Consider the following 72,089-nt stretch of genomic DNA (forward strand, 5'->3'; position numbering starts at 1 on the left):
AACATCCCCTGAAAACAGATGGCTTTTTTTTTTTCAATATTATTTGACAAGCTTCTTTAAAAGTGTAAAGGAAATATGTGATAGAAGTGTGTTTTTGTTATCGCCGGAGAGCTAGAGAGACTCACGCTCTTTCAAGTAATTTAAGACGAGCGACAAAGGTGTAAAATAAGCTGTAACGTATTTGCATGAAGATAAGTGTAAACTAAGAAATCTCGAAGTTTCACTCTCATTGTTAACCGATTATCAACGTGTGACAAAAAATACTATTACCTGCTCTGTAAATGTGAAATAAGTTGTGGTTCCTTTGTCAAACTCAACTCCTCTAGTAACATAAAAGGTCAAGCTGTAAGTTCATGTAACAGACAGAAACATTAAAAGATGTAGTATAGTGAGACAGATTGCTGTATTTATCAGAAACATGTTTTGCATATTTGCTCGTTTCTTAACGATTACCTGGCACTTTGAATGCTCGATTAATTTCAGTTAAATCTTGATGTCTCGGTAATGCATTTAAGCATATCAATTCGATTGTGCACCACTTTCAGAGAATACTTAAACACGTTTTATGCATGACGAGTCTTCAAAGGATAAAATGATAATCTATGGTGTGCTGACAAAGTCATGTGAAGATACAATAACAGGGCTGAAATTAGATTGACACGGTTGCAGAAAGCAACAGGGCTGGATGGACACATCGCTTCTGACTGTGGTTCATGTGGTTTTATGTGTTATATTGTCTTCATGGGAAAAAAACATGCTTAATTTACCATACATGTTTAATGTGCAATGTTCAAAGAAGTCCAAGAATTTCCTTACTGACAAATGATGCTTCACTGTTACCCGTATATGAGCAGAAAACCGGAAACTTGAAGCATTTCATTTTAGTTTAGATAAAACGCTTGTGGTGGAAGTGATGAATTAGTGCAGGACGACGTCGGCTTTGATTAAGCAAACATGTTTACACTATTATTGACAGAGGTATGCACTTTCACGTCTTCAAAATGAGCACATTGGACATTTTACCTGGCCGAGTGAAATCATCCTTTGGGAGGGTTTTCCAAACACGACGCAGTGTGCATGATGAAAGAGAAGCAGATGCTGAAGATGCTACACTTGCCGTGACATGAAGGGGAATGATGAGGAAGAAAAACAACTTGGACTACAGAAACATGATTCTTTTATTATTTCACTATCTTTATAGTAAAATGTTCTTTTTCAGCGATCAGTTGCCCTTGGCAACTGCAAACTGTTCCCAGCTTTGTCAGTGTCTCTACTTTTCTCACCCGGGGCAAGTTTGCCAAACTGCCCCTGATTCAGCCTGTTAACAATGTACGAGGGTCCCTACCGAGGCTAAAACCAAAAGTACAGCCTTGATCAGATCCGATGTTCACGTACCCCAACCCTGCAGATAAACACACGTCATTTTCACTTACACAAAAAAAACATATATGTTGTTATTTTCAATCACGAAGGGAAGCAGCTGGAAATAACTAAGCGAAACTTCCCGGAGAGAAGAACATTTAAAAAAAACAAGGAAGAAGATGGAAATAACAAGAATAATGAGACAAAGATGACGATCAGCCGCATACTTTTTGTTCCAGACTTGATTCACAAAGGATAAATTCAGGGTTTGTGCAACAGAACAAAGAGCCACTGCAAACGGGAGAAGTCGTCTAGTGACCAGGAGCTTTATTACGCTCGTTTGTGCACGTAACAAAATGAGCCTTGTAGACAGTCCCTGAACACGTCCCAGGCTATTTTTGTGGTCAGACTAAAAAGAAAGTGTGGAACTGTGCCCTGTGATCAGACTTGAGTCCGTCTCGTCTTGCATTATCAGATTTCCTTGGATGTATTTTAATGCCAGGTCTGAATGGAGTCATTGTTGCCTAAAATTACAGCAACCACGCTTTATTTTCTTTGTCCCCCTCAGAACCACATGCTAGTTATGAACTCCAAATAATAAACAGAGTAAGGTAAATAAATCACCTCTGCAATGCTAAAGAGGTTTTAACAAAACGGTTACACACACTTAAGTTACTTTAACTGTCCTCATGAGTCATTTCCCCTTTTTTTTCTGGCCTGAAACCTCCCCGATGCTTTAATCCTGCGTTTCTTCGTCCTGATCACCTCCTTGGTGGATTCAGGAGCAGTCTAGACCAGGGGTCGGCAACCCAAAATGTTGAAAGAGCCATATTGGACCAAAAACGCAAAAAACAAATATGTCTGGAGCCGCAAGAAATGAAAAGTCTTTTATAAGCCTTACAATGAAGGCAACACATGCTGCATGTATCTAGTTATAACTGGGGGAAGATTTTTTTTTTCATTATGCACTTCGAGAAAAAAGTCGAAATGTCAAGAAAAAAGTCGAAATGTTGAGAAAAAATTCGAAATGTCGAGAAAAATGTCGAAATGTCAAGATTAATGTTGAAGTACAATTTCGAGAAAAAAGTCGAAATGTTTAGAAAAAAGTTGAAATGTCGAGAAAAAGTTGAAATGTTTAGAAAAAAGTCAAAATTTCGAGAAAAAAGTCAAAATGTTGAGAAAAAAGTTTAAATGTCGAGGAAATAGTCAAAGTTTCGTGAAAAAAGTCGAAATGTTTAGATTAAAAAGGAAGAAAAAAAGGAAATAAAGAAGAAAAGGGGAAAAAGAAGAAAAAAAGGGAAAAAAAGGTCAAACGTTTTTGAAAAAGCTCTAGGGAGCCACTAGGGCGGCGCTAAAGAGCCGCATGCGGCTCTAGAGCCGCGGGTTGCCGACGCCTGGTCTAGACAAAATTTCTCCGTTCAAAGGTTCAATTCTGATCTCTAGCTAGCCTCAAGCACATTTCGATATAAAAGCAATATCACGCGTTGGGCAACGGCGACCCACGTGGTCCCAGACGTGGTGAAACCAAACAAAACTGGTTTTCATTTGCACCAAAGAGGTAAATATTTTTTGTACAGCCAGACACCGCTCTAATCTCCTGCTAGGACATCAAGGACTCTTCCGGCTCTTCAGGCTAAAATTGGTCAAAGATACTTGATGCTTTGACGTTAAAGGCAGCGGGATTCAGGGGTAGAGCCTGCAGAAGATTTCCTTTGTGATGGAATGATTCATTTAACGTAATGTGGAGTGTGGATTAAATCCCATGCCAGACTAAGACACAGGCCTGTGGAGGGCTCTTCATATCTAACATCAGCTCATCAGAGATCAGAGAAGACCTGCTCTTCGATGTGAGATAAGACAGAAGCCATCTGTCACTCCCAAAATAAGGTTCTGACTATGTGGACTATCGTGTGTAAATATTGTTCTTTCCTGCTCAAGATTGTAAGGGGGCTCGCCTTTTCCAGCTTTTATATAACTCAGGACAGGTCACCACTCCATCACAGGACAACCGCACTCCTGCACACTCCCACAAGCTTCAATTTAAAATCACAAAGCAGAGTCAGCAGAAAAGACACCACCCCAACCCGCAGAGAACAGGGGAGCTCCAAATTGGACGATTTAAATCTAGACCCTTCCTGCCAAAAGAAATAAAGTAAGAAAGAAAGGGGGACATTGTGTTTTACTGCTCGGTGATAAAGCACAATGTCTGGTTAGGTCTCGGTGAATGTAAAGATGAGTGTGTGAATTTGTCATGAGTGTGTCTGCAGCGATGCTCCGTCCCATGCTGCATGTCCAACAGCTCCATAGAAAGCTCCCTTTCAGCAGAGATGCCCCAGTGGAGCATTTATTACATGCAAAACGATAACTGGGTTCATCCAGCGCTCAGTCATACAGCCAGTAAAGACACGGTTCAATACTTTATGCCCTATAAAGCTTATGATCCTCGGTATAAAACGCATGTAAGTACTCTTCTTGTACTCCACTTTACTGCTTGTGGTTTGTTGGTGAGTTCATGCATGATAATAACCTGATTCATATTGTAAAAACGTAACTTGGTGGTTCACAAAAAGCCTTTAAAAAGCTTCATTTAAGAGAGTTTAATCGTTTCGGTTTTGGTTAAGTTTTGAGGAGAATAGCATAAAGGACACAAAAACTGTAAATCTGTTTGTTGGACACTCGGTTAGACATAAACACAAATAGTAGGTGCTTTACTGGTGTGAGATGTGACTTTCTCTGCCCTGATACCAAAAGGCATTTAGTAATCGTTATCAGAAATATAATAAACAAGTGATGTAGTTGAACAAATGAAGCATGAAGCATAAAACTGTCATGGACAGATGAGTCAGCGCATAGTGAAGCTATGTGAAGGCCTGTGAAGCACAGCGGGGGACTGAAACCGGTTTAGGTGGTGGTCTGCTCAGGGAAAGATGATGGTTTTGATGTCTGCTGGACCTTCAGGAAATAAATGGATCATCCAGCAGGACAGTGAAGCCTGGATTATGGTTCTGCGTTAAATCGACGCGCACCCTACGGCGTAGGCTACGCCATAGCCTGACGTGAACATCCCAAAAAATGTAACTACATGTCGCGGCGACGCGCAGACCGAGAGGGCTGTGATTGGTTTGCTTGGTAGCAACGCATTTCCGGTTCCGGTTCGTGAAGCAGTAGTGAACTTTCACTGCTCTTTTCTTAGTGTGTGTGTGATTTTTTGGGGGGGGGGTTGTTTCATTTTTTTGCACAATAGTTGTCCTTATCTCTTTGATTCACTGTGACCGGAAAAGCCGGAAGCTAAACAAAGTATCAACTAGCGCTCTGGGGGGGTATTGCACCGCGGCGAAATGGAGTGACGGAAGTCCGAAGGGTTCACGACGGCGTCACGGCAACGGCGTATGCTCTGTGTTGGTCTATTGCAGAACCTTACAGTAATTCACCTTGCCCTCCTGGAGGCTGCGCTGACCTGAGCTCAGCCTGGTAACTTCACTGGATGAGGCCTTGAATCCACGTCGTTAAACTGCGAGGACCAGAGGCTGCAACAGAACCAGCTGCCATGAAGGTCTGAGTTTTCAGAGCCAAAAGGTTGCACTTCTTGACGAAACGAAGATCTAATGTTTCAAAAGGTTTAATTTGAATTGTTTCATTCAGAATAGTTGTTTATGACAGTCCTGCTCGTTACTCTTCCTGACTACTAAACACCAATAAGTATGGTACTCCTGAGACTGGGGTGTGAGCAGACCCAGAGCAGTTCTGTTGCTGCTTGGCCCACGATTTCTTGCTAGACTGCTTCAGACTCGTCACCTTGGTGACGCCCTCGAGCAGCCAGGGATGTCGGATCAAAGCAAATGCAACAAAGCTGAGACATCGTGACATCTTTTGAAATCTGCATCTGGAGCTCACAGCTGCTAATTTGGAGCTGTGAAACATGCAGGTCCAAAACCCAATTTGGAGATAAGGAACAGAAAAAATTGTATATTTTTATCCCCCGCTTGCTACAAAAAAAAAAAAAGAAGTTAAATGTGTCTCAGTTAATCACCAGCAGGAAGGAGCATGCCACTTCCATTTCACTTCAGCTCTTCAGAGAATCATATTCCAATCTCTCGGGGTATGTGTCAGTAACGCCCTCGCGGCCTCTTGTCTCCGCCTCCGCAGCTCTGAAAGGAAGCCTTTAACGCAGCGCATGAGAGAACCGTCATGTGATGCCTGTTTCTCCATGTTAGCTGACGTATATCTGACGTCACCTGCCACTGAATGGGGGCCTTTGACAGTTCGGCGGGGACAGCATGATCTGCTGCATGCATCAATAGAATCAACTGCTGTCTGTCCGGGGGGGTACTGACTGACTGACTGACTGACTGACTGACTGACTATCAGCCCCATGTAAAGGCTGACACAATCCACAGAGACCCTTCCCTTCCGTCTCGTTGTTATTATTGGTCCCTGATGACTGATGCATGTTTTGATCAGTGGGCGAAAAGCGTTCCACTTCATACGCCAAAGTGGCGGCGCTCCCATGTGAAACATAGGGAAGAATTTCCACGGCTGCTAAAACGGCGTAACCGTATTTGTCTTTTGATTCATCTGAGTCGGCCTGTGTTTCGTTGTTTAACAAAATGTTAGAAGTGTAACGGTGGTAGATAAAACGCAGCCCGGCAAGGGTCGCATTTGCATCTCACACCCTTTAATTAATCACACTTAACCCAAATTCTAGTTTCATTTGTCTCTGTTAAAGGCAGTGTTAAGAAAATAATTATTCTCTAATTTATCTGGACCTTTCCTCTGTCTGATTTGGTAAACTCGGTTGACCTCAGAGTGGCACACCTTCAGAAGCAGAGGCTCTGCTCCTCTGGGTCTGAGACAGAAGCCAATAGATGTTCCTGTGAGAGTGCAGCGACCCCACCGTGCCCTTCAACACGCCGTAATTGCAAACTGTGTGCATCCAACTAGGCGACTTAGTCAAAGTTTAAGACAACTTAAACACAAACTAATAGACTGCACCACACTGCAGGGCTTAAAGCAAAGTCGCGCATTAGGCTCAAGTGCAACAAAGCGTCTCGGTGCCCAGTCCTAAACTTTGAGTTCTGAGTTGTTAGCAAAGTATAATGTGCCCTCTACAAGCATGATGTTACACTTGTAATTAACCTTTTCTGCATTCATTTACTCTTAAATGTAACCTGATATGAAGGACATTAACATGCACCCACCCTGACATCACCATGCAGGACATTAACATGCACTTAATCGTTCCTTTCCTCCCTAATGATAGCAAGTAGTCCAGACTCTGAGGCTGCAGAGGAAAACCACAATCATGATGCTCCCTCCACCGTACTTACATGTACCAGTAGAATGTGTCCTTTTTATGACACGGCATGAAGAATTCTCCCCATATGATTCAGTTTTTGTTTCCCCCGCCCATGGATAATGGACCTGGACCCCCGCAGCTCTGATATGGTCTCCATGGATTATGGACTGATGAAACAATAGCATCATGAATGCATGTTGCCAAGAAGCTCCAAGAAAGTTCAGGCACATTGCAATGTTGTTGTTTTTTTCCTTTTTCTTTCCTTCTCCCATGGACACCCTTATTGTTGAATGACTTCCACATGTTAAACCTATGAGCAGAGTTGTTTGCCAGCGCCCCCCGATGACTTCAAGCCTCCTGCAGTTACTCACGGGTTACAATTCTGAAATGTGCCTTTGGTGTCCAAACTATGGGCTGCTGTTAGCTTTAATTGCTGTGATTAGTCTTTGGTTTCAATTACTGTTTCAAACAGCACTTTAATGCTAAACTGATGCGTTCAATGAAGACGTGAGAAATTGTAATTGTCTGTGTGTTACCAGTTTAAGCACAATGTGTTTGTTATTGTGACTATAATGAGGCTTAGGTCGCATTTTATGGCAAATTAAGTCAGAAAAACTGTTAATTCCAAGCGGTCTGCACTTCTAGCCGTGGCAATTAATATCAGAGCGGTTCTAAATGTTCGTTATAGGTCAACTGTTTTTAAATGTTAAAGGACACACAGTGAAAGTCTTTGCTTTCATGCACTTTTTTTTTTTCATGAGAGACAGTTTTGTTTTGCCTTTTTCTTTTCGTGCACGCCCAAACTCAGCCGATTCACTTCTTTTCAAATGAGATGCAGTATTTCATTTCCTCCCCTTGTTTTTGCCTGTTGACACAATTTCCCGAGGACCAAGTGAAATGTCTATCACATGCTCTGATCAAAATACCACGGCGCTTCAACACAGCGGCTGCTTCTTCAGCCCCGCCTTTACACCTCGGGTCAAAGCAGCGAGTCTCAGAGGGTAGAAATCAGCCACATTTACACGAGCGCCTTGTGTAACTATGAAAATGTAAATTTGGACACAAATTACACTTAATAACCCCCTGAAGGGCATCGTAACTGAGAGCACACAGTCCCCAGTCAGAAAGCTCGCAAAGGCCACACACAGCAAGCGAGCTTACTCCGACAGACACCAAACTGACAGAAAAATAAATGATCAGAAACTACATCATCAACTATAATAAAACTATATTTCCCTTTCAGCTTGGCCATTGGCAGTCGTCCCAGTAGATCTCAGCTAACTAGCCAATCAAAAACACATCAAATGGGAGCTTAGATTTGCACATTTCTGGCTTAAAAAAATATTATCACAATAACTGAAACAACTTAAAGAGATCAGATTTCCTAGTCGTGTTCTCAAACATTTGCTGAAGCACTTGCTCACTTCTTCCCTGAGTAAGTGGATCTGCAAGCAGTGGCGTCAATTCAGTGGAAGCTAAGGTATGGCAAGGTTACGAGTCACAGAACTTAAATACAGTATCAATCAACACGTCCAGCAAATACTCATCACAGAAGTCTGCTATGTAGCTTATCTGTGTGGTCAAGAAAATTGAAACTTTTCCAAATGCAGTCTCACTCACTGCAAAAACTCAAAATCTTACCAGGAATATTTGTCTTATTTCTAGTTAGAATGTCTTATTTTTGGTCAAAAAATCTCATTACACTTAAAACAAGAGTCATTACCAGAAAAATAACTTGTTATTTGACAGTAAATTCTCACTTGAAATAAGTAGAAAAATCTGCCAGTGGAACAAGATTTATCTTCTCATCACAAGCAAAAAAATCTTGTTCCACTGGCAGATTTTTCTACTTATTTTAAGTGAAAATCTACTTGACACAGGTGAAAATGGTTGTTTTTGAGTCTTGTCTTATATGTAATGAGATTTTTTTTTTTACAAAAAATTTGACATTTTAACTAGAAGGCGACAGAGTTTAAACTTCGCGGATCAGTTACAGAAATCGCAGCACGTGTTGACCCTGAGGCTGGTTGGAGATAGTAGTTGGAGATAAAGGTGGGGAGCTGGATTAACGCAAACTGATCTGGGTCAGAGAAGAGCTGAACAAAGTGACCAGAGTGGAAAACTTAAGCGATGTTTTCAATGTAAAACTCAACGGATAAACATGACGTTTACATCAAGTTGTATCAGGGTTTATCCTCTTGTGAGAAGCCCTTCCAAGCATAATGGTGACGATGTCCGGAACCTCTTTACAGTTTGGCAGGCTCATTTCTATTCCTGCAACCACTCCAGCCATCATTACCTTTTACTCAGAAAAGACACAGATGCCCACAGCGAATCGTTGCAGGTCAAACCCCTTAAACATGGAGCTGGACACGTCTGAAGGACATCTGGGAGGTTATCGTCCACAACTTAGCCAGCGGATTCAAAACTTTGGGAGGAATTTCTGATGAAATATGAAAGGCAGTAACTTGTGCTATATAATGTCCAAAGAAGCCAGTTTCCTAATACGCCATGTGATGCAAAAAAGCAGCATTTCAGCTTCAGTTTTGAGGTATATTCATTTTTCAGATTATCAAAAAGAACAAAACACCCTTACTCCATTTTTTTAATCAAATTGAAGGTTCCATTGAGCGTCTTGTCTATTTGCAAGTCCAGTTTGTGATGGACTGGTGAGCTGTCCAGGATGTAGCCCTGACCTTCCCCTGAAGACAGCTGGGATCCGCTCTAGCAGAACCCGTGACTGTGAACAGGAAGAAGTGGGTACAGTTGATGGAGGGAGGGATGTTTTCTTTGTTTATTTAGCCAGCTGTTCGGATCAATACAGCTTGTTCAGCTTGTCCTCGGTTAGATGCTTGACAGTAGTCCCTTTTTATAACATCAGTGTCGACATCTTGTAGACCGGCTCTGCTGCATCCTGGGACCCTTTTTTCTCTTCATTTGCAAACAGAAAATCAATGAAAACATCGCCGGTCTCCCTCCAAAATACAGTACAATCTAGTTTTTCTCTATTCTGTTATCTTCACACGCAGCTCTGAATTTCAGTGAAAGTTTAAAAGGGATGTCTTATAAGTCCAGGCACTGAAAAATAGAGACAGAAGAATGAAAGGTTTCAAAACTCCAAATCTTTTTTTTTTCTTTTGCCCAAAATGGTTTTATATCTTTATTTTCAAAAGCTTTACTGTGGGGAAGTTAAATGTCCCACAGCTGATGCAAGATGTATCTGAAGCACCTCCATGACCTGCGTGATGATCAGATAAAAGCTGCTCATCCCCAAGAGTGCCACCTAAAGGCAAAGACAGTTAGGGACTTTTCTTTCCTTTTGAAACACGCTCTGCAGGCGAAATGGGGCTGCCGCCATTTTTGTTCTTCTGCAAGTAAACCAACTGACAGATGAAAAATGACAGCTAAACATCATTCAATCTTTTACAAAAAAAAGTTTTTTCAAAGTATGCAAAATACTATGAACTCCAGCTATCTCATTATTGAATATTTCGTTTTTTTTTCTATATTTGACTTTTCATATTGTCCTCTCTGCTGCTGTGACGCTGGCATTCACCAGCTGCAGCACTTAAAGAGATCATCGATCCATCCATCCTCATCTATACCTGCAGTCCCCCGTTCAGGGTCACGGGGGTCTGCTGGAGCTCATCCCAGCTCTCCCTGGACAAAAGGCAGCCAACTTCTGAAGGATCCTCTCAGCTGTCATCTCAACTTTTTAATAAAAATTTTCCAGGATAAATAATGAAGTATGACGCAGAAAGACATGAGTCATGCTCTCGTTTGCTTGCAGAGAGGAGCCTCGTGTTGCAGCTGCAGGTGAAAGGCCCGGAGCTGCAGCTCTGACACCCACTGATAACGGCTCTGGCTGATTTGGGGAGATTCAGGCCACATTGGCTGCTGCACGTGTCCTGCTTTTGTTTCCATCTTGAAAAGTAAAAACATTTCTTTGCTGCCGACAAGCCCGCATTTGGCTCAGGAACAATTTTAGATTTTTTAGCGACCCAACTACAGTACACTTTACAACTCTTCCTCCCAACCGACGGGGCCTCGATCGTTGCCCGAGGAGAGGAGACAGACACGGAGTCACATGACTTTGGCTCTGTTTGCCAGGCAAACATGACTTATTCTGTATCTTATTCTTCCTGCCACTTTCAATTCATTTATATGCAGATTCTATCCTGGGACCGACATCTCACATGTACATCTCTCCAAAATCAGACGAAAGAAATATCTTTGTAGTTTCTGATTGGAAATAATCAACCTCAAAGGGCGTGTTTTAGATTTATTCAATTTGTGAATGGTTTTTGAGCAGTTTCCTTGAAGTCGGTGCGTTGAGGCAGATATGAGGCCATGATTTATGGGTTTATTTCCCCCCTCAGACATAAATGCTATTTCTCGGTTTCCTGCTCTAAATACTGCGTTTTATAATGTCTTCAGGCGAAAGTTAAAGAGTAAAAAAAGGACACTGCATGTCTAATTAAAATCCACGTGTAGCATCCAGTATAAAAGGTCACTAGTCACTAAGCAAGATGCTTAAAGCAACATGCTGCCTGTGCTTAGTTGTGATACATTAACAGCAAGACTTAACTGATTATGGAGAGCTTGAATGAGACATCACATCCCCGAGGCCAGGGGACTATTGTCATGTTGCACACACGTCTCAGGGTCCGTGAAGGTTTCAGCGGGACTTGTGGGCGCGTGAGCCCTCAGACAGAGAGGGTGATTACCGACACGTGGAGCAGCAACTGCACGGGGGTCAGGAGGTCACATGCATATGCACTGTATAGGTCGCTGCTCTCAAATGAAACTCATTGTAGTGCAGAACCTGCCGCCTGATGTGGCCTCATAGATGCGTGGTGGTACTATCTGGTAATAAAATCTTTACACTTCACTCATAAAGGAAATGCAATACCTGTGGAGCAGTGATGTGTCTGAACTGTGTCAACTAAATGGTATTAAATGGTCTCCGGGGGGAAGCGGACTGAGCCCTGCTGCATGACGACGACTACGACAATTCCTGTTCCAGATAAACACAATAAAAAACTAAAAACCACAGCCAGTCATATTTACCGGACAGATATTGCTTGTGGCAGCTGCTTCACTGGGAATCAGACGGGAGGAATGTGATTCGGCCGTCCCGTTTTATTGTATGCGGATAATTTCAGTGGTAGAAAAATCAATCATGAATTAATTTTTGACAACAGCTCTGTGCACCAAGCAGCCGCCGCTCTCCCCCTGTGGGCAGAAACGGTAACTTATGGCAACAAAGCTCATCTAGGAAATGATCTCGGGTAGAAGAACATATCCATAGATTCAATTTGTGGATTGTTTTAACCTTGATATTAATGTTGCGCTGCAGAAGAGCAGCAGCAGGTCGCTGAATCCATCCGTGTCGACGGTGGCTGCTCCACAAGAGCCGCTGATGGCCAGAGTGTGATACAGACGTGCGCACACAGCTTTTGCATGGCATTTTCTCTGCCTAACAGGATTAAAGGATGAGGTCACAGCAGCAGTGTCAGTATCTGAGCTCTCTTTCACTATTTGTCTCCCTCTATTGGCAAACTCGGTGCATTATTACAAAGTGAAGTGTTTTGTATCCACAGAAAAACTTCTTGTACCATCCTTGTACAACCATCCGTCGTACAACCATCCTTGTACGACGCTATACTTCCTTCATGACTCTTCTGTAACGGTGACCGGCGGTGAGGAAAACGTGTCACCTATAAATCCTTAGGTACTCCCTGAAACCCGTGCCATTATCAGATTAATGAGTCGTGTACAGCAACGTCACCCTGCACTGTCCAGGGGCAGAAGTGTGTATGTACAAGCGTACAGTGAACAGGGTTTTAATTGAATGCTATTGTTTCATACATGTGAAAGAAAAAGAGGAAACTGGTGTCATGAATCCTTTAATATATGAAAGAGGCATGTTTGAACAGCATGTACAGTGTAACAGACCACAGTTTTCATTTACATTTCTTTACAAAACTAATCCTCAGAGCAGGCTGGTAAAAGCAGAAAGAACAAGCAGATGACATGATTCTGATTGTTTGTTTGTTTTATTGTTGGACACAAAACAAATTAAAAAAAATAATTAAAAAGGACAATGAAAGATCATTTTTGCTGCTCTGCTGTAAAAAGAAATAATGATAGTGGTTTCCACGAAGGTAAATTCTGTAAAGATTCAGTAAGCGTGGCAATTAAAAGGCTTTGTCTATTACGGTCTGTACAGGCTCGTGTGTCTGTCAAATGTCATGTCCTTGCATTGAAATGTCAGAACTAACACCTGCGGTATTGCTGTTGATGATCGGATACGCTGTTTCTCTGTGCTCTGGAGTGGGCGGCGCATGCACGCGATGAGGTAAGTCAATGACCGGTGTGCGGCTCACTTTTGTGGTTAAAATAATAAAATAAAGCTAAGTAAGGCCCACTGCATATATCACAACAAGCTGGTTTGTCTTAAATGCACACATCAAACTTTATAAGGTTCTGTCAAATCATTAGGAAAAAATGAATCACTGATTAACCGGGAAAACAGACAAGACATCACTGAACGGAGCTCCTTTTTCAGAGTGCTAAGACTAGTTTGTGCTCTGCATAGCATTGCATAAGAACACAGAGCAGGTGGTCCGTGTGGAAACAGACACAGTACATCCAGTACATTCATGGGATGCGTTAGGTTCCTCGTGGGGAATGATTGAGTATGTACCGATGGGGACAGCAGAGAAATTAAGGTGTTTCATGATGCAAGGCTATTTCCACAAAGAACAAAGCTTAATAAGCACAGTTCATGCTTTCCACTCTGTTAAAGGAAATAATAAATAAGAAAATAAGCAGAATAACCCAACGGTGTGAAAACAAACCTGCAACTCTGTTGCAGTCCTGCCGGGTCACCACTGCAAGGCGATTATGCCATTGTTATCACTGTTACCAAGGTGACTAGTTATTTGCACAACCATCCAGCTATTTGGAGGGGGGTTGCAGAGGAAAGGGCAGGACTGTGTTCAAGAGATGCAGCTCTGTGATGCAAAAGAACTGACATTTGTGATCCCCATCTGCCCAGCACAGCTAAAAGGCAGCCACAAAGAGCTCAGACACCGTTGCATTTCTTCCAGACGGATGTGGTACAAACTGGTTTGCAAACAAGCCTCACACAGACAGACGCACAGACGCACGCACGCACGCACGCACGCACGCACGCACGCACGCACGCACGCACGCACGCACGCACGCACGCACGCACGCACGCACGCACAATGTAGGGGGTGTAAATGAGAAACAATTAATCATGTCTGATGAATGGTGCAACTTTGGTCGAGGACGTGCAAGACTGCGAGTGGTGTTTCATCCTGTGAGTAAATAATCCTATATCTGCTTTCTCAGATTACCAGTGATACTTATTCACTGATTAAAGTGCTGAAAGAAATGAGCTTCTCCCATGGATACGCATCCATTCGCAGAGGCAGAAGTCATTAAGGCTCCATGCATTCCGCTCCACCGGCGATATCGTACTGCAACATTTGTGACACCTAAATTCAAACGACTGCTGTTTTGTCTTGTGTTTTTTTTCCTCGTCTTTCCACTGTTTAAAAATACATCAATATGGAAGACAAGGGGAAACAGACGTACTGTGATCAGGTAGCACTTTTGAGGAGGGGAGCGTGTGGGCGAAAACGACATGCGACATGTGCACACAGCAGATGATCATAAGGTATTTGCGAATGAACCTTCTACATATGCATCCTACAGGCAGACGCAGACGAGCTGGAAAAGTTTTGGCGAACTGTTCGCAGAATATGAATGCTTCTCATCTTACAGCATGTGTGCCATGCATTCAAAACCGCATGTCTAAGTGTGTGTGTGTGTGTGCGTGTGTGTGTGTATATGCAGACCTGTGTTTGGTCAAGCAAATCCCTCTCAAATCCTGCTTATGTCGTGCATCCAAATGACCCGGTTAGAGCCAGAAATTATGCTCGAATGCCGTAAATAATGTACAAAATTAGCCAATGAGAGCCAATAACTCGTATGACAAAAGATATAGGGCAATAAAGGCTGTGTAAACTTCAGAAATTTGTAAAAAATTAAATAATTTTTTTTTCTTCCAATTGTGAGAGTTCTTGTTAGCTCGGTTACTGCACTACACAGCTAGTAAACATTAAAGCAGCATTCATGTTATATTGAAACTGTTGCTAGTATAAGAAAAAAAAAAAAAGGTAACAGCATTTATCTGCTATTCTATCTGAAATTCAGTCCAAACAAAAAGACACAACATTGAATTAAAAGATAAAAATGATCCTGTATTTTTAATTTCTCAGTTTAACTGGCACTTCGGACACAAAAGAGACAATAAATTCACATTTATACTATCTAGAAACGCATTCCTAATAAAAAATATCAATAATTCTTTTCAGACAGTTAAGTTAGTGGCCAGCTGAAATCATTTGGTCTCCATTAAGACTAAAAAACCTCAACAATCAGAAGCCAGCTAGTTGACTTTGGGGTTAGAGGTAAAACAAGTGCCTTGTAAAATCAAATCCATGAACCAAGAATATATGAATCTATAAGAGGAAACAAAATGAAGTTGGAATAAAAGACATCTTTACACAACAAACAAATATTCATATGCAAAAAGGACGAATTGTAAGACAGATGTGGTAACATAAGTCAAGTAAAAAAGGCCCCAAACCAGCATTCCCATGTGCCTGAGGGATGCTTAGAGTAATCTCTGCTGCCAAACGTCCTTCCTTGAATGGCACTGACCCACCTATCTGAACCGCACCAGCCCATTTGATGTAAAACAACAAAACATCTGTCAGTAAATCAACGGATAATACAATCAGTAAACGGCGAAACAGGTTGACATCTGAGGAACTGGAACTGTTTTTCTGCATCACATCGGTATGTCTTAGGTCAACAGACATGGATGGAAAAACAAAACAAAGCAGATGTGCTGTTAACTGGGGGCTGAAAGTATATTGATGGCCAGGCCCTGAGGTATTGGGGTGGGGGTGGGGTGCAGAAATTCCATTTGAAGAGGAAGGACACAAAATCATCACTGCAAATTAATGGCACTTTAAAATTGTAAATAAGGATGGAAATTTCCTGAAGTGAGTTAAAGTTCCAGACACTGACCAGCCAGAATTCAGAGTTTTTACGCGGCTATAACAAGTCATGCTTGGAGGGAGAAAGGAAAAAATGATGCATTAGGTAATCCGGCTGGCTAGTCATCCAACATCCTCTGGAGCAGGATGTGGGGATAAACTTTGGAACGAAAACAGGATCTGTGATGATTGACCTATTAAGGAAAACTCGCTGTCATGTTTCCTTTGTTTTACTTCGTCTTTACTTTCATCCATGGCTTCCAGTTTCCCATCTGACGGGGGGTCCTTGTGCAACTGCGTGCCATAAATACAAATACATCTGTCCACAGAACAGGATGAGGGCATCAAAAATAAAGAATTGACTCTGAAGTAGACGGGACTGTCCTCTCGTTGGGTTTAGGTTCAAATCCCGGCTGTTTGGTTCGCATGGCATATATTGTCTCCCCTCTAAGTGTCACTGATAAAAAGGGAAAATAAACGCTGTTCTTGCACATGTGCAAGTAAGACTACGTGCATATGCCGCTGAGCTCAGTGGCGAAGCGAACTGAGCTGTTGGCTCTCCGTCTTCAGCTGGACGGATTTGTTTGTGTGCTGTGTTGTTGACCTGACTGGGGCGAGTGCTGCGGCTGCCCTACTTCACACCTCCTGTCACCAGTTGGCTTTCACAGCTTTGACATCACTAACCAGGTTTTGAGCAAGGCAGATACCAAAAATCTGGAGAAAAAAAAAAAAAAAAAAAAAGATGAAGTAGTTTGGTCAGTAGGTTAAGGCTAATTACAAATGTAAAGTCAATGCTGTAATGCAGGCGTCATTCGCTTGATGTTGCATTCCCTCACCACCAGATGACAGTGATAAAACAAAATCAAAGTACACATTTACTTTTAGCTTTAATCAAGAAAGTAGGCTTCCTAAATTGGATGTTCCAAAGGAAAAGAGTCCCCTAACAGGGACACATTACCTGTAAAAGTGCAACTCCAACAAAGATTCCAGCGACAATAATCAGGTTGTCTTGAAGCCACTTCTCAAACTGCCCCACACAGCCCTTGGTGTAGATATATTTTTGCCGATCCAGCTCCTTTTCACAAATAAAAGAAAAGATTGAAAAGATGTTAAAACTTTAAGTGAAGAAACTTAGATTTCCAAACAAGATTAAATCCTCAACTCCCTTAGGGATATATGGCCTTCAAACCAACCTAAACTGTGGCCTATGACTAATGCTGGACAAACCAAACATGGCAGATAACCCTGTAAGTCTTTGCCGATACAGAAGCCAGGAAGCTGAGAGATAGCCGAGCCGCTCTCAAAGACTTCAACAAGTCGACGTCTGGACATTTTGGAGAAATTAAGGCAGTTTATTCATATCCATGATGGCCCTATCCACACCAAACAAACAACCAGACGGTGTATCTTGTCACTGGAGAATTGAGTACGTTTTCACTTCCAGCTAATTCAGAGGACCTAAAAAGGTCCAATTTACTGCTGTCACAACAGCAAACAGGAATAGCAATGGGTGCCGCTACACAATGCTATCTTTGTTACTCTTCAAGTCAACCAGGAAAACCCTTTGTTCTCCTGCAAAACCTGCAAACTAGTTTCCAACCGGTCAGCAGCAAAGAGAGCCTCCCAGCAGCCAATAAAAAAGCAGGAAACACCGTGCTGTCCCGGCTGTGAACTTCCTCTGAAGCTATTTCAGCTTGCTGCCTTTGTTGCTCGACTGTCAACCTCGCGTCCTCTGCTCTTCCCTGTTCCACGGCTGCACGACCCCAAACGAGCGGCACAGGAACTTACTGCACATCACTGATAGTTTCAATGTTTTCGGATCAGGAGAAGAGCACGGAGGAAATGAATTCATACCGTCTCAGTGGCAGGTGGTTCACAGTACTGCAGCTCGCCTAGCAACAGCAGTTGCTCTGACTGCAGTGCAGTGAGTTGTAACCACCACACCCACGCACAGAGGAAAAGGGAACGGACTGGCATAACCCACCGAGTAGCCAATTACAGAGTGTAGTAAGGCTGCTCTCCAGGCTATAACGGGAGCCTAATTATCCCTGTTAGAAGAACAATCTGTTATTAAGGGTAGAAGCATGCAGGATAGTCTTGGTGCCACTTAACCCTGTACGTTCTCTGAGACTGTTTTGATGAATGCGTGTTATTCTTTGCATGTTCAGGAATGCAAGTGATGACAGCGTAAAAAATCTCTGATTTTATTCAGTTTGAATAGTATTTCAATTATTAATCAACTTTGATGAAACATAATCCATATATCTTGTCGCCGCCCCTCACTAAACAACCAATAACTGTTTACAATCTTATACAATACAGCGTTCAGGATAATTATGTACTAGAGTGACACAGACAAGGTCTAAGGATACCAACCCCTTCACGCCGAACATCATAACCACACTGCGTGTTGATGACATCCTCCTGAAACACAGAACATACCAAAAATATTTATTAATATAAGTATATAAACTGAAAAGTCTTGTTATGTCTCAATGACAACAAAAATTAAAGCTGCAAGCAGCGAAGAACGGGCCCTCACGCGTGCAATTTTCACCAATAAAGCTCAAGGACTCAAAACTAAGTCCGATGACACCACCCACGACTCTCTATGTCAAACCATTCAAAAGTCATGGCAGAAAATAGGAACTATCAAATATGGAACAATTAGATGAAGGGGGGGCGCGGTTTTTGGCGTCTATCGTCGCCACGGTAAGACTTTTGACTGAGAAAAGTAATGCCCATCGTCGCAGGATGGAGACGCACATTTTGATGTATAACACACCTGGGTGCACGTTACGGTTCGGGCCGTATTAACTGCCGAAGGAATGGCATAAATTGCGCCAAAATTACACGATTAATTGAAAATGGCCGACTTCCTGTTCGGTTTCGGCCATGGCGCCAACTTTTCTTTAAGTTGTGACATGATACAGGTGTGAGCGATTTTCGTGCATGTACGTCAAACCGTATTGTGGGGCTTGAGGCACAAAGTTTTCTAGGGGGCGCTGCTGAGCCATTAGGCCACGCCCATTAATGCAAACCATTAAATATCAAATTTTTCGCCAGGCCTGGCTTGCGTGCAAAATTTGGTGACTTTTGGGGCACGTTTAGGGGGGGAAAAAGGCCCTCATTTCGTCGGAAAAATAAAAACGAGGAAAGTAAAAACATCTCTTACAGATACAATAGGGCCTTCGCACTGTCAGTGCTCGGGCCCTAATTAATGTAAAAAATGAATAACTGCACAGAAAATTACCGCACAATATTGAAAAAGTAAAATGGCTAAAATCAATAAGATTGCTCGACACAGAGAGCATTTTTTAGTTCTGGTAAAAGGATGCAAGTAGCTAAAAATAAGTTGTACCACCAAGCTTGAAGTAGTTAAATGCTGCAGCTGCAACACAGCAGGACAATTGATTCAGAATAAGATGTATTCACACAGTTGATGAGAGACTCACCGCGGGGTCCTTTAAGCAACAGGAGAAGGGGACTCCACAGCGCTCCCTACTGGGATTCTTATCAGTGCAGTTGAAGTAGATGTTCAGGTTCCAGTCGTCGGGCCCGTGAGCTCCACAGCATGACCACTGGCACGGCAGCAACAAGACAGAATTACTCCTCCTGATCTGGCCACCTGACGTCTTTAGAGCGTGGCTCAGGTCAGCTTGGCCGCATAGCCAGCTTACTGTGGAGGGCGAGGACTGCAGATGAGACTCAGCTGGCGAGTCCACAGCAGATCTAATCTCCTCTAGAATACGGCATGATAGAGCCCAGCGTTTACACACATAAGCCAATTATCTAAACTGTGTCATTTACAAAACTGGATAATCATTTGAAGAAAATAACAATCACAATTGCACTAAGTGCCAGGAGCTCGTAATGTTAAATGTTTAAGGGAGTAAGAACTACGATGAAAAGGTGTGACAACTCACATATTCTTGGGCAAAGTCGATGAGATTTTGCAAGTCGATATCATCACGGTAGGCCTTGACGTTATTGTTGATAAAAAAATTAAGCTGGTCTTTGATCCAGTCCTTGAAAACAAAGGCAAGGATCCCTGCAGTCAGCTCCAAGAAGAAGATCAAACCCAGGAACACGGAGAACTGGAGAGCACATGGCACGCACAAGTATGAACATGCAGGCAAACAAAGAGAACAAGAAAATAATACAAAGAAACCATTTTTTTTTTGTTTTTTCTGAAGAGCTTTTGAAAAATAACAGGAAGTCTTTCAAGTTCAAGTCTTTTCGTTGGGTTTTTGAAAAGTGGGAGTGTAGAAACAAAAACCACAGGTCCCACAGGTCCCACAGGTACGCTTACGTCATCCATTTACAGTAAATGCAGGGGACGAGACTGATGATAAATACACAAAAGCCACATTAGCTCCTCACTCTGATGCCTGACTTATTGCTGCTAATGGAGATCTGCTAGAGTTAATAGCTACTCAGAATCACAGCCAGCAACGCTGAAAATCTGTCTACATCAGTGTCACGTTGTTTCCAATATAGCCGAACCCAAATAAAGCACTTCGATTGTGATAATCTGGTTTGGACTTTAGAAACAGTCGCTGGAGAATATTTTTGACTGGAAAACGAGGCATTCATTCGAGAACTATTTCCTGGTGAAATACGGTTCGCTTTGCCTCTGACACATTCGTATAATGTAACCACTCAGAGCATTTGGCTATGGTGAGTCAACGTGACATCTGCACTAACTGAACTGCACATTTAAGGGGGCGTTCACTGCAAAAAATGGTGTCTGTGCTTCAAAGACTGGCTTACAAATTTAAGGAGTAAGGTGTTCTCTCTGAGCGCTCCGATACAGCCAGCGAAGCCCAAGACGAACATGACCCCTCCCACCACGATGAAGAGCCACACTGGGTCGAATCCCCCGAGATCTGTGATTGATGACAGGTTGGACAGCACACCCTGAAAGGGAAGGAAGGAAGATAGAAAAGTGGTCAAAAACCCAGATATAATACTTCAAAAAAATGTATCCTTTCCATCATCTGTACAAAGCCTGTGCAAAAAGCTAAGTAAAAAACACAGTTGACCTTGAAAAGACGTTATGTCAAAGAAATAAAAATGAACGGTGGATCCAAAGGACCAGCTGCAGTCATCTTCTTTAAAGATGTAGACATCCAGAAAAATCTGACTGCAACAGTGTCTCATTAAATCTTTATCTATCACTCCGCTTCATCTCAGAGGGGTTTATTTTTTTATTTATTTATTTAAATCAGTTCATGTTCAACAGTCGCACTCACCGGCATCTTAATTAAGTTGTAAAACAAGTAGGTTTCATCAGTAGATGCAAAGCTCTGAATCTTCTGAACACATTCACAAACAGGCGTCTTCCCTTCCGCTCAGCGTATCCTGCGTCCCAGATCTAATTCTGGAGAGTTTAATGTGTTTCCTTTCCGTCTCTTATGCATTGTGCTTTACAATGAGAAAAGTTATTTCCCATTTCATAAATTAATATTATACCATAATATCTTATACCATCTTATATGGTGCAGTTTATTAAAAGGAGCATAAGCAGGATTGAGGCAGAATTTATGAAAAAAAATACGTTTTAAGTTTTCTAGTAATAATGTTAGATGAAGCGTTCCAAACCAAAAAGAATGAGCCCTCTAGCGTATCTCTCCGTTGCCTTGAACAGGCTGTGTGCTTCAAAATGCGCTGCAATGCTGGGGCCGAATTTCCCGCGCTGTCCTGTCCATGTGACGTCACATGACGCTGCATGTGCGTTCTCCCCGTTCTCCCGTGCCGGCTTCACTGTTGGCTGCAGTACCCCCAACAGCCGTCGTGGCGAAGGGTGGCGCTAATGAGTCTCATTTCTTAAAAGGAGCCTCATGCTCCTCTAAAGCCGTAAGATATTTTTTCTTCTAAAATTCTCACCAGCTTTGAGGAGAGAGGAACAAAACATAAATGAACCCTGTGACTGAGGCCACTGGCTCTTAATTTTGCCCATCACATACTGTGTTGACTATCCGTTAAACACTGGCAGCTCCAGCCGAGAGAGCTGAAAATGTCACGTTTCAGCTCACGTTCATCTACGCAAGGCAAGGAAAAAGCTCTTGGAAAAAGAAAATACTGCATTCCTGGGTTTTTATCAGAATACATTGGATTCATTGGAGATTTAATATGAGGGCCTGAAACAATGATGCAGTCTGGCTGCAAGCAGTTGGCTTGAAACTAATCATCTTAGTCACTGAGACCCAAACTCACCATTACGCCTTTCCAGCAGCCGCTATTCATCATTCAGCCTAATCCCTATAAATTATTCACCCTGTTCCACAAAGGTACTGCAGCACAGGCTTATTTGCAGAGTTCATGACCAGGCTTCACTGATCTGTACATGTTTCCAGCAGGTGAAGCATTTCCTGAAGTGACTGGTACAATGTCTTACTAATTTATGAACACATTGGCTCATAATTGAATTGGATGCAGTTTTGAATATATTGTGCGGTCAGTAATCCATAACCTGATGCAGATGTGAGATCAAATCAGCCTGTGATAGGTTTCCATACAATTCTCAATACAAATATTAGAAAAACTCATTTAACTCAAAGCAATTTGTAATTATTATGAGTCAAACCAGGGTTAATTAAGATACTAGGCCTCCTTTTTTTTATTTAATTTCTAGATTCAACTCATCTTTGAGAAAAACAAGTTGGACATTAACCAGACACTGGCTCCAAAAACCAAGTTAAACACAACACTGAAGTTGCAGTGGCATGAATCATTTCCCTGGAAAAACACGGAGGTGTGTGCCAGGAAATATGATAAGCATATCGGGTAATAAACCTTTCTACAAGTATTAGAGGAACGGAGCCTGTGTTTCAGACTGCTACCCTCAAAAGTTATATGTACCTCTAATCTTCCCAGTGAATCATTTTTCTGCTTATAATGTCAAAAATATCTGGAGGACTTTTAGTTCTGCTTTAAAGAATATCATGTTTTGCTTTCACAGTGTGATTTCGTGAGCATGTGTTTATACATACCTTCTCCGCCCATGCCCACAGGCCGATACTCAAGAATGCTGCTCCAAGTAACTGTAAAACAAAACACAGAGACGGAGCTATGAGAGATGGGATGATATCAGTTACACGCACTGAAACTCCCTGTAGAATAGTACAACTGAGAGTAAAAGTCTATTTTAATTATTTATATTATTCCACTGCTCATTATTAACCAGTGTTGGCTATAATGACAGAAATCAGTAGGACATGTAACGCCTCTTTTATTGTTAAGGATGAAAATATAGAGATATTCGGATAAATAAAAGGTTACAGGTGTTAAAAACAGACAGATTTCAAAGCTATGGCAGCTAGATCAATATTAAAGACAGAGGAAATGCCTGCAGTGATATGTTGGGAGTTTCACAAAACCCCCTTTATCAGGACTGTTCTGGGTGTGCCAGGCTTCACAATGTCTCCCCCGGCAGCAGCATCGAAAAACAAAACCGCCTTCAGATTCTCATTTTTAACTATTAAACTCATATTGATCAAAGCTTTGCAGACTTTACAGCGATAGAGAAAAATAAATACATATCAAAATCTTTAAAAAGAACCATCATCCTTCTTGAGCTGGCAGGTAGTTATTTGCTCGTGAAAAATCTACCAAACTCTCAACTTTCGGAGGACAGAGGGAATCATTACATCTGCAGGTTATTGACGCCTAGATCCACTGCACGGGGTCAGTTCAGAGAGTTATGGAAATCCTTCCGGTATTATCCTGTCGTCCAAGTGAAGGATGAATCAAGGACTCAGAGTTTCAACAAGGCAAAGAAGTAAAAGGTTCAGGAGATAGAACCGCCTGACAAATCAAAGCCAAGACACAAAATTCTTCATAAATAACGTCAATGCTTCAGAATTATACACTGCATGAAAATAATTTATCCTTGATAGTGAGGTTTGGATGTTTTTGTCTTATCCAACTGCTCAGTTTCCATAAACTGTTTTGCATAGGATATATAAATTGGTAATGAACTGAGGCATGTTCATCATGGGCCTGAAATATAAAAGCTCCGGTTTAGATGTGTAATGTTTGGAAACTTATTAGATTGGGTGACGCTAATAAACATTAAACAACTCATTAGCCCTAAAAAAAAAAAAAACAGGCAAATAATGTGAGAGAATCCCAGAAAGTAGCTGCAGCACTTGGATAAGCTGTTGGAGAGAAGGGTGTGGTGGTATGTTTAGTGGGAAAATGATAGAGGAAGACTGAGGGAGGGACACCAGTTGGATGAGATTACACCAAGAGAACTGTGGGAGCTTCACATGGTTCATAACCAACAGTCCACAGATCATCACAAGAACAGGTTTGTTAACAGCTTCAGCCAAAAAAAAGGGGGGGAGGGGTTTGAATCTAGTGTATAACACCCACCGCCAACTTGTCTGGTTAAGCAGAATGATGCAGCAGCTTTTCAGCAGGAAGAGTCGGTTGGTAGTTCGCAGAGGTGTCAAAAGTATTCACATTCATTACTCAGGTAGAAGTATAGATACTAGAGTTTAAAAATACTCCTGTAGAAGTTGAAGTATCAACTCAAGTTTTTTACTCAAGTAAAAGTATAAAAGTACTGGTTTCAAAACTACTTAAAGTATAAAAGTAATGTAAGGGGGAAAAAGCCATTAAGAACAAAAGCCATTGAAAATGAATGCATCTTAGTATAATGCAAATATATTAAAGAACCATATATGTGTACTATTGAGCATTAACATGTGTTTCAGAGAGCAGGAGATATGATGACTAGTTGCCTATAAGTATGGTAATGTTGCAAAAAGTCAAACTTCAGAGGCATGTTATCATTTATCCTAACCTTTATTGGAATGTACATCCAAGTTTAGTTGCAGGAATCTGAGCGCAACGGATGTAAGAACAAAACTGGACAAGAACATCTGAAACAACCACAACCAAATTCACTCTATCCGGATGGAGCAATTTAACTGGATAGTTTTTTTTTTAAAGGCCGAAATGAAATAGAGTAACGAGGCTGTTTTTAAAATGTAAGGAGTAAAAAGTACAGATAATTGCGTGAAAATGTAAGGAGTAAAAGTAAAAAGTCATCTGAAAAATAATTACTCCAGTGAAGTATAGATAACCAAAATTTCTACTTAAGTAAGTTAATGAAGTATTTGTACTTTGTTACTTGACACGTCTGGTAGTTCGTTCCTCCACGTGTTCAAGTGTGTCAGGGTAAGACAGTGAGTGCATACTGCCTGACCCCACATTGCAGCACTGCATACTGTTTTCAGGTCATATAAATACTAAGAAGCGCTGACTAAGTGAGTGCATGAATGAGAGAGACATTTTAAAGCACTTTGCAGAATATAGACGAGGCTAAAAACATTTGAACACATGCCATTTAAAATAACCATGATGACTGGGTCACTTCAGTCTGTACAGCTATTTCTTTATGGGATCTGTGAGGATGGTCAGTGGAAAGATATCTGACATGATCCAAACAAGGCAGAATTTTGAACAAGACCATTGGACCATCCTTATCCCAGCATATATTCACTGGAACATGCTATTCAGGTGTTATCAACTCCCACTGTTCATTTAAAAAAAAAAAAAAAAGAAGTGTTTTTAGATTAGACCCCACTCCTTTCCCCGGATGACGAACTTGCATTTAACATGAGCTGGGCAGTGTAAATGCAACCGGTGTTACTGTCTCCCCAGTGCCTGATGACGAGCTGAGGGAAGAGGAGTCGGAGTGGTACTACATAACGTGACGGCCCTACTGTGTGGTTGGCCTCGCTGGCTTCAGCGACATTGGAAGGACCTGGCAGATACATTTTTTTTTTTAAAGGGGACCTATTATGGCATCTAATACCCATTTTAAACAGGCCTTGAATGTCATAAAAACACGCTTTTGATTGTTTTTGCTAAATAAATTAGAAATTCAGCCACTGAGCCATGTCTAAAGCATCCCATTCTCTAAACACATTCTCTATGAGGGATTCTGAGTGGGCGGGGAGGCTATGATAATGAGGCTCTGTGCTGATTGGCTGCCTGAATGACGCGATACACCGCTACGAAAAAATGGCGGAAGCTCCGGCCGGCGGAGTTACATCGTGTCCGTGTCCTCACCGTGTCTTAACTGCATGCGATGCGAGCGAGCGTCAGCAACAAAATCAATTCCATTGCTTTATTTTCTATTGGACTGACCTAACTGGCCGCAGCGCGACGCGCCGTTTTGAGCTGAACATTCGTCGGACGCACTCCTTCTATTTTCTTCCTGTCACTCGCGTTGAAAGTCGGTTGAAAGCGCTGTAGGAAACGGTCTTGGATGAGGAACGGCTGATCCAGTTAGTTGAAATGAGAAGTTATCTCTATGATACCTCCTCATTTCACTACAAAAACCTCAATAAAGTGGCAGCTGGCTGGAGAGAGATGGACAGAGAGCGTCTGATGTCACGCAGTGCGACGCGATAGTCGGACGCTCGCATGCAGTTAGGACACAGTGTTTAGTTGTGGGCGTGGTTTGCATTTTGGTTACGCAACGAAAGAGAACACAATCTGAACGGCTCGTAGAAGCCACATCAGACTGGACGGCTCATCCGGGCGGCTGTACAGACACTGCAGAATTTGGTTTCTTTCCTCCTTCTCTGAGTTGGCAGGGTGAGAGGAGACCACTTTATATATGTTAAAGCAAGAAAAAACTTGTTTTTCATAATAGGTCCCTTTAAGGTTGTTTGATATGATGCAAGTGTATCAAAAAGTTGTTTATGATAATAATTTGAAGAGCCAGGACTATTGTTTGGACCACATCAGTCCAGTTCTGAGGTCTTTTCACTGGCTGCCGGTCCATCAGAGAATAGACTTCAAAGTTCTGATGTTGGTCTATGAAGCTCTGAATAGTCCAGGACCACAATGCACCAGGGACCTCCTGACCCACTATGAGCCTTCCAGACCCCTCAGGACATCTGGATCCAGCTTTTTATCAGTTCCCAGAGTCAGAACCAGACATGGAGAAGCTGCATTCAGCTTCTATAATCCACATGTCTGGAACAAAGTCCTAGAAAGCCTCAGATCAGCTGAAACATTGAAAACACACCTGTTTTAAATCATGCTTTTAATTTATGTTTTAATGTTTTTGTAAAGTGCTTTGAATCACCTTGTTGTTGAATTGAGCAATAGAAATAAGTTTGCCTTGGTTTTGGCTTAAATTTGCAATATTATGCATCACTGGTATGTAGACTGTGATGGTCGGGTCTGTATGTTGCCAATTCTTTTGATTTTGTTTCAGAACCAAACAGCAAACCTAAGACTTTTTTCCTGTAATGAAAATGGGAAAATGGGAAAATGGGTTAAGGGGAATAAAAAAAGAAAAATGGTAATGCGCTCATTTATCCGTTGTAAATCCAAAACACAAAACCAGACACGCATGCATGCACACACACACAAACATCCCCGTCAGAGTCGTGGTGGCACTCAACCTTAGCTGGAAATAATGCCAAACTTTGTGTAAGAGTGTAAAAACAACCAACAGTCTCTAAAACTTTGCTGCCTCATGGTTTTCAATCATGACTTGTACTTGCAATCTTTGAAAAAGGATTTGTGTTTCTAGAATTGATTGGAATTGGAAATGAAATCACCATTTTCAACTACAAATTGGTCTCTCTCACTGTTACAGCTTCCCACCCGTTTTTCCCACCATTCCAAACAAAACAAATACCTTTACTTTCCAATTCAGCTTTCACATTTTGTTTTTAAAACATAAAAGTCCAGGCCCCCACCATCTCCCCATGCTCCCTCTAGTCCATTCTGTTTTTGTTTTAAAAGTGGAAAAATGGAGAAAAGAAAACCTTTTTTTACTGGTTTTCCGATTTGGTCCTGAAACAGAAAAAGCAAAGAACAAATGATAAACAGATTTGAAACAGATATGCTCAGCCTGATCAGGATGTAACCCACCAACTGGCTCAATACTCTTGTTTCCATCTGAGGAATATCCATCTACAGCTAATGAATGGATGGATAACCATCCACGTCCATCGAGGTTGGCTTCAATTATACAATGCTACAGCTGGAACCTTATGCAGAAAAACTTGTTGAAACTTTGGAGGGAGATAAACATTCAGTGTGGTTTTACAACTTTACATGTAAAGCCTTTTTTCAAAACCGTAACGTTGCAAGTTGGCTGGCAGTGTTTCCAACACAATTACTAGTTGGGAAGGACCACAGAAAAGCATATTTAAGTTAGGGGTTACAGAAAAGCATATTTAAGTTAGGGGTTACAAGATCCACCGCGAGCAGATTCATGCTCCTGTGAGTACAGATGCAAGTATTATTACAATATATAAAAGGTCTACGGCACTGTAGACAGCCTCAACATGGTTGCAAGAAGAAATGTGAGCCCGAGTTGATTAAAAAGACCACTGGAAAACATCCAAAGACATTCAAAATGAATTCCACGGTCAAGGTGCCTTATCACTGTTCACTGCTGCTAGAATGACAGAGTGATCTAAGGAAGACGAGCCAATATTGAAAAAAGAAAAAAAAAACATAAACAACATTGCTCCGACACATGGTAAGAAACCATTAGGTTTCTGTAGGAATGTCCTTTGGGCTCATGAGACAATACAGGCTAAGTACAGCCATACGTAATTCTAGTAGTAATTCTATTACACTAAGTAGTCTAAATGCTTGCTGTTCTTCTGAGAAACACAACAGAAGATTTGTAATCATGCACTGATTCAAAAATATTTTGAAAAGAAAGAGGTGTGCTTTCTTTTTGGCACAAATGTGTTTATTTGTGAAAACACCGTTAATATGCAAGTTTAAATGGTTATCAAGGCAAATATGCATGAATGCATCTCTATATTGTGACAATATGAGGTGATTTGTGACAGTATTAAGATTTGACATCATTCCTGTCACATGTTGGAAAGGAATAATCGATTGAAAGTTGCTTCAGAATATTTTAAAATATAAAAAAGCTAAATTATGTCTGGGTGTCTCTGTATTGCAAAGGCATACACAGTACATACACATTACATAACTTGGTGTCATTTTCTAGCTGCAATTTATGACAAACGGTGTTTTCTGATTCAGGGCCTGGCTGTAAGAAAACCGCATTTGAACGTCTCTCCTTGAGACAACCTCAAAGCTGAACTGAGCATGTGCCTTCCTTACAAATTTAGCAAAGTAGTTCACGGAGACGAAAGTAAATAGTACTTTGAGATAACCTTTTTTTAACCATTTCTCACTTTCTGTCATCGTGTCCTATTACCTACGCCTCTCGTGTTTTTTTTTTCTTTTTGCTCCCCAACAACCAAAATAGAAAAATCACACCAGACCAGTCAATGCTGGGAGTGCCTGTTAGCTCACCTGTGTTCTGAATACAAAAACAAAGGGAATGTGAGGAAGACAAGTTTTCTGAGATTAAAGCCGCAGCAGCGTGTGAGACATGAGAGCGCTGCTGCTTCATCGACAAGTTCAGGTTGGTGAAGGGGAAAGGTATTCTTATGACAGTGTGAGAACTGAGAACATTTATTTCAAGAGAAACATTCAAGGCATTCAAATATGATAGTTGAGCTGAGTTGCACGACTAATTAAAGAAAAAAAAAGTTCAACAGTTATACAACTATGACATATCCTGTAAATAACAAGACTTGTTTCTATACTGTTGGTGGATTCAAATAAATGGATAACTGTCATGCCTAGGGGTGGGCAAAAATATTGATATGGCAATATATCGCGATACTTTTCAGCCGATTCAATATCGATATTCAAACTTTGAATATCGATTTTTTTTTTTTTTTTTTTTTTATTATCCCCGATCTTTTTCCCATTATATCACCCAGTGCTCCTACCTAAGTGACAGTCCTGGGCATTGCCACTCTCTACCAATCCTGGGAGGGCCCTGCACTGAGCTCAGGTTTTATTTCACGTTTTATTTCATTTTATAATTTATTTTTTATATAACACAATTGCCTGTCCTTAAAAAATGAAAAATAATGGACAGAGGTTTATTTATTTATGGATTTATATCTATACTGACTGATCACTGTGCCTGTCCTTGGTTTTAGTACCATCTTTCTTGTGTTTATTATCATTTGCCACATAATTAAAGCAACCTCATACTAAATTTAATGTTAATTTCATATGATGTAAATAATATGAAAAACATATACAAATATGTTGTAACTTTAGCTTGTATAGTCATAATAAAACATTGTTTTGACTCAGTTTGTCACTATTGTCACTATAATCTGATGAACGTGCAACTCGGATTTTAAGATCCATCACTATCATCTGATGTACATATATACAACTTGGATTTTAAGATGTGTAATGCATTTTTAAATTTTTCGGTGAACTATGTAGAATATAATAATCGGGATATCGCATAATCGGGATATCGCAATGTGTATCGTATCGTGGCTCAAGTATCGTGATGCGTATCGTATCGTGAGGTCCTTCCCAATACCCACCCCTAGTCATGCCATGAAGATGAGAGAAAACAGAACACCACACTGGTTATGTTTACATGCACAGCTAACTTTTGAGTTGATTCTGATTTAGAGAATATTACATTAGTGGAATAAACTATTTATATTCCTGTTTAAAATTTACAGAGCATAGTTTCATTAATGTTATTAATCACATTAAATCCTTGTACTTTATTGGGATGTTTCTGCCTGTCTGAAGCTTATTACATTCATAACCCTCAAATCACGCACTTTGATTTCTTTCCTCGCCTCAGAAACAGTCGTCTTTATTCCCACAGCCATCCTGCAGTAGATTATACAACTAAGATCAGCACATTCCACAGAACTTAATTTATTACCTACTTCTTATTCGGGTAAAGATTAATATACATGTTGCTGTGGATATAAACTTGCACTGCACAAATTGCTCCATGTGAAGCAGGTTAGGGCAGAACTCTTACCAGCTATTAAAGAAGAATGAATCATTTTTGGGAGAACAAGCATTCAGACAAACTGACATTGTGTCACACTGTTCATCATGCAGCTTTTCACAACAGTTATAGTTTTGATTGCTGGTAAATTATCGACTATGTTCTGGCGGTTTAGTAATAACACACTTCCCCCTCTTTTTCTACTTTTCTTGTTACTCATCCTTTCTGTAAATGTTGTAGAAATTGTTGTTTAAATAAAGTGAAAGAAAGTGCCTCCTCCCTTTGGTACTTCCAAAATAAAAAGCCAGCCAGAAGCTAAGATAATTTATGTCATTTCTGAATACATCTGTGTGTCAAGCTGCATTTCCCTTTGAAACAGCTTCAAGCCGCCCTAAAGGCTCTACTGAATGAGACGACTTTATGGCTGTATTATTTCCCGATAGCTGTCTCTCCATTTCTTTATCTATTTTTTCCTGATACCTGATTCTCATTTACTGTGATCAATTATACTAACAAGGGCTTTTGCCGCAACCACAACTTTGTAACACTGTCATTATTGATGGGTGAATTGTAGGAAATGGGAAGCAACCAGCACAACCACAGTGTTGTTTTTTCTTTTCTTCTTTTTTCCACATCGAGTGTGGGGTTCCCCATCCCTATGCATCCGGTTCCAGTCCGTCCATCAGAAAGTTAAGTCAGTGTGGTATGGTGGGTTGCCCTGGCTGCCTGCCGCATGCTTCAGGATACCAATCCTTGTCCTTCCTCCTCTGGTGATAATATGAGATTTAAAATAAAATATTATTTGGCTTAAATGATGGGTGCTATACTATCTCTACTCATTATAGAGCGCCCCTCTAAAATATTACAGAACACTGCGCTGCTGAGGCACCAAAGCCCACTGCTGGTTAAAAACCATCACCACAACAGCTCTAACATTAACCTTCTTCATAACATACACTTTAGGAGCTACTTTTAGAGGACAGAAAACAAGAGAGACAAAATCAACACTATGCACATTAAAGCAGAAGTTTAACAAACTTTCTGTTCTTTTTGATTACACCACCGCAGTGACACGACCCAACATTGCTTCACAGTCTTGGCAAGTTTTCTGTTGATTCAGACTATGTGATTTTAGTCAGTGTCAGCCCTATCTGGAAATGAAACTTCCCCTCATGGTACACAATAAGGTTGGGATTAAAGTGAATTTGACTGAATGGGTACATTGAAACCAATCTGAGCCTGCCTTTGTACAGTGCTTACAGTACTTCCTTTATGTGTAACTTTTCCTGGAGTTAAAAGCTTGTTAAAGGTGACATTCCTGACAGCCATCCAGAGTTAAAACCCACTACCTGTGTTCAACTCAATCAGTGTCACTCAAAGAGCTAGTGCTCACAACAAAATGTGCTTTTCACCAAGCAGCAGTGTGAATGTGAAGAAGATACATCACTGAACCATTCACCTACCAACTAGTTATGTAATTATCAGGGGTGTAACAATATATCGTGCCACAAAATTTCGTGATACAAAAACGTCACAATACGTGTCGTGGAGGTGACAAAGTGTATCGCGATATTGGAATATTAATATTAATCTATTGTGTTGAGTAGAAACGCGCATCCGAAAAAAGAAAAAAGTCAAATCATACATGAGAGAAACTATTCAGTTTGTGGCAAAATATTTGTACTTGTATGAAACTGAAGATGCATAATGCAAACCTGACATTTACTTTTAGTTTAGTTTGTGGAAAATGGTTGGCCTGGCATTCTCTTTAAAACTTAAACGGTTATAAAGCATTACAAACTGTAACAATAGGGCAAATGCACAGCATTGTTTTGTATTTTGTGTCTTTCAAATAAAAGAAATTTTTTTCCAGTCATATGTTCCTCATGCAAGGTTGTTAAAAAAATACTGCTATAATATCGTATCGTATCGTTATCGTGACCTCAACATCGTGTATCGTACCGTATTGTGAGATTAGTGTATCGTTACACCCCTATTATATATATATATATATATATATATATATATATATATATATAAAAAAACACATACATCAAATGTCTCAAACAGCTATAACAATGACCACTAAATTGTAAAACTTTTCTTAAGTGTAGACTGGAGAAAAAAGACAAATCCAGCCTGAACTCCTGTATAACGGTACAATACACATTATTGCAAAAAATAAAAATCAATAAATACTACATTTGGGTTAAAATTTTTGATTCAAAGGCTTAATCGTGACACTTCTGACCAGGCACAGGATGATTTCCAAATACCTGCCACTCATTTGTAGGCGCTTCAGTTGAGTAGGTGGTCTTTTAATGTGGCTAAAGGCACATTTGTTTTTAAACTAAAAAATGATTGTGACTATAGAGAGTCAATATCCAGCAATCCATTCATTTCACACACCCTCTTCATCCTGTTTAGGGTCATAAAGAGGCAGGAGGACAGAGCCTATCTCAACTGCCATCAGGTAGGAAGCAGGTTACACCCCGGACACAGACAGCACCACAGACATTATAAATCCATCATGGGAACACGGTGAAAAGTGTGGAGAAACAATCATGAATGCTCACATTCACTTCTGTGGACAGGTTTTTTGTTTTGTTCTGTTTTTTTTCTAATTGTGGGAGGAAGCCAGAGGCAGCCCAGATGTCAGACCAAAGCCTGAGATGTGAGAGAATGATTCCCAATGCTTCCTGAGTACATTCACACCTCCATGTAGGTGTCCACTTGTGATGAGATCACTAGAGATGTATGTTTACACCAGTAGATAACAGGTCCAGCTCTAGATGTCCCCTGAGTTGTGAGTTTCTAAATGACTGTATTCACACATGCTCCCTAACAGTTTTTCACCAGTGATGTGATGATCCAGTGTGCCAAATGTCACCAGACAATGCAAGGCTGTAGCTGGCTAATAAGTGTCAGCATCCAACCAATTCAGCAACTTGGTAACAGCTTAACAAGCGCTTAATTGCAACATGCAGAGCTTCCACACATTTCAGCTGCTCAGGCAGAAAATTTGATTAATTAAATGGATGTGAAGAATGTGTCTATTCTAGGAATGAGAGAAGGTGTGTTGTTTTTGGGCGAGAAAGTCTGGCAGCTTACAGCAAGCTCGGTAGGTGTAAAAATTCACACATAAAAGAATGACTAGGTTCTACCACTCCATTTTCTTCACACTTTTTATGGTCTTACAAGCATTTTGTCTCAATCTAGACAGCATTTCCAAGCCTGACCAGATAACTATAGGAAAGACAAATGGGTGGATTTAAGGAGAATCAACTCCATCTCTGTCCTTTCAGCAATCCACAAGAGTGTCTGTCAAATCCGGTTCTGCAGCATAAGGATACATAAGGAGGAACATCTTTCCGCTGTTATTATGAACAGAAAATGCTATCGAGTTGGAACTTGTCCCACGCTTTCACACAAAGTTCAGTGACAGGACTGTTGGCTTGACCCGAGTGTCACACTTTGTGAAAGAACACAATACGAGTCAGACACAACAGCAAGGCCCTATGACTCACCATTTCCTGGTCGATTTCTCATTCCAGCTAAGTTACATGTTACAATTCCTCTGTGATGAAAAGTTATAAAATATATTTGATCTTCTTTACAGATTGTATTATCACAGCACCTCACGTTTTGAAATAATATCAGGAGGTGTGGTTCAATGACTCATCTAGGTGTGGGACAAATGACGGCAGTGCGCCAAGATTACGTGTATCTCTTATACTCGATAAGAAAATGAGGATGAGAAAATGCATGTTTTAAGAGGACACAGACTTGCGCCCCTCGGAGGCCCACTTACACCACTCTTTACTCTTACCATCTCTCTTTGTGCACTTGTGAGTTTCGAGTGAAGGGAAACAATGCAGTCCAGCAAAGCCTGAGCACTATAGGCGTGGACTGTGTGAAAGGGGCGCTTGAAAAGCGATGGGCTGGGTAGCATTCAGGCCGTGTGGCCTTTTCCTTCCAGCAGTGGGTGGGAAGACCCTCAGGGGCAGACAGACACACCAATCCTTCACCCACAGACATTATACCACACCAGACACACTGGGGCAATGCTGCAGGCGGGTGACAAGGGAGGGGTAAGGGAGGCTCAACAGAGAAACTTTTCAGAGTGAAAATGGATAATGACGGAGGGGGTGTCGTGAAGGAGATGTGGGTTCACTTTGCATTGACTGAACAATACAGACAAGTATCATTGAATGTCTCACGCTAAAGTCAGTGGTGGTAACACAACCATGTCAGAGACATCACCAGTTACTTTCAATAACCACGACTACCTCATATTGCTGCACTTTTCACTTTTAAAAATTGTATATATATGTTAATAAGAGCCATTTGTCTATTACTGTTTGTAACTATTTAAATCAGTGAGCGAAAAAAAAAAAGAAAACAAATCCCCTGTCTGGCATGTTCATATTTTGCCATTAAAGCTTATTCTATTCTATTCTTATTCTATTTACCCATCTTTTTCAACACATTTAGCTGCCAGCTGGCAAATTCAGAGAACGACTAAAGAGTAAGCTGTAGTATAGGCTAAAAAGTACTAACAAAAAAAAACTCAAAAAAAAGGTCATGTCTGAACGTAATTGCAAAAATCTTAACTTGAGGGATAATTTTCATGTTTGTTGTATGACTTAAGACCACTCTCGTTTAGTAACATGCACTTGGTAACAAGCTCATTAGTTACACAAGATACCACCCATACTTTCAAAAACTAAACCAAAAAAAAAATGTATATATGGATTAAAATTAAAACAATAACACAATTTCAGGGGGAAAAAAACAACCTTTATAAGTTAAACCATCACAGTCCCTTTTCCAACACCGACATCAACATCATTTTAGCCCCTTTTTTTATGAGTGAAACGATTTTTTAACTGTTTGACTCGAACCTGAATTGAATTAGATGCATATTTTTGAATGCCATGAACACATGGGAAACAAATTATTACCCAGCAATTCACTTTAATACAAAATAACAAAACTAACTGAATCAAATAAGTATCTTTCCTAAACAGAAACCTGCCCTGCTTAACTTAAAAAAAAATTGTATAAATGAATATAAACAATAGAAAGAAAGCAGAACATCCATTCTGTAAAAGTGCATATTTTTAGAGCAGTAACAAAAGTGCAAACAGAAAGTTTGTAGAAAAGATATTTGTGCCTCAAAGGCCATGACTGTAGGCTACAGTTGTAGTAAAACAGAAAGGAAAACGTATGAACTCAACAGCTCAATCAATGCCATTTGTGTACGGTATGTATATGCAGAGGTGTCAAGTAACGAAGTACAAATACTTCGTTACCTTACTTAAGTAGAAATTTTGGTTATCTATACTTCACTGGAATAATTATTTATCAGACGACTTATTACTTTTACTCCTTACATTTTCACGCAATTATCTGTACTTTTTACTCTTTACATTTTAAAAACAGCCTCGTTACTCTATTTCATTTCGGCCTTTAAAAAAAACTATCCAGTTAAATTGCTCCATCCGGATAGAGTGAATTTGGTTGTGGTTGTGGCACAGATGTTCTTGTCCAGTTTTGTTCTTACATCCGTTGCCCTCAGATTCCTGCAACTAAACTTGGATGTACATTCCAATAAAGGTTAGGATAAATGATAACATGCCTCTGAAGTTTGACTTTTTGCACCATTACAATACTTATAGGCAACTACTAGTCATCATATCTCCTGCTCTCTGAAACACATGTTAATGCTCAATAGTACACATATATGGTTCTTTAATATATTTGCATTATACTAAAATACATACATTTTCAATGGCTTTTGTCCTTAATGGCTTTTTTCTCCCTTACATTACTTTTACTTTTATACTTTAAGTAGTTTTGAATCCAGTACTTTTATACTTTTACTTGAGTAAAAAACTTGAGTTGATACTTCAACTTCAACAGGACTATTTTTAAACTCTAGTATCTATACTTCTACCTGAGTAATGAATGTGAATACTTTTGACACCTCTGTATATGTATATGTCGATTAAAATTAAAACAATAACACAATTTCAGGGGGGAAAAAAACAGCCTTTATAAGTTAAACCATCACAGTCAGTTTGGTTAACCAACTTTAACAAATCACTGCACTTTTTCTAAGATACATTTATAACTATAAAGCCAAGGGGATACAGTAGTAACATTTACTCACCCAGAATATGATGTTGAAGCCAAATAAGAAGTATTTGACGCAGCAGCTGACCTCGGCTCCTTTAAACTGCTGTTTCCTACTCATGCTGCTGCTGGAGAGGCTAATGCTGAAGCTACCAAACTAGTACTCCTTCACTCCTTTACCTTAACTAAAGCCACGGTAATACGGGTCAGTCGGCCCCATTAAGTTACACAAACCCCAGTCTGGTCACCGGGGTCAATAGGCTGCTCAGGTCAGACACTAAAAACCTACTTTACTTGTGTTTTCAGTCTCGCTTTAACAATTAGCTCGCTGGTTTAGCATCAGCGGCTAACAACAACAGATGCGGGGACGCTCCGCTGCAGACACTTATTATGTACAAATTCTGCCGATGTTTCAAGATGCTCGGCTTTAATGTTGTCGAGTTAAAGCCGGTGAGCTTTTTTCAGCTTCACGTCCCAACTATTGTCCGCGTCCGCGCAGCGCTGCTGGCTCTTCATCCTTGTTTGTTGCTGCTGCACGAAACACGGAGCCCCTGCTGTCAAACCAATAACGGCGGATTTATGGTTCCGCGTTACACCAACGCAGAGCCTACGGCGTAGGTTACATACCCTACGGCGTAGGCTCTGCGTCGATTTAACGCGGAACCATAATTCAGGCTTAAATCACTGCATTTAACTCGCCCTTTTCACCTCGAGAGCGGCCTCTTGTGTTGTGTCCCTTATGTTAACGAGTTAAAAAAGCAAAATTATGCATCAGAGCTGGGTAGAGTAGCCAAAAATTGTACTCAAGTAAAAGTACTGTTACTTCAGAATAATATGACTCAAGTAGAAGTAAAAAGTAGTCATCCAAATAATAACTTGAGTAAAAGTAAAAAAGTACTTGGTCTGATTTATTTTTTTAACACAACCATTAAAACAGACAAAAGTACAAAATAATCATCTTCAGGCAAATTAAATCAATAAAATAATAAAATAAATTAAAATGAACAAAAAATAAAAAAAATAGCTTAAATTAAAATAAGCTTAAAGTAAATTCAAGTACTTTAATAAATAATAAAATAATAACAGAATAAAAAAATAAATTAAGCACAAGTAGCACAAAATTTCAAGCCTTTGTACTTTTCTTTTTTAACCAGGCAGAACTAGAACAAGCCCATGAACTCATAGAAACTCTGTGTGTGTTTGAGTCTGTGTAAATGTGAAAAAACATGCAAAAACAAACATTTTTCCCAAAGAATCACCCAGTGATGTCATGAGATTGACGCGTACACGGATAAAAGAAAAGTAACCGCTCAACGTAGCCTAATGTAGTGGAGTAAGAGTAACAGTTTCTTCTTCACAAATCTACTCAAGTAAAAGAAAAAGGTATAGTGATTCAAAACTACTCCTAAAAGTACAACATTTTCCAAAACGTACTCAAGTAAATGTAACAGAGTAAATGTAACTCGTTACTACCCACCTCTGTGCATCACTTATAACTAGGGTTGAAGAACATAATCGTCCCGTATTTATAAACTAACTAAAGTAGTAAGTGAAAATTAAAACAGCAATAATTGATTGAGTGAAATTCTTTATTCAGTCACATCACAGTACAAGCATTATCAACACAAACATTATCGAAAAAATAGTGACTGAAAAGGCACAGGCAGAAGCATAGTGCTTATATTAATGCCTCTCCTACATACAAACAAACAAACAATAGCAAAACTAAACCAGAAAAGGAGGACCAATAAGGTTTACATATATAGTAGTAAAGACATTTTTTTATATAAATATCAGAGGACAGAAACAAACAAAAACAAATAAACATTAAAATTTGTAGCTTTCAAAGATTGCTCTACAAATCTTTCTTTTGTAAACCGATAATGAGCTGCACATTCGTAAATCTAGGTTAGCGTCATTCCATAGTTTAACTCCCACAACAGATATACATCTCCTTTTAGTCTCTTTTCTAGTTTTTTGTACAACAAATTTACAAACATCACGCAAATTATATTTTGACTCATGTATTGAGAATAATAAAAAAAAATAATGTTCAAAGCAAGAAATAATGCACTGCCTGAAAACATTCAAAAAAAATTTCCAGATAAATAAGTACAATAAAATCTAAGAGGAAAACTACATTTTAAACAACCTTGTGTACATACTACTCTTGTGCATATCGGTCTGTGGGGTAACTTTGTGGAATGGTCTGGATGATGAAATCAAACGAAGCACTAACTTTATACAGTTTAAAAACACATACAAGAAAGCAATTATTAGTATAAAAATGGGGACCTCTAAAGAACTCAATTTGCCGTCCTTGTGTATTTCTTTGATTGTTATTTTGTTCCTTGTGGGATGGATCATATACGATACAAATGTAACCGCCTGCATTCATGGATCATCGTAGAGGTGACTGGGAGATTGGATTTTTGAATTTAGGATATTGTAGGAGACCGGTTTAATTATGCCTTGATCTTGTTTATTGGTTGTTTGTGTTGTATTTATTTATTCATTTTTTTTTTATTGCACTAAAAATGTGCACGATTACAGAATAGATGTTCTGCTTTCTTTCTATTGTTTTATATTCATTTATACAATTTTAAGTTAAGCAGGACAGGTTTCTGTTTAAGACAGATACTTATTTGATTCAGTTAATTTTGTTATTTTGTATTAAAGTGATTTGCTGGATAATAATTTGTTTTCCATGTGTTCATGGCATTCAAAAATATGCATCTAATTCAATTCAGGTTCGAGTCAAACAGTTAAAAAATTGTTTCACTCACAAAAAAAGGGGCTAAAATGATGTCGATGTCGGTGTTGGAAAAGGGACTGTGATGGTTTAATTTATAAAGATTTTTTTTCCCCCTGAAATTGTGTTATTGTTTTAATTTTAATCGACTGATACATTTGTTTTTGGTTTCGTTTTTGAAAGTATGGGTGGTATCTTGTGTGAGTCAAATAGTTAAAAAATCGTTTCACACACAAAAAAGGGGCTAAAAAAATTCACCACGCCAGGAAGGGTGAAGGCAATCGGGTTGGTCGGCCCTGCCGATGAGATGTCCCTTATGTATTTTTCAGGGAGTTGGCAACCCTACTTATAACTTATTATCCGACTTTACTCCAGCAAGGCTGCAGGTGCGGCAGCATTCTGGAGAGTTTATCAATCACTTCATTCACAAGGTGATCATCGACTGCTTTTTTGTTTTTCAAATACATGATTTTTAGTACTAAATGTAAATATTTCCATGTGCATGTTTCGAGAATGAAGACTGCCAGTGATAAGGCAAGGCAAGGCAAGGCAACTTTATTTGTATAGCACAATTCAACACAAGATAATTCAAAGTGCTTTACATCAACATTAATAGCGGCAAGACACAATTAAACAGTAAATAACAAATACAATGAAATACAATGATAAGAAAAGAGGTAAAATAATAAAACGCACAAGTTGTTGAAAAGTAAGGGCAGTAGAGTATAGCAATTAAGTATTTGATTTAAGAGTACACTTCAGTAAACAGTAATGTTTTTAACCCTGATTTATAGGAGCAGACAGTTGGAGCAGACCTCAGGTCTACAGGAAGTTTGTTCCACCGGTGAGGAGCAGAATAACTTAACGCTGCCTCACCTTGCTTGGTTCTGGTTCTTGGGACACACAACAAACAAGATCCAGATGACTTAAGTGGTCTGGTGCTTCATAGGGGCTTCATAAACCACTGATTATTTTCTATCTAGGAGCAGGTGTAAATCTGCTTTTATTTTTTCTGCTAAATCTGCTTTTATTTTTTTTGTCAGAGCAATCAAAAAAAACAAAAAAAACGCAAGTTATTAACTATGCATACATTAGTGTGTTTAATTAAGAATTTAACAACCTTAACTATGGCTATCAATTGTTCCTTTGCTTCCCCTGCAATGACAGTGAGGTAATAGGGCCAATCAGGTATGATTATGCAATTAAAAGCATACTAATCGGCTGCTAATGTTACATTGTGCAATTATAGTCTGCTTTACAGTATTTTATTGTAGGACTACTTATATCTAATCTTGAATGGGTAGCTTAATATCAAAAATGTATAACATTGGTAAATATATGAAATCTAAGAAGGTGCTTGTTTAGGATCTATCCCAACAGTGTAACCTTATTTGAACTTCTGTCTGGGGTCCTACAGATGGCAGTGTATGAACCTCTGATAAATGTGGCTTTAGTTTCCCTTTTCACCTTAGGCAGATGGAGTTTGGGACACGCCATTCCCCAAAGTATGACCACAAGCATGCAATTACCACAGGAAACAAAACACAAGACTAAAACTCTACTCATGTAGTGGTTGATCTTACTTGTGTCATAACTCAGGGTAAAAGGCAATTTGTTAGCCTTTTCATTCATAAGAAACATGTTTCAATGGTTTCAGTTCTCTGTTTCATATTAAATGTATTAAGTATAAGATTATATGTATCAGGATGTACATTTAAAAAATGTTAAAAAGGTTTTAAAATTAGCTTCATACAATTTCATGTGTGACATTAATTTTTTTTACCAAAATTAAGCCAAAGTAGAGAAGCAATATACTGCATGAGCAACTAAGTACATCCACTATTACAGTAGTGTGATGGAAATGTAGCCTTGGCCACTTGATTAACTACATCTACTGATAGAAATATTAGTCTTGGCCTGGATACAGAGTGTGCAAAATTTAGTTCCTAAAAGATTAGCTCTGACGCTACAATGACCTGTTCATCAGAATCGTAAGGATTAGTCATTATTTGTGGTGTTCAAAGTCATCCCATGTTCTGGGTCATTTCCTGAACTGAGATGCATGATGTATGTTCTGACCTATTTGCATGCAATGCTTAATTAATTCTACTAATTCTCACTCAATTCTTATTCCTGGTCATCGAAATGCATTCAGTGTCCGTCTGTAGTGGTTAAAGGGGTTAAAACATATTACAAAAAGCTAGGGATGCTGATGCCGATACTGCTCTCATACTCGTACTCGCAAAAATTCTCCGATACCACGCACCGATACTTCATTGTTGTTGTATTTACTGGTTAGTGCCGCTAGGGGGAGATGTGAGCCGCCCCGCGGCTCCCCGGGTGAGTAAGCAGCCTGGCTGAGCAGCAGCAGCAGCCACAGATCTGCTGCTGCTGCTCAGCCAGCTGTTCCATGTTTCAGTAAATTCTATCTTCCTTAATTATACAAACTGGACGGTTGAGTATTACCCTTACTCACAGGGAACTTTATTAAACACTCCACGTAACTCACAGTACAACATAAACAATTCCATTGTTACATTCCGGTTAGCCACGTTAGCCAGTTAGCCGCATTAGCCGAGCCGACAGCCCGCGGCGCAGTCTGTCTTGCTTTTGTCGTCCTCCCTTATTTTGAAATATGTCCACCCTGCTGACATCCCGCTTACATTAATTGTCGCTATCTTGCCTGAAACGGCACTGCCAGTCTCACTCACTGGTATCACTCTATATAACCAGACTGTAACAATGGGATTGTTTATGTTTTTCTTCTTCTTCTCTGTTTTATTGGCGGATCGCAACCAACTTTAAGGTGCATAGCCCCACCTACTGTACAAGAGAGTGTAACATTTCATTTAGCCTGTTTTTTAAATTATATTTGATTGTTTATGTTGTTTTCCACGGACGGCTTCAGGTGAAGCACCGCGCATGCGCAGTTGATGTACCTGCGATGAGACTAAAGCGCGGAGGAAAGCCCCGCTGGCCGAGTTTTGTTGAAAAATTGAATTTCTCTTCCCTAGTTATTTTTGTGGTAGAAGTATCGGATCGGTACTCGGTATCGGTGAGTACACAAATTAAAATACTCGTACTCGTACTCGTACTCGTACTCGGTGTGAAAAAAATGGTATCGGGGCATCACTAACAAACAAATTGTACAGAGGTGGTAAGTTTTTCCAGAACAATTAGGTTGTATGACCACTTTCAAGAGCAATAACTTGAAGTAATCAGCTTCTGTATCAAGATATTAGTCTTATATGTATAACTATCATTATCCCTTTCTTTCTTCTTTATAGCATTGCTATAATCTATTTAATACATTTGTTAGCCATTTGTGTTTGCACGTCTCTCTTAAGGCCCTCTTAAAGTATTTCAATCAAGATAAGTTTTGGACTTTGACTGGACTATTACAACATCTTGACTATTTTCCTTTTCAGCTGTTCTGTTTTAGATTTCCTGTTGCATGACCCAGTTCCAGGCAGGCTTTATCTGTCGGACAGATGGGCTCACATTTCATGATTACCTATGCAGTTCAATAACAGTTAGGTTCCCAGACTCTGTGGCTTCAGAACTAGCCCAGATCATTGCACTTCCACTGCCATGCTTGACAGTTGAGATGAGTGCTGTTATGCTGTTTCAGGGTTGTTAAACGTGGCGCTGTGCATCGTCGTCAAATATCCCTGCTTTGCTCCTCTCTGTCGAAAACCCCTTTATTTTCAGAAGTCATGGGGTTTATTCAAATTTGTGATAATATAGTGTGTTTGCAAAGTGCAATGCAGAGTGCCACTTTTTGCCAAAAGTGCCACTTTGCATTGTGGCAAAATGTCTCTTCTCTTTAAACACGTCTGCCCAAAGGACATTTTTCCAAGAAGGTTGTGGTTTGTTCAGATTTAGTTTTTCAAACCAATGCTATGCCACCACTTGTTTTTGTTTGTTTGTTTTTTAAACTGGTGACATGAAAAAAACAATGTATTGAATTAATGATGGATTCCAAATTTTTTGGAAGCGGCCTAATAATCCTTCCCAGATTGATGGGTAGCAGCATTACCTTTACTTATGTCTTTCCTCTTTGGCATTTCATTAGCACACACCTAAATCCTAACCAACACACTCCCAAAAGCCTCTTTTATTTATGTTCAAAGTTCACGCCTGCAGATGATCAATTTATCAAATGTTATTGATTAGCAGCACCCAGCTGTAACTTTGCTACCAACCATCTCGATTCCTAATGAAGCAATAAAGGCTAATGTTTTTTTATTTATTTATTTATATTACAACTTGCCTCTGTATTTTGCCGATGTTTTTGTTTATTAAACGATGCTACTGAGTCAAGAGTCACATGCGGCTCTTCACCTGAGTTTGTATCGACCTCATTGTAAAACCTGATACGGATCAGATTATTTCTATTATTTTCTGTGATGTTTTCTGCAATATCCCTTAGTATTGCAATGTGTTGTAAGGAAGAAAACACAAGACAATCATGACATACCTCAATGGGTGTCTCAGTGATGTTTGATTTTTTATTAGTTCATTTAGAAATCTTGGTTATGGAATGAAACATGAGTTGTAATAAAGAAATGTTGACATGAAATTGCAGAACCATAAAACCTGCCAGCAAGCAAAGATGCACTGATATTTTAGTTTCCTGTGTTTGAGGATGTCTGCTGTTTGTCCAGAGGTGACCCAGGTTGAAATCAATCCATGACAGCGATAGGCCTAATCTTGCTGAGAGAGCAAGGTCACCGAGTAGCAGGAGTTCCTGTCACTCAAAAGATACACATGGTAAATGTTTAGCAGTGTGCCGAAGCTTTTGGCCTGTGACTCGGGGCCCGGAGACGGGATCTGTTGTGCTGGTGCAGAACTGAGCAAGATGAGAACGTTGTAACATGGTTCCGCTGTTGAAACAGAAATACAGCATTGGCAGTAGCTATGTTTGCAGTTCATTTCCGGCTTTAAGGCAGCGTGGTGTTTTGGTCCAGCGCCGGTCTTAGTTTCACACGTTGACGAGACATCGGTTTGCTTGAGTTACCTCTTTGCGTAAATCACTTTTTTGTTGTTTTTGTGTGTTTTTTTTTTAATAGAATGCCAAGTTAACTGTTGAAATTAAAGACCACAAGAGCAAATCAAGTATAAAAAGAAACTTTAGAAGTTATAGAGAATGTACATTAGAGATTTAAATGTAACTGTCCTATATATCATTTTGACATTTGACAAACACTTCACCACGTACAACATTCTTTTGGCCCTCATTTCCTCACATAAATTAAACATTTTCCACCATCTCTACATCTGCCACATACATCTTTGCTTTCAAACCTCATGCAAACAAGTCCTTTGTATGACATGATTTATCTGGTCCTTATTAAATGATTTGTTTTTTTAATGTTGATGTAAAGCACTTTGAATTACCTTGTGTTGAATTGTTCTATACAAATAAACTTGCCTTGCCTTGCCTTGCCTTGCCTTAAAAATAATTATGACTTTTGGTGATCAGTAAAAGCAAAAAAGCAAATACACACACAAAAAAAAATCAACAATTTTGAATTCTTTCTCTTGAAGCATGAGAACAGTGCGTGATTAAACAGGCTTTTTTTTGACGCCTCACTTACCCTCCACACCTTTCTTGTTTTTTCTCTCACATTCTTTCAAAACCTTTCTGTAAAACGTACATTCATTTCTATCAAATGCAGTACTTATTCAACGTATACACACTTTGTTAAACTGGTTATTGCACCGTGATTATTCATAAAGTCATTTACTCTGTTTTCGCTGAAGTGGATGATGAACTGGTGTAATCCATTACCATACACGATGATGCAGCTTGGCTGTTTTTGTATTGGAAAAATGATGCAATCTCATTTTTCCCAGTTCTGTGCAGACTGGCTGCATAATTAATCAGACCTTATGTCAGAATGCCACAGCCACTGTAACACATGTAGACCTTTGGAAAGTTCTGCATGTGTGGACTAACCTGTCTGTGTTTGTTAGCCTCTTGTTTCTGTCATCTCATACCTCCAACCGGTCAAGGGAAATGGCTGCCCTCCCTGAGTCTGCTTCTGCTGGAGTTTGTTCTTCTTCTTTTTATACAAGCAACTGGGAAATCTGGACTCAATTGGAATGAATTGGATTAAATGAATTACAAGGAATTGACCGAAGTGGGATATGGCTGGACTGTATTGACCTGTAATGGATTTGACTGTATTGAACGTTTGCTTTCTTTTTAAAGTGCCTTGAGATGATTTTTTGTGATAGACAGGTGTCATACAAATAAAAGAAATCGAAGACTGAACTAAATTGCTATCAAAAAGCACTAAACTGTGCAGTTATGACTGTTTTGATGTGCCTTAAGTCTCTCCTCAATGTGATTTAAAATGTGATAAAGGCAATTCTTCCATTGAACGTTGTTTGAATGCAGCAATGACGGTGAGAGTTTGTTTGAAAAGTATAATACTAATCTAAAGAGGATTTAAATATCTTTGGTTATTTGAGTCTTGGCATTTTTTTGGTACTGTATGTAAGAAGCGTACAAGCCACAGCAACTGTGTTTTATACAAAGCTTGTTCTTGTCGGTCCATACTAGGAGTGTGAACCATATAAAGTACTAAAACTACCTTGATACAACGTTTATGGAGATTCCATGCCACACAGGATTACGAAAGCTGATTTTGCATTTGACAACTGTCCCCGCTCTCATAAGTCGGTGGAGACGGTGTTTCTCTTGATCCTCAGGCTACCTCCCCAACCGCGCGGACAGGTGTTGTAGGAAAGTAGGCCGGGCGACCGAAGGCCTGAATCTTCCGACTCAACAGAGGCGTCCGAGTCGGTCAGGGAACGGGTGTTGTAGAGCCGAACCGGAGAGCAAATTCTTTGAGTTGGAGTGGGAGGAGGGCTGGTGAAGGTAGGGGACTGCGCACCCAGCGCCCGTGACTGGGAGCTGCTGGTCGGCGGTTTGTGCCAGTCATGCTGGGAGTTTCCCACAGGTGAGATAGGGAGGCTGTGACCACTCAGGGCCCCGGGTGAAGGGCTGTTTTTACGCTTTGCAGCATTGATGATATTTTTTGCCAGGAGGCGATGGTTGGCTTTAGAGTCTAGGTTATTAACAGTGGGAGACATACAGCGAGCGTCCGTGGGCTGTGCAGGAGATGTGGGAGAGGGTGTGTGCATGGCTTTAGTGGAAGAAAAGGACAATTTGCTTTGAAAAACTGAAGGAGACTGGGAACGTGAGCCCCAGTTAGGACAGGCAGGAGACGGGGCTGCAGATATTCGGGAGGGCGTGGCTGCGGAAACAGCGGCAAAGGAGATCTGGGTGTTCTGGCTCGCCGCTGGAGATTGGCATCTTGATCCCCAAGGAGGAGAGCATGGGGAAGTGACTGTAGATGTCAGGGAGGGTCTGGATGTGGTAAAAGAGCTAGCACTGGGTGACTTGTTATTATGGCTCGCCATTGGGGACTGGCATCTTGAACTCCAAGGCGGAGAAATAGGAGAATGAGTTTTGGAGATTTCGGGGGTTTTGAAGGCAGAAATGGAGGAGGTGGTGGAGGAGCGGTTGACCATTGGGGACTGACATCTTGAACCCCATGGAGGAGACCAGGGAGAGGGGGTTGTGGCTGTTTCAGGAGGTCTCGGTGCAGAGGTGGGGTTGACCGCGGAAAAGTGGATGTTCTCGTGGGGCATAGGGGAATGGGATCTTGTACTACCAGGAGATGTGACAGGGGACGTGACTGAACGGATGGAGCTACTGATGGTGGCGGAAGGTTGGTTGGACTCTTTACAGGAAAACCTGATTCCAGTGGCTGGGCCCTCTGGGCTGCTGAAACGTCTGAGAAGTCTGGGTGTACTGGTGGGTGTGGGTGTCTCACTGGGTACGCCACCAGGTGAGGACTCCTTTGATGCCTGTTGGAACATGACACGTAATGTTAATTCAACAAATGCATCTGAAAAACAAGAAACTAAGATTTTGAGCTGTCAAAATGTAATATGGTCACACTTTCGTTAGACAAATCCATAAGAACAATTTAATGGATCTAAATGGTGAATGTGTTTTGAGAAAACACATCTGAGGCCCAGATGAATGAAAACAATCTCTGCGAGTTCAGCAACTTTCTCTATGTGTGTTTCTTCAGTAAGCCTATCTACTAGCACACTTGGGCTCAGTCTTTACTGTCTCTCTCAGGTTACTGTCATCAAGTCCTCCTGAGGTAATTAACCTTTACAGCAATATGAAGTTACATAAGCGAAGCAAAGGTTGCATTCCATCTTGTGTTTACACCAATTAAAAACCGTCTATCTTTACTTGAGATAATAACATGAAGAGATTGCACTCAAGTGCAAGCGTAAACATCTCTCTAAGTTATCGTCTTGTATAATGAATAATATTGGTCATATGTCAGAACTTGTGAGCTTCTCGGAAGAAACACGGCTCTTATTAGGGTTTATAACATTTACTGCTCAAGGTCAACATGACCAAACTGTACAAACAGAGCTAAGTGCAAAGGATTATGGGGATCTTTAATGGTTGCTTCAGCACTTTAAATGTCACAAACTGTGTTCAAAAACTGATCCATGTCTTGAAAATGCAAATGATCTCTACATTTAAAATGTATTCATATGTCTTATGTGTTCTCAGTGGCAGCACGGACGGCGGGAAAGGAAAACACTAAATATGAAAAAGTGGAAAGAATAGCTGAGATAGGCGTTGTGAAGTCAGGAAAGGAGGAAAAGAAGTCATGACAGAGTGTTAGCATAAAGTTTTAATCAAGGAAGATTCAGTCTTACATAAAATAAAATCACTTACAAGACACAGCAGAATATAACAGAAGAAAAGATCAGTGAATCGAAGTTTGTGAGAAGAAACAGACACAAACACTGCAGGCTGAAACAATGCAGATTGATGAGGGAATTACTGCTTTAGTTTATAACAAGAATATGCGTGTGGGTTTATGATGCAAATCCTGCAGATTTGAAAAACAACACAAACTAAACACGCCATATATCAAGGTAAAACATGCTGGAAGGCAGAGTAAATCACCCTGAAGAAATAGGGACAAAACAAACAGAAAGAGTTCTCTTGCTGTAACTTTCATGCCAGTGAAAAGCATTAAATCGCAAATCATAGATCAAAAAGCAGATGTTAGACCACCTGTTAAAGTGCTTTGTGAAGAAGCATCATTATGATGCCAAGTGGAAAAGTGCGAGCTCCTTTCTGTATTTGAAAATCTTGTCAAATTGGATATTTATTAGTGCTTGTGTGATAAACCACTTTGGGACTGGAAACCTATTTTAAATACATCAAAGAACAGTTAACATTTGTGAAGGTTAATTACTGCTTTATAGACTTTGGTGCTAAAGGGAAAAAAAATAAAACAACCGTGCTGTAATTCTGCAGATAATTTAGGACTCCGTTTGGTTCTTTAATGGCATGAAATATATATTGTTAATGGCTTCATCAAATCGCAAAGAGCTTTTAGTCATTAAGACGCTTTGTAAGTGTTCCTCACTGCGTCATTCATACATACAACAATTACACTTTTATTGTAGTATGATCACAGCCTTGAGTATTAAATTGACAGTTCAACCAGTTTATCCATGAATGAAATTGGATTTCTACACGGTAATGTCAATTCCTGTGGGAAAACTGTGAATCTTAAAGGATATGTCTAGTGGGAGTCGTCTGGATCTGAATGAAGTGTTATGAATTATCCCAAAACTGGCCAATGTCTTAATGCCATCAGTCTAACGGGTTAATGAAAGCCATCGGTGTTGCATATCTCATGTCTCAAAAGGGTTCTATGAGGTGTAGACCAGTGCAGGATTACTGTAGCTGAAATTTACTGACTAATTTATTCACTCTTTCATGTTGAATTTGAGTGTTTCAGCAGTTGAATCTACAGTAAATGGTTCTGATAAAAGGCACAAGAAGAACAAGGCACACGGTTTACATAAGAGCAAATAAACCCACTTGGGGTTTGAGGTCTACAAAACATACAGTCCCTCTGAAGTGAGAAACATTCCTAAAAATGGTAATGAAAAGGTCTCCACACCTGTGGTGTAATTCCTGCCTTCGTGGCAGAAAAAGTGGGCCTCGGTGCCTGCACTCCTGACCGAGGAGAGGATACTCTCTCTGGAGAAAGGGCAGACATAGGAGAACTGATCCTTGCATGTGCAGAAACCAGATGTGCCGGGTACTCTGGTGCTCCTGTAGGGCTGAGAGGCAGCTGAGGAGACATTCTTTGTGTACCAAAGTTGGGAAGGGGGCGGTTAGGTTGAGAGGTCTGTCTGGAGAAGGTCGGGGTGGAGAGTACGGTTTTGGCCTGTGGTGCTCCTCTGGGGAGAGAACTAAGTGGGTCTTTGACTGGGTTAAGGATGAAGAGAGAAGAGTTAATCTGGTAGGGCCGGTGCCTTGAGAGGTCCATCTCTAACTTGGAGCAACCATTTTCCAAGGGACATGTTTCTGGAACCGGCTCTGGTGCTGCAGCTTCTGGCTTTGGTTTTTGTCTGACTGCCTGTTGGGCCTTTAGATTCTGTGAAACCTGCGCACCGACGTCAGAGCTCTTAGCGATGGCTTTAACCCTGCCAGGCATGTTTGATGCATAAACCCAAGACGGTGGAAGAGACATCGTAGGAGACGGAGACCTAATTTGTCCAGTATTTTGATTCTCAACCACATATTTCTCCATCCTGGACTGGCGCTTGGTAAACAGCTCAGCGCCTTTTCCTGAAACATTCGAGAGAGTCTGCTCTGGCTGATGCTCTGGCCGCGGCCGGGTCCTTGAACTTTTGAGACAGGAGGCCCACTCTGGAGCAGTCGCCCCTTGTGCCTTGTCTTTCTTTTCGACAAGGAAGTTGGAGGCCTCTGCACCTAAGGCCAGTAACTCTTCTTCAGAGGCCGGCTCCGGTGCAGATCTGTTTCCATGTTTCTTCCTCTCATCCACCCCTTGGACCAGAGAGAGTAGCTCAGGGTTTGGAGCTACCACTGTTTTTTCTTTGAATGTGAACATTGACTTTTTACCTGCCCTCCTAGCTAGACCTTCTTGAAGTATCCCTGTTTTGAGTGGCGCCATTGCCTTTCTCTCTCCAGCAGGCTGAGGAACAAAGGAAGAGGGCTTTGGGGCTGTGGGAGGCCCAAACTGGGATATGGATGGTGGAGGAGAGCCAGGAGACATGGAAGGAGGGATTGGAGGTGGAGGAGAGTAGAAAGTCTGTGGGGGTTGGTTTGTGAAGGCCGGCAGAGGAGGTGTGGGATATGACGGAGGTGGAGGCAGAGGTGCGAACGCAGCAGGTTGTGGGACAGTGGAAGCAGGGAGGGGGGGAGTGGAATAGGATGGAGGGCTGGGGATGTCCATGACAGGGCTCTCTGCTTCGGGAGAACGCACTGTGGGCGGTGAGAAGAAGGGTCTGGCAGTTCTGTTGATGATGGTCTGCTTGGACGAGGGTAACGACATCCTCTCAGGTCCAAAGGTGCTATTACAGCCATTAAGAAGGTTTCCAGGAGTGTGGCCCCCATTTGTCTCTGTCCCCGTTTCACCCTGCTTCGCCACATGTGGATCAGCGTTATTACTTCCTGGAGTTTCCTGTTTAACGTTGTCCTCCAACTCCGCACTAATCTCATCTCTTACATCTTCCTCTTCTTCCTGCTCCTCCTTGACGGGGAGGAAATGTCTCTCTTGGATAACATTGTTGTCCATGTTTTGTTTGTGGAAATCTTGGATGGGCTCCTCCATGATATCCCCTACAGAGTGGTATACAGGTGGCGAACAGAGCGGCTTGATGTTCTGAAAGTTCAGCTCTCTGTCCTTCTCCTCACTGCTCCGCTCTGCCCATGTTAGTTTGTTGGGCACGGGGCTGCTTTTCACATTCTCATCTTTATCCACTTCTGAATTCTGCCCACCGCTTTCAAATGTAAAGGCGCTGACTCTCTGCTTGCGCCGGTTGAAGAGCTGCACACCCCTGGAGGTGGAGCTGGCGTTGGAGGGGATGGTGAGCTGAGCAGCGATGATCTGACTCCTCACACGGTTCTCCTTCAGCTCCGTCTCTGATAGACTGGCGCTCCTGGTCAGATCTAAGGAGATGCAGACACGGGGAAAGGGAACAGACACTGAGTTAAATATGTCCAGTCACTTAACAGAGATGCCCGATTAATTTTAAAGGAGACCCTCTATGCAAAGACAACTCCCTGAACATCTTGTTAAATCTAACCGAACCAGTTTTATGAACGAATAGAACAAGGCACGAAATTTTAACAAGTCTGGGTTTGAATGTTCCTTTCAAAACCCACATAACTGGTTCTGCACCACAAACTTTTTAACAGTTGTTTGTCGTGCTTTTGATTCCAACCCATCTAGCAGGGGGGAAAAAAAGGACTTTGTGGATATTTGCAGACCAGGGCTGTCTAAAAGGAGCCAGTAGGCGTAGGACGAGAAACATCTGAAATAAACATCTCCAGAAAGAGACACAGTTTATTAAGTTAAGTTAATAAAAATATCTAGGTCAGTGTGAAATACAGCAGCCAAGCAAGAAGATGGTGATCACTGTCCATCCGTTCTGGAGCTTTACTAGTTACATTGAAATCATGAGATAAAACTCGCCTTGGTTCATACTGAAAGTTTGTTTTCCGAGCTTAAAGAGCTCTCTTTCAGGCTATGGAACTATTTCCTTTGCCATCTGCAGCGGTCCCTCCCTGAGCATTCCTCCGCTGCTGAGAAAACTCCCCGCCTGCGCTTCCAGCATGCCTTTGGTTTCTCTCTGTAGCTAATTTGTGCAAAACTGCAGCTCAAACCCTTAATAGACCACTTTTACAACCTACAGCCTCCAAAAAAGACATTTTGTGACTTCTGTCTATAAACATACTATACAATCAAGTGTTCCCATCTTAAATGCAGTGACTGCATCATACTTCAAAGCTCGTGAGAGGAAAATCACAGTTGCATGTGGATGTCTTGGTCTTTCTTTTTCCAAAAATAAAAACAGAGACTCTTTTGATGAGCATTGTAAAGGAAAAGCAGTTGTCATGGTGACACATCTGGTAGATTATTCATCCAATTCACAATCCTCTGACTGATGGAAGATATTTAATGTCCACCCCCGGGACTTTTCTCAGCTGGCACAGCGTTCATATCATAAAGCGATGGATTCTGACAGCTACATTATTTGATGTAATTGAGTGCCAATCACAATAATTAAGTGTAAATCCATCACTTGTAAAACTGTCCTGCAGAGCTGATTCAAAACGTGGTTTTTCCTGGCACCCTAGATAATGCTTACATGACTGTTCCTCCAGCAAAAGGGAATATTATGTGTCTGACGTTGATTTTACAGACTTTCAGTCTGCTCTCCTAGTAATTGATTTAACTCTTTGCGTGGCCCTTTTACATAAACCAAGCAAAGGTTCAACACTTTGTGTTTAATATCTTAGCAACATCTTAATGATCATTTTGATCATCAACATGGCAGTGTATTTACACTTTAAAAGAATATAAAAGACGCTGAGCTGTTTATACAAAGAAATAGATCAGTATTATGTATACTATTATTATTATTGAAAGCCAAAACATATATATATGCAGCGACTGACATATCCATGGCAATTAAGGTGGATAAAAGCATTATCAGAAAGCTCTTAGACAAGCACATCTCTCTCTAATATTGGCGTGAGCATAAGCACCTTCGTTTACACACTGCTGCAGAGAAACAAACCGACTTATCACACAGGTACTTACTGACTGCTCTGGGGGTTTCTGTCAGTGTTGTCAATATGACCTGGAACACCTACAGGTCTTATTCTTATTCCTCACTAGAAACATCTACAGTGAGCATGAGCCAGATTCGTGATGAAATCACTTGCAGGTGTAAATCCCTTTACAAGTTTTTCTGACAAATCACAGGTGAATTCAGTGTCGTTTTAAACGATGATGTTAATCAACCAACATCAATCAAAGTGTATATAAATCACATGTCACGTGATAGACTGATCAGCCAAAAAGCCTCAGTGGATTTCACTTTCAGTCATGAAGAAAGAATTACAAGTGTTTTTAGTCTGTATTACGAAATGAAAACAGTGGCACCAACAAGTTACCTTGTACCTAAGATTTACGAAACGTCCCCTCAAGTTTTCTGAAAGTTTTTCTCGCCTGCAGATGTCAGCGCATCCAGTGCCTTACCTTTTTCCCTGTCAAAAACTCAGACCTCCGCCGTGTCGCGGTACTTCCACAAGAGTTTTCAATTTAACTGCGTCTCACAGCCTCACACCCCCCTTTCTGGAGCGAGACATGGGATCGGATTTCTTTTTTTCTCTCTCCGCGGTCCATCAGCACACAGACAGGCGGGCAGGGAGGCAGGGAGGCAGAAGGGAAGGAAGGGAGGGAGGGAGGAGGGAGGATGGAGGAGGGAGGAGGGAGGATGGAGGAGGGGTCTGTAGCTGGAGGCTGTGCCGTGTGTCACTCAACCTCCAGCTTTGTTTCACGGTTTCAAAAGTCCATCACCACCTCCACATGCTTTCCACTAATTATTAAATGCTGAGATGTCTACGAGGGGATAAAAACAAAGGCGCTTCCGCTGGAAGAGTATTGATGTGGCAGCAGGAGCTGCGCTGACACTATGTTTTGACATTTCTGGAGTGGTGTCCAGTCAATGGTGAGTATTGAGCAGCTTATCTCTGTCATGTCCTGTGATGGCAGGGGAGCATCTGACATTTGTTGCGATCTTTGAAGTGCAACACCAGAGATGCTGCAGCTTATGTTTACACGGATTAGACCGCTGAGACTGCACAGCTCCAGCGCCTGACCCCTGCTGCCCTCCGCATCGGGTTGGGATATGCAGCATGTATTTAGTGAGCACTCTCCCCAACCAAGTGTCTGCCCTCTTTGAACCCCCCTTGGCCCTTAAGCTCCAACCTGGGAAGGCAGGCCAGGAATTTCCTGTCCTGATGCAAGAGCCTCTACATCACAACGCCGACCCCTCCTTTCTCTCCCACCTCCACCACTAGACTTTCTCTATCTCATCTTTCTGCCCTCTGTCCCTTCCTTTCATTCCTGTGTGGAAGAGAGCTGACGGGAAAAACACCCCACCTCCTCCTCCCCGCCACAGCGGCAGGATTCTTGTCGGGAGAAGGGGGGGGGGGGGGGCGGCAACCCTGCATTTGTGCATCAAAGGTCAGATTACCCCGTCGGATGTTATCTTTCTCCGGGTTATGGCTCGGAGGGGCGAGTGGGATGACAGGGCAGGCCCCCCGAGGTTGATGTGTGAAGCGGTATGGAAAGGCGGGGATTAGCGCGGGTCCTCGGATCTTACCAGACTCAGCGAGACCTGAACTTTCAGTCAAACTCATAGGAGAAAGGCTCCACTATCAAAAAATCTCAGCATGGGAGTGTTGAACTTTTATCAGGACCTTTGTATTGTTTTTGGTGACCTGAGGAAACTAATTAGTGAGTAAATGAGTGATGGGAAGGGTGTTGGTGGCGCAGCAGTCCTAAACCGAGATTAGGAGCCAACACATGATGGATGTGACTTTTTGTACAATAATACATCATTTTATTTATTCTTTGGACACTCAGTTTAAGCAGTGTGTCCGAAGTTTTTGTTCATGCAGTGAAACGCTGCAGTGGTTTTCATACAAATGCTGAAGTACCGACGTCTTCGTGGTTTCCAGTTGACAGCTTTTAAAATAAAAAGAGCACGCTGATAAAGTTTCCAAATCCTTTTCTCCACAAGTTCTGCTGTTATTGCCAGTGACTGTGTTGGATATTAAGACGGCCCTCGAGCGGAGCTGGATGATTGCTTTTCCATCCCAGCAGCCTGAAAGTCCTGAAAACAGATGTTCCGTACACCTTTCACTGTGTCAGGTTACGCTGACAGGTCTGGACGGCCCGTTTCACTCATGTGCTGCGTCCCTTTCTCAGTTACATTTTCTGGCATAATTTGAGAAAAGTTTCAAGCGTCCAAGCCAAGCTGTGATATCAACGCAGGACAGCAGACCTCTGGAAACTACAGTTCCTGTGTTGCAAAGCAACAAAATAAAGAGCTCTCCGTCTGCTGCACCAGCAATAAAAATAAAATAAGGACAGAAAACGTGACGAACACTCACTTGTCTTCCGGCTCGTGCGCTCTTTGTTGAATCCCGTCTTCTCCCATGATGCGTTGTAGTCTGTCTCGGAGGTGTGCATGTCCTCCTGCACCGGGAGAGGTTTAGTCAAGCCTCCTGGACTCCAGCTCACCCCTCTCTGGAGGGACAAATGTCCCTTCTCCATTGTGACACACAGTAAGAGTGTCTTTGTGTGTCTTCCTTCTGTCTCTTTTAGTCCTTACTGGCGAGCAGCAAATATATTTCAAGAAAACACTGAGGAAAGACAAGAGAAAGAGGCGGCTCAGCGTTCCGGGTTGTTGCCCCGAGTCATGGCTCCCCTTTCAGCAGTAATCCCTCCAAAAGTTGTCAGCTGAAATCTGACGGAAGAAGCGTGCTCTTACTTTGTTCTTCTTGAAGTATTATTCTCAGTCTAAATGGACCTCCCAGGAGGGTCAGCTTCAATGAGTCTTGGATGTGATCCCATGGAAAACAGCCAGGAAAGTTGCTCAAGTTTGTTGTGTTGCGTAAAAGATCTGGCACAAAGCGCTGAGAAACTGTCCAGCTTTCTCTATTTGCATCCTTCTAATGCTCCCCTTGATTCTTCCCCAGATGTTGCATGTCCTCCTCTTCTATTTCGGTCACCAGCACACACTTTCTGCTTGCATCCCAGTCCGCAGCCGGCACATTACTTTTCTTCCAGAGAAAGGGATCTGCCCTTTATCTCAGGGATCATAAGTCTACGGTGACGTGAAGGGGAACTGTGTGTATGGCGACTTCCTGCTGTTAAGGTGCATGTGAGGGATAACATTTCACTCTGGAAAGGTCATTCCTGCGACTGTTTGTATTCACTGTTCAAAAGCTTTCAATTAGAGCTGCTTTATACAAACAGCTCTCCTGTTTGTTTCTCATACTTCAAATACAGATACGGTTTCTTAAAGCAGTTCTCCTCTTCTCCCCCCCCCTCCTTTTTTTTCCAGATATCCCCAACTGAGGAGTAAAGTTTACATCTTAGAGACGTATTCTTTAACTGTACTGAATGAGCTAGTTTTCTGCATTTGTCCTGGTTGTTCAGCCGGTATGAAAAACAAAAGCTGCTCAGCCTGTAGATAGAACGAGGGTTCAGCCGGTCAATGTTCACTTCCCTTTATCTTATCTTTATTTTTCTGTCCTGCAAAAAAGGGAAAATAAGAATTAAAATGCAGTACTGCACAAGGCAAATTCACTGAAATAAACATTTCTTTTAATATGTTATGCAAATATGTAAATTTATCATCACAATCACGCTTTTTTGAAGCCCTCTGCTGCTTTGTGTCTGATTTGAAGAATTAAGAATGACGGTTTTATGGCACGTCAACCAAAATACCTCATCTTAATGCTGACAGTCTTATGGTATCAGTTCAATACCAAATGTATTGCGACTCAAAACCCAGAATATTAACTTAGGACATCAAAATCTCTAACTGAATGCTGTAATCTTTCTGGGTTATGCGTTGCTTTTCTCTCCATCAGTTCTAAAAGTCTTTCTCAGTTGTGCTTTTTGTTTTTGTGGTTGCAATTCCTAAAGGAGTGTCAAATCAGCACTGCGTCAATCTAAAGCAAAGAGGCAGGACATAGCTGAGCTCTCGTAGCTCATTGGCTTCTAAATGATAAGTTCTTGGCGTCACTAAGAACTTTATCAATGACATTAACAACTTAATCATATATGATAAATCAGGGTAAGGCACTAAACAAGCTACAGTACATCTGCTTTCTGGTTTCTTAAAGGCTGTGGCAAGCACGTTTTTGACGCTCTGACCTCGACGCAGGGCGTTACTGGACCTCTCTCTGATGTTTTGGCTCTCAGATCTTTGCAATGACCCCATAGAGTCCGCTCTTTTTCGGAATTTTTGCAAAAGTAACATTTTAATCTTCATCCATTTAAATGTCTATTTGTGATGCAGAAAAAGTCCACTCCTCTGTTGTCAAAGACAACCGCCTTCATCCGGGTTAAAGGGTGAATGTTATGAGCTCAGTGTTCTCTCCTACGACAAAAGGAAGGTAACGATTCACTCATCGGGTCGGAGTGATGGCAATGTGTATTAATCCTGCCAAAAGTAGCTTTATCTCTGCCTCGGGCTCTGTGATGTGTTACAACCTTCTAAGAAAGTGAATGTAGATGTTTAATCTTCACACTGTGTGAACCAAGGAGACAAAGATAATCCTTTAAAGTATTTTGTTAGATCAGTAGTGTCGTGTTCCCTCGCCGAGGCTAATACGAGCTGCTGGCACAGTTTGTGATAATAAACCAGTGCTTGCACATCCTTTTCCTTGATCAGACTTGCCTCTCCTTGAATGTGATCAGGGCTGTGTTTGTTGTTGCTCGTGAGTCACTTCTCTGTCACTTGGGAGTGGGTGGCCGTTGCACGTACTGTATGACTTCACAGACAGACCTTCCAGTAACACTCCTCGCCGTCATTTTTTCTTAAGATATGCAATAACCATAAACTTGTTTTTACTGCTTTTGTGCCAACAGCCTCTGTGATAAATGCTCTTTGGCCGCTGAAAACAACAATCCTAAACAAATACAACACTGCCTCCATGCTGTGAAGAAACAACAAAAAGAAAAAAAACTCCAATTTCAGTTACTGGCGTGATCCTGACAAATGAGAAGATATAAAGGCCGCTATTGTTTAACCGCTCTGACAACAGCTCTTTGAAACCCCTACAGATGTGTGATCCATGTTGGGATGAGTCTGCATCTCATTTGGAAAGCTTGCGTTGTCTCTTTAGATCCGTTGTCACAAAGTCCTTTCACTACAGTGGCTTTGTGATGCTTTTCTCATTAACACTCATCTCTGTTGTGACAAACTTTTGCGCCCGCTGTGATAAATGAGGAGAAAGATGAACACATGTTGCAGGCGCGTCCTGACACGGCATCGCCAGACTGATTAAATCTGGTCGGATTCTTTGATCCGCAACGGAGATATTTATTAACTGCCAGACAGAGAGCAGATGTAGGACGCTCAAGTCTGACGGCAGCAGAGATGCAGACTCCAGATCAGGAAACAAATCGCCAGCACATATAGGGCTATTGAAATCTAACGTCTGCCACACTTCTTTGTTTTCCTCAGCTCGTTACTGTACCGCTCGGGCTTCGCTTCCTTGTGATGTCTGCTGCTCTCTGGCTTTTGTCTGCTCGTCATACCTGACCCCCCCTCACCACCACTCCACCTCTATTTACCTTGCACTTCAAAAGGTATTCTACATTGCCCCTGTGCCCCTGCACAGTTTTCCACCACCCCTCCCCCCAATGGCCACAATCAAGGATATAATTTACAGTTTGGCCCGTGGGGCAGCATGGTGTGTAATCACAGAGTTCCTGTACATCATCAATGCTTGATGGATTCATACGACGACAGCTAATCTATCCCACAGTTCTCTGAACGTGTCTCACATACTGGTGACGCACAAATCAAGTTGCTTTGGTAGGTGGACAAACTGCAATCACTCATTTGTCGCTTGTGGCCGTTGTCTTGCACATTGACTCCACATCTGCACCAATAGGCGGCTTGTAGAAAGCATGTCGGCCCCCTAATAACTCATTCGCCGCGTGCTTTCTCACCGCGGGGACGGCATCTGCACATCGTCGGTTGCTAACGGGCAAACATGTGTTGAGATAAGTGAGACGTCGTCAGGTGAGCTTGCATTGCAGCCACTGGAAGGTTTAAAAGTGTGTGAGGTGCAGAGTTTATAATGGGCCGTCTCGTCGCACCATTGACTGGGAAGCTTTTACGGCCGAGGCCCTCGGGGCCGGAGCTGCTGTGTGTCTGCTATCTCCTGCCCTTTGCTGGGATCCCTTACAGTTCAGCATGCTCCAGTCATTCAGCTGTAAATGCTAAAGGGTTTTAGCAGGGCCCTTTGCTCCTTCTCTCTCTCGTTCAGACAAAGAGCCTTTCAAAGGCATTTGCGCCACCACCACCACCACCAAATGATTTTGGGTAATGCTTCAAAAATGGGCATTCCTGACTCATAAGTCCTTGGGAAGCTGTGATAATCAACAGGCCTCAGCATGTGCAGGCTGATGACTGACATAGAAAAACATTGCGAGGTCTCTAATGAAACTCAGAGATGTCTCTTTCTATCTGTCTTTCCTTTTGCAGCGTTTCCTGGGAGTGCTTCCATAAATCATGCAGCGGAGAACCTTGTAATGAAGTGTCTGCTCATCTTTCTCTCATAATCACAGGTGGAGAACTTCAAGAGGCAAAGATAAACAGCTGAAGTCCTTGTGTAAGATCCTATGCCAAGAGGGAGGAGCTTTCTGAAGCTATCAGAGTCATCTCCTGAAAAACTGTTAGACATCAAAGGAGGAAAAGCACAAAGTTTTTTTTGTCTTTTAAGTAAATGTCTGCATGCATCATCAACACTGTAGGAATTGTTTGTTGATAACAACTGGATTATAGCACTTATAAGACTTGTTTAACACCAAAAGTTGTTTATAATTTCCATATACATGAACACACATCACTGTGTATAGCAAAACCCCCTGTTCCTCCCCTATAAAGCAGTTAATAGGCCTCACCTGTTGTGTTAACAGGAAGCAATTATGTATATGGGTAAGTAAATACAGTCTCCAGCCAGGTCTTTAATTGGATACACCTTATTATGTTACACAGTGAAGTTCAAGTCTATAACCTGGCTACACAGCAGGCTCCGTGCAGACGGAACAAAAAGCTGGGATATCTGTGCTAATGCAGTGAAGTTCCCGAGTCTGGACCCAGGGGGAAAAAAAGAAAGAAAAAACACACACACACACACACACCAGCCACATATGTTTGTCATCTACTCAAACAAAGACATTACAAAGTTTCCCTCCTCTTCTGCTCCAGTCCCCTGCCTCCCCCCTGGATCCCCTCCCCGGCCCCCCTCCCTCCAAACAAAGGTTGCGTCTTACCCTGCAGAGATGGATACAACAGGCTGCAGGTGACCTGGTCTGCAGCGGTCACAGTGGTGCAACGGCAGATAAAATTCCAGGCCTCTGCGCTCCTTCCTGTTTGGTGCGCGCTGGTTTTGTCATGCTGCTCACCTGAGCCACGGTGGGTCTAACTGTGCGAGGCAGCCAGGGTGTGTACGGCCCCTTTTCTGTTCCTACAAGTCTCTATACACACCTCCCCCTTTTACCTCTCCTCTCTCTCTCTCTCTGTCCTTCTCGCTCAGTCGAGGCAGACGAAGGATCGAGATGGGAGGGGGGGGGTCAGCTGGAACACAGAAGGCTCTTTGTCTGGGATCTTTTCATATGGTTTCCTTCAAGCTTCCATACTGAACACATTATCGTATAATATATTTTCATATTCGACCGAGGGAGGATGGGGGGCCAGTAGGCCCCATTCAGTACCCCCCCACCCCCCAACTTCTGTTCTTTTCCTGACCCATTTTCCCGCCATGCATCAGACAGAGGAATCTAAATAGAGTAAAAACTGTGCAGCAGAAATGTGAGACTTTCCAGTTCCAGCCTTTCATCTTAAAGAAAATATATCAAATGACCGAAAATGATTTTCTCTGGAGAAACATCAAGTACCCTACAAGAGTGTTTGCTGATTTAACATCGAGATTACAGACACTGGCAGAAGCTTCAGCCAGAGAAAAAGTATTTAGGCCTAATTTTCTGCAATGTGAGCACAGAGAGCTTTTAAGTAAACAAAGATGCACTTTATTCCAAAGTCTAAATCAATCCTGTCACATTAAGATTTTTGTGTTTGCGTCTTCGACTTCATTTTACTGAACGACTCTCACAAGAACGATGTACTGTATATACACAGAATCAGTTCACCCTAAAGCCACTGAACCGCTGGAGGAAGCGCACCTCCTCTAACAAGACATGGGGTGACTTTCTAGTATTGTGTTGGTTGTTGGATAGAATATGACGGGCAGGATGTTGATTACAGGTTAGGTTACCAGTCTGGCCAGCAGGTGCAGTCTTCAGAGACCTGTCATTTCAACTGACTCTGCAGACAATAAATATATATATATATATATATATATATATATATATATATATATATATATATATATATATATATATATATATATATATATATATATATATGTTTGATGTTTGTTTTGGGGGGGGGGTGTGTCCAACAAGAACATTTAGAGGAAAAATTAATCTTGGCTTTGGTGGTGATGCCCACGAAGCACCTATTATGTACATACGAGTATTTACTTGGACAATAAATAGTACTTGCAAGGTGATTGTTTAGGTCCTCAACCTAAACAACCATCTTCTGTAGCGTCTGAGATGTTGTCTGTACGGGTGAGTGGCAAGTTTGTGAGTGATGTCACACCATGCAGGGTTTTTGACTAATTTTGTGGTGAATGTTTTTTTTTTTTGTTTTTTTTTAAAACGTCATATGATGAAAACCCTCTCCCACAGGGGCTCCCTTTTTCATTTTCATTCAGATTTTTTTTTCTTTCCTTTCAAACTTTGAAGATACGACAATATCACAGATCCAGATCAGATTAGAATCATCCAGCTTTCTCTTGTTTATCTCTCTCTCAGAAGTAAATGGTGTAAAGTTCTGACTCTGGGCCACACGCCACAGAAAACAAAGGTGGCTTGAAGAAGAGTGTCTGACTCCGCCCCCTAAAAAGCATCCATTTTGAACAGAGCTTTGAAGGCAAGGTTGAAAAGGGTGCTTTTGTACTGTATTCACATGTAATGTTGACCAAAACATGGCACAAACGTTTGATTAAGACCTCTGAAATTTGTGGCAGCTTTTTCAAATAGAGCATCTGTCTCATTTAAGGACTATCGATTTGATTAGTTTGTTTCTGCTCTAAATGGCACAATACATAACATATATACCTAATAAAAGTAGAACGATAGAAGTATTTGGAGGTTTTATAAATAATTTTTTAAGGGGCTTAACTGTGTAAGGGATCTTATTTTTGCACAACAGCTCAGTAATGAGCAGGTCGTACACACAGCCAATACAAAACCTGATATTGTTCCCTGGATGTGTACATTTTAAACTCATTTAAAGTGCATCCTCTGTGTTCACTGATGTAGTTTATAGTGCTCAAGAACGTGAGGGGAGGTAGTGCACCAGGATGGCTAATCCAGTCCGGTGTAAGGATCTCTGTTGCCTCATTCCTTGGCAGCAGGGTTCATGGTTCTCCAGGAGGGTGCTCCTGCTCCCTCCCCACCTCCTATCCAATCCTATCCCAGGATGCAACATGCCAAGATGCACCTTCACAGGCTGGAGATCAGACTGCAGTTGTAAAATGAGTGGAAAATAACCTACAGTAATAAACTGCAATGAACAGCAGTGCCACACTTTTGTTGTGCACAACAATGTAAGTGTTTATTGTTCACGTTCACCTTTGCAGACTATATGACTTGTCATACCTTGGTGCTGATGTGTATATGAGGTGAGCTCATAACACGAGCAGCCTGTTCTGCTTGATGGAAGAGGAAAAATTCATGGAACGCACAACAAAACTCAGGATGCAACGATCACACTTGACATGGCCATAAATACACGAACTGTGCAACAGAATTAATCACAAGATGAGAATGATTTGTACCTCATGTGCACGCACACTGGGATGATGAGCTTATGATCGTAATCCTCACTTTGGACTATCAATATCTCCAACTCAAGAGATCCCTGTAGAACCATAAAAGGTTAGCAACATCTGGTTCGCTCCATCATGCCTGGAGCTCAAAATGGGGAGATTGATAGAAATTTGACATGGATGTTCCTCATTTATTTTCTAAATCCTTCATACTGAAACTTGCAAGCCCCAGAGAAAGACAGGGATTGGCTGTGGGCACTGCACGGTTGGACACAAGGAGGAGACGGCATGGCTGAGTTTAATGTATCTTGAACAGCTGCCAGACATGAGGAGAAACATCTTAATCTCCTTTCATCCCTGTAGCATAACACTTATGCCGTATATACCGAGTTGTGTCTGTGTTTTCTCCCCTCTTTCAAAGAGCAGGTCCCACAAAAGTCTAGCAAAAAGCAAAAGTCCACTTCTCAAATCTGTTTCGGCATGTTTGGAGCAACGTGAAGTTGTTCCAGGATCTTTTCTGATTCCAAAGGTGAGGTTGATTGTGGTTTCGGTGTGACACGTCTCCACACCTGATGGATGGCGCTCTGAAGTAGCTCAGACACTAAATCTCTTCAAGGCTACTTTTAAGCACTTCGCTGCCACTCCCCCCTCCCCAGACACCCTTTTCTTCCTGCCTCCACTTTTCTACTTATTATTCCACGATCATTTTCTCATCTTCCCTCGCACATCAATCAGCCCACTGCGATTCCTCGTCTCCTTTATTTCCCAGTTAAAGCAACTATTTCACCCTCATTTTCATTTTTCTTTATTTACCAGCATTCCTGCACATACTCTCTCTGTTCACCCACATTCTCCTGATTTTTAAGTCTAAGCTGGAGGAGCAGCCATTAGTGGTTGTGTCTGTATCCCCCCCCCCCGCCTCTCCAGCGGCCTGCTCGGCTCTGCTCTCCTGGCGTAACCGTCTGAAGGGCAGCTGCGTGTGTGGGAGACCAGTGAGCAGAGGGGAAATGTTGGCGCACATTCCTTCAGAAGAAAGGCATTTGCTGCAAAAAGAAAGCATCTCAGACTTTCCAAATTGATCTGGTTTGTATTCCCCCTCAAGTTGGAGTCATCTAAGGAAGTTATTAGAGTGTTGGCTATGGCCTGAGCCTGAACTGATTCGAATCACACACACAGGCTATTCTCTGCTACCTTGCTCGCCGTACCAGCCCTCCGTACATCCATCTGGATGTAATGGAATACAGCCGCGGGCCTGTTCAAAGGCGCTGCATAAACACGGAGGCAGACACAAAAGAGAGGGAGATAACTCACTGTGCTCGTAAATGTTCTGCTGAGGCACAACTCAGACGATCTTTTGTCGCATCATTGCGTGAGGGCAGGACTCCATACCGACTGAGCTGAAACAGGCTCTTTAAAAACACACTGTGCTTGTAGGACTAATTTGGCCGGGTGCGCACACACATTTCTGCACTGACTTTTGTTTATTTTCAGTCCATGAGCCATCTGCATTTCTCATGAACTACCTCAGAGGGTGTTTTGTGGTCTGTAGCGGACATGAGTAAAGCCTGGTACAATCGGGGCGTCTCTGGTTGCGGTTTGGTGATATATACCGCTGCAAGGACACGTTTGAAAGTCCAGAGGTCTGATTCCGCTATCGGTCTACAGCAGCATTTTAACGAGCCGTATACTGACTTCACATCGAAACGATCCTGGGTGCCAGCCTGGCGCCTGCTGTAACTTTAAAATTTACTCTAATTTTCCAATTCCAACATATACACTAAATACACTACATGGAACAAGTCCCAGTCAAGAGTGCTGCAGTTTTGTGGTCTGTAATGCTTCTAAAGGCGAGGCAGGACGTCTGGGCTGCTGCTGGACCCCAGAGTACTGTTTTGTTTACGTGTGGTTATGAGCGTGTGTTCATTTATAATCTCGATGTGTGTTTAGGTGGACCCACAACACCATAAACATACGGTTGGTACCCCGGTGCACTAATACACAGACTGAAGCTGAGTTTCAGACTTTCAGTCTGGGTAAATCCTAAATCCCACGGAGCCAGCAGTGGTTTTCACACATAAGGGAAAAAAACAAAACTAATCAGGTACACTGCAGCATCGCCTTCCTCTTGAATATGTTCCTGGCAGCAATGCGGCCCAGACATGAGGGAATCAGAAATAATTGCAACTGAATCCCGGGGGCTTGTCCTGGACAGAATTGCTGTTTTCTTCACCGCCAGCTGGCCTGGATTTGATTTATAATGCTTTAATGTAATACATTTCTGGTGTTATCCAGTTTAAAATCACACTCATCAGCGCTCACATGACTGCAGCAGCCAAAGCAAACAAACTCCGGATGTTGCAAAAAAAAAAAAAAGAAAGGAGGTTGATGCAGTCTGAGTTTATTGGTGGAAGAATGAGCCAAACCTTTGATTCTGTGTTTCCATGTATGGACAACGTATCCCCAAATTCAGGAGGCAAGAGATCTAAGGCTGTCATTTTCCATCCAGGTTGTAATCTGGACAGGACATTACTTAATTCACCGGCCTGCCATGCTAGATTTTTTACTTCTTATTCATTACATGGCTGTTTTAGGTCTTAGAGAATTAGAGGAAATGAGTTGGAGCTTAAAAATTTCAAGCTCACCCCTCCCTCTCATTCCAGCTCCCCCATAGCCGTTTACTTTTTGTTTTCTTTTTGCATGTACACTTTTATTTATTTATTTTCCTAAACTGCATCTTTCCAGCCAATCAAGTTTCAATCACTAAACAAAGCAACAGAAGTGAGCAGTTCGCAGCAGCACTCCATCCATTAAATGAGCTTAGGCACACGCTTATGAATCAAATGATTCTGGTCATTTCAGCCAATTTCCATCTTAAAACTTTCTGCCGGGTAGCCGGAGCCTTTCTGAAAAGCAGACGACAACAACGTGGGAAGAACTTAGAAGAGTTAGAAGTGCACTCTCTCGTTGAGTTGAGTGGGGGCGACATCAGAAGGTAATCAAATTTAACCAGGAAAATAACAACAACAGAAGCCAGACACGGATATATTTAACTGTCATGCAGGCTACAGAGAGGGATCCATCTGCGTCACTTAATAACGGGTCCTGACAGACTGATGTCTTTCCTTCTGCAGATGACATTAGCGCAGAAACCGACGATGTCTGCTGCCATCATTACAAAAGTGTGAAATACCAGCACGTCAGAGGCTTTACTGTTTGTGTGTGTGTGTGTGTGTGTGTGTGTGTGTGTGTGTGTGTGTGTGTGTGTGTGTGTGTGTGTGTGTGTGTGTGTGTGTGTGTGTGTGTGTGTGTGTGTGTGTGTGTGTGTGTGTGTGTGTGTGTGTGTGTGTGTATAAGGGAGAGGAAAAGCAAAAGAAGATGAGACAAAAAAGATTTTTAAAGATTTTTTAAATGATTAAAAGTCATAAAATGGTCATGTTCTCTGCCCAGCTCCACATTTGTTTCTGGGGCCTGTCTGAGGTAGAGACGGGTTAAAAAATGAGGCTCTATGTGCTAGGAATGGGCGATATTTTACCGTTCACGATATACCGTCAAAAAAATCCCTCACGGTAAGAATTTGTCATCTCACGGTAAAAACGATAAATTCCCGTTGATGATGTTTTTGTGTAAAGCTGATTTATGGTTCTGCATTAAATGCACGCACAACGTACGTGAAGGAAGGAAGGAAGGAAGGAAGGAAGGAAGGAAGGAAGGAAGGAAGGAAGGAAGGAAGGAAGGAAGGAAGGAAGGAAGGAAGGAAGGAAGGAAGGAAGGAAGGAAGGAAGGAAGGAAGGAGAGAGCAGGAGGAAGGGAGAAAGGAAAAAAGAAGGAAGGAAAAGGGAGAAGGAAGGGAAAAAAGAAGGAAGGAAGGAAGGAAGGGAGAAAGGAAGGAAGGAAGGAAGGAAGGAAGGAAGGAAGGAAGGAAGGAAGGAAGGAAGGAAGGAAGGAAGGAAGGAAGGAAGGAAGGAAGGAAGGAAGGAAGGAAGGAAGGAAGGAAGGAAGGGAGGAAGGAAAGGGGAGAAGGGAGGAAGGAAGGAAGGAAGGAAGGAAGGAAGGAAGGAAGGAAGGAAGGAAGGAAGGAAGGAAGGAAGGAAGGAAGGAAGGAAGGAAGGAAGGAAGGAAGGAAGGAAGGAAGGAGAGAGCAGGAGGAAGGGAGAAAGGAAAAAAGAAGGAAGGAAAGGGGAGAAGGAAGGGAAAAAAGAAGGAAGGAAGGAAGGAAGGGAGAAAGGAAGGAAGGAAGGAAGGAAGGAAGGAAGGAAGGAAGGAAGGAAGGAAGGAAGGAAGGAAGGAAGGAAGGAAGGAAGGAAGGAAAGGGGAGAAGGGAGGAAGGAAGGAAGGAAGGAAGGAAGGAAGGAAGGAAGGAAGGAAGGAAGGAAGGAAGGAAGGAAGGAAGGAAGGAAGGAAGGAAGGAAGGAAGGAAGGAAGGAAGGAAGGAAGGAAGGAAATGAGCCTGAAAGAAAGAAAGAAAGAAAGAAAGAAAGAAAGAAAGAAAGAAAGAAAGAAAGAAAGAAAGAAAGAAAGAAAGAAAGAAAGAAAGAAAGAAAGAAAGAAAGAAAGAAAGAAGGATAAATTCCCGTTGATGATGTTTTTGTGTAACAAACATGGCGGATCTGAGAGCGAGATAGATTTATAGTTAAAAAGATGGAGTTGAATTGGTATTTTTTTTATCGTCATTTTTATCGTTATCGGGATAAATGCCAGAAATTATCGTGGTACATTTTTTAGTCCATACCGTCCATCCCTACTATGTGCCCACGTTGACCTCATGTGAAATACTAATGACGCCTATGCCTAGGTACCTCCGTGATGATGGGTTTAGGTCCAGAATTAGGTGTTTTAGGTCCTACAAGGGCCAACCGCATTAAAAAACCCAAGTGGGCATTCCACACGGAGCCTCTCTTTATATCTCAGATGGGCCCCACTCTCGGTTCAAGTCCGTCCACAATGATTATTTTGGATTAATGTCCAGAGTTTGACTTTGTCATTCCAAACGATCGACTTCATTCTTCTCCAACCGCCCTCCGGTAGACTGACTTGATCCTATGATCAAGGCTGTGTGACTCACTTTCTCTTGAATTTCAGGTCAGGGACAGATATCCGATATCCGTACTTCAATTCGCTCATATAATTAAATAAAGTCATTTTTTACATCTGTGGTGCAAGCTGTCCAGGCCCTGGTTGTCTTTTATTAACCTCACATTCTTGACCTCGAGTCTGCAAAAATTTGAGAGCAAGGAAAAAATGTGATGAAGTCGTGGACGACCATCGGTGGCAGATAGGTGGAGAAAAAACTTTTTAAAGATGTTTTCTTAACAGCAGAGGTGATTTTTTTATTTATTTATTGAAGTCCTGACCTGCGTCCTTTGTTTGTGCAACAATATAATAAATCTGGGTTCTTTAAATACACCACGAATCCTTTTGATTGGAGCCAAAAAGAATGACTCTATTGACTCTTTTTCCTTAATGAGTAAATGATCAAGTTTATTGTTATTTATTTATTGACATTTGTTTGGGGGAGGTCTTCTTTGTGTACTTTTATGACTTGTGTGTACTTTATGAAGAACCATTTGCTTCCCATTTAGTTACGGACACGTTCTTGTGATATTGCTCACCTCATTTCCTCCGACTGAATCACATAACAGTCTTTTTTTGTCTTTTTTATGCAACTATAATACTTTTAAAGGGAACATCTCAATTTAATTTAGTGTTTTTGAAAAGTTGTTGAGAATCAGTCCAGAATGGTACATTTACTGGGAAACCAGTACTAAGCTCTCGTCACACTACCACAGTGTTTTGTACCGCTGCAAATCTGACCAAAACTCATTTCCAAGATTCTTAGGGAAAATTCTTGACCTCTTTTTGAACAACTAACACTTTCACGAGAGATTAGGACTCAGAGCTCAGACTGATGCGGCTGCTCATGCTTTTGCAGGTATCGGATTCAGTCCGAACATACAGAAGTGACTTGTAATAATATTCATCCCCGTCAGACCTCTCCCAGGGTGTATTTGTGCAGATACAGCTCCTTGCACTACCTCCTCTGCTTTGCCTGTCTGGAAGTAATTAAATTCATACCTTCATAGCTCCTGCCATCTGGGCTCTATGAGATTTTCTCAGTCCTTTACCCCCTGAATTAAGAGACTACGTTGAATCTTTTTCCATCCTGAAAGCTCACATTTATTTTTGGTACACTAGAGGCTTTGTTGGTTTAGCCGTTTTTTTACCCCCCTTTTTTTCTTTTTCCTTGTTCTACGTTTCTCAGAGAAAATAAGCCTCACCTGGGAGTGACTTACTGCAACAAGAAGGAAACATTCATCTTAAATTATGCTGTTAATGTGATGCGAAGCAAAAATATTGAGCCGTGTAGTCTAGAATAACTTCCTTCTTAAGGCAAAACCAGTTCACGTGGGTGTTGTACAGAGTGTGTGATCAGAGAGCAAAGGCTGAGCTGTGATGTCTCTTCATTACTGGATAAGGCCTGCACTTTTGCCAAACTGAGTCAAGGAGTGATTGTTGTTCCCGCTGTTCCCGAGTCTCCACAGTGTGCTTTGCTCATCATTGTCACTCTTCAGATTTAATAGAGCTTTACTGGCCCGAGGTATATCGCATTACTCTGAGCCAAGTGAAGATAGTGGCAAGTACATAACTTTTCCATTAAGGAGAAAGTGCTAAAAGGGTCCACAGAGGCCGATGGATGGGTCACGGTGAAGTGGAGGTTGGAGCTGGTTATTTATCTTCATTCGTCAGACCCAAGAGACCTCCCGAGATTACCAGTTTCTGACGAGAACCCATGTGAGCTGTCCACCAGCCGGCTGACAGATGGGACAATCGGCAGCGCAGACAGCTTCCCACTACACAGCAAACATCCCACAGGACTTGATAATGAGCAGCGTTTCCTCTCTCCCCAGTTTCTCACCTCCTCTATGAACAAGGAGAGAAAAGGACGATAGAAGTTTTCCCCCTCCACACGAGGACCTTATGTAAATAACCACACAAGGAAGGTGGTATGTCTAGAAAATTGTTCAAGACAAACATTGACCGTCACACAACTTACCTACAAGCAGTGGGAGTTATTTTGTTCTGAGGATCTCGACGGTTGCACCATTAAACCATAATGACTTATTCAGTAATCGTTTATACCAGAAAATTCCCCAAGTTACACCCCAGAAAGTCGAGGGAAACAATTTCCTCTGTAAAGGTTATAGGCAATTTCACCACACATGCACATGAGAAAGTTTTTGACACTTTCATGTGAGGCCGCATGCAAAGTGAACTTTCCCTCTGACTAAGAGAAATGGGGATTCCCGGCTTTTATGCCACTGGAACTGATGGATCTCATCACATTGAGGGAAGTATATGAACGAAGCCACAATTTTAAAGTACTTGTGGGCATCACAGTGAGGTTTTGGAGTAAGTGTTTTTGTTTAGAAACACTAAAAACAAGTGATCACATATAATTAGGGTTGCCACCCGTCCCTTAAAATACGGAATTGTCCTTTATTTGAGAAACAAATGTTGCGTCCCGTATTGAACTAATACGGGACGCGATTTGTACCGTATTTTCATTAACTTTTACACCATATTCTAGTTGAATTATTGAAATAAATTAACCTTTACACCATATTCTAGTTGAATTATTGAAATAAATTAACCTTTACACCATATTCTAGTTGAATTATTGAAATAAGTTAACTTTTACACCATAGTCTAGTTGAATTATTGAAATAAATTAACTTTTACACCATAGTCTAGTTGAATTATTGAAATAAGTTAACTTTTACACCATATTCTAGTTGAATTATTAAAATAAACTAGACAAAATTCCCGGGAAATTTTGAAGTGCCACGGACTACTGCCGGATGATCGCGGGGCTTATTTGCACCCATGAAGGTCAAGGACTCGATACAGATTCCAATGACACCACCCATGACTCTCTATGTCAAACCATTCAAAAGTTATTACAGAAAATATAGAACCGCTAACTGAACCGCTAACGGGATCGCTAACGGGATCGCTAACGGGACCGCTAACGGGGCCGCTAACCGAGCCGCTAACGGGATCGCTAACCGAGCCGCTAACAACCGCTAACGGGACCGCTAACGGGACCGCTAACGGAACCGCTAACGGGACCGCTAACGGGACCGCTAACGGGACCGCTAACGGGATCGCTAACGGGATCGCTAACGGGATCGCTAACGGGATCGCTAACGGGACCGCTAACCGAGCCGCTAATGGGATCGCTAACGGGACCGCTAACAACCGCTAACAGAACCGCTAACGGGACCGCTAACAGAACCGCTAACAGAACCGCTAACGGGATCGCTAACAACCGCTAGCGGAACCGCTAACGGGACCGCTAATGGGATTGCTAACGGGACCGCTAACGGGGTCGCTAACTGGACCGCTAACGGGATCGCTAACTGGACTGCTAACGGTACCGCTAACGGGATCGCTAACGGAATCGCTAACTGAACCGCTAACGGGACCGCTAACCGAGCCGCTAACGGGATTGCTAACCGAGCCGCTAATGGGATCGCTAACGGGACCGCTAACAACCGCTAACGGAACCGCTAACAGGACCGCTAACAGAACCGCTAACAGAACCGCTAACGGGACCGCTAACGGGATCGCTAACAACCGCTAGCGGAACCGCTAACGGGACCGCTAACGGGGTCGCTAACTGGACCGCTAACGGGATCGCTAACTGGACCGCTAACGGGACCGCTAACGGGATCGCTAACGGAATCGCTAACTGAACCGCTAACGGGACCGCTAACGGGATCGCTAACAACCGCTAGCGGAACCGCTAACGGGACCGCTAACGGGGTCGCTAACTAGACCGCTAACGGGATCGCTAACTGGACCGCTAACGGGACCGCTAACGGGATCGCTAACGGAATCGCTAACTGAACCGCTAACGGGGCCGCTAACCGAGCCGCTAACGGGATCGCTAACCAAGCCGCTAACGGGATCGCTAACGG

General features: G+C 41.7%; 2 protein-coding genes across 3 annotated transcripts; both read right to left on the minus strand.

Moving 5' to 3' along the window:
• Positions 1-12,551: 12,551 nt before the first annotated feature.
• Positions 12,552-37,303, minus strand: tspan17 (tetraspanin 17). Its single transcript, XM_061724969.1, has 8 exons — positions 36,795-37,303; positions 22,755-22,805; positions 20,533-20,679; positions 19,686-19,856; positions 19,215-19,340; positions 18,136-18,183; positions 16,718-16,834; positions 12,552-16,473 (listed from the first exon to the last, which is right to left on the minus strand). Exons 1-8 carry the CDS (start codon positions 36,876-36,878, stop codon positions 16,408-16,410), a joined length of 810 nt encoding a protein of 269 aa, XP_061580953.1. The 5' UTR covers positions 36,879-37,303; the 3' UTR covers positions 12,552-16,407.
• A 6,703-nt stretch (positions 37,304-44,006) lies between these two features.
• On the minus strand, positions 44,007-60,647 carry LOC133446837 (mucin-2). 2 transcript variants are annotated; one of them, XM_061724971.1, is made up of 4 exons: positions 60,488-60,647; positions 55,579-56,720; positions 49,541-51,558; positions 44,007-47,393 (listed from the first exon to the last, which is right to left on the minus strand). In XM_061724971.1, the coding sequence occupies exons 2-4, from the start codon at positions 55,739-55,741 to the stop codon at positions 46,191-46,193; spliced, it is 3,384 nt and encodes a 1,127-aa protein (XP_061580955.1). In that variant the 5' UTR covers positions 55,742-56,720; positions 60,488-60,647; the 3' UTR covers positions 44,007-46,190. The 2 variants fall into 2 exon arrangements, with proteins under 2 accessions (XP_061580955.1, XP_061580954.1); XM_061724970.1 differs by having other exon boundaries at positions 55,579-56,725.
• Between the last annotated feature and the right edge of the window lie 11,442 nt (positions 60,648-72,089).

This window comes from Cololabis saira, chromosome 7, assembly GCF_033807715.1.
Source record: "Cololabis saira isolate AMF1-May2022 chromosome 7, fColSai1.1, whole genome shotgun sequence".
Taxonomy (NCBI): domain Eukaryota; kingdom Metazoa; phylum Chordata; class Actinopteri; order Beloniformes; family Belonidae; genus Cololabis; species Cololabis saira.

Bases quoted from the DNA above. Each gene is read 5' to 3' on its own strand.
- tspan17 (XM_061724969.1), bottom strand. From the start codon at position 36,878: ATGAGTAGGAAACAGCAGTTTAAAGGAGCCGAGGTCAGCTGCTGCGTC. The intron at 22,806-36,794 runs GTGAGTAAATGT...TTTGTTTTACAG, and splicing joins GCTTCAACATCATATTCTGG to TTACTTGGAGCAGCATTCTT. The intron at 19,341-19,685 runs GTGAGTTGTCAC...CTGCCGTGCCAG, and splicing joins TCGACTTTGCCCAAGAATAT to TGGTCATGCTGTGGAGCTCA.
- LOC133446837 (XM_061724971.1), bottom strand. From the start codon at position 55,741: ATGGAGAAGGGACATTTGTCCCTCCAGAGAGGGGTGAGCTGGAGTCCA. The intron at 51,559-55,578 runs GTGAGTGTTCGT...GCATCTCCTTAG, and splicing joins GCGCACGAGCCGGAAGACAA to ATCTGACCAGGAGCGCCAGT. The intron at 47,394-49,540 runs GTGTGGAGACCT...ATGTTCCAACAG, and splicing joins AGGCAGGAATTACACCACAG to GCATCAAAGGAGTCCTCACC.